Source organism: Pristiophorus japonicus, chromosome 8, assembly GCF_044704955.1.
Source record: "Pristiophorus japonicus isolate sPriJap1 chromosome 8, sPriJap1.hap1, whole genome shotgun sequence".
NCBI lineage: Eukaryota > Metazoa > Chordata > Chondrichthyes > Pristiophoridae > Pristiophorus > Pristiophorus japonicus.
This window is the reverse complement of record NC_091984.1, coordinates 148,150,995-148,223,083: the sequence shown is the minus strand read 5'-3', so window position 1 is coordinate 148,223,083 and position 72,089 is coordinate 148,150,995. Positions and strand designations below refer to the sequence as shown.

Below are 72,089 nucleotides of genomic sequence, written 5' to 3'. Positions count from 1 at the left end.
AGCCAATCACAACGATTATAGATTACATATAGGTTCTTTAACCCAATAGAATTCTCCTACTATCCAGGGAACCATATGTTCGGTTATTGTCAGCTTGGGCTGATCGATGGCTTTATAGGTTCTCTCCCTAGTTCTTTCATCTGGGAGAAATAATTGGTATATAGCCTTGTTTACAGCAAATGGTTTCCCTCTTATCTTTCTTCCTGAAATAATTGGTTTCATGGCCTTGTTCACAGGAGATGGTTTCCTTCTTATCTCTGTCTTCCCAGGCATTCCTACAGTGGGCCTCACAGGGTTATTGCTCGGTCAGTGAACGTTCAACAGTTCACAGTTTGACTACCTGATTTCCCATAATGCCTGGGCAGCCATTTTATGTGTGTGTCCATTTAAGCTTATGTGAGTTTTAAATATCCAGCAGGTGCCTAATGCCTAAGTCTATATATATTTCTACTCTCTACAACAAGTACCCACCACTGAATGCGTGCCGAGGCTTTGGCGTTTATTGCCTTGCACTTGGATAGCAGGACGTGAGGGGTTTGTGGTCAGTTTCTAACGCAAACTTGGCCCCGAAAAGGTATTAGTGCATTTTTTTGACACCGTACACGCACGCGAGCGCCTCCTTCTCAAGCATACCGTGCCCGCGCTCTGCCCGCGAAAGTGACCTGGAGGCATAAGCAATGGATTGTAATTTACCCACTTCATTGACATGCTGTAAAACGCACCTGACCCCGTACGCTGATGCATCACATGTAAGAACTAACTTTTTACCTGGGTCAAAAAAGGCTAAAACACTGCTGGAACACAGAAGGTTGCGTGCCTTATTGAAGGCGTGTTCCTAGGCGTCCCCCCAAAATCCATTCCACCCCTTCCTGAGTAGCACGTGGAGAGGCTCCAGCAGCGTGCTCAAGTTCTGCATAAAGTTCCCAAAGTAATTGAGTATCCCAAGAAAGGCGCGCAGTTCCAAAACATTCCGGGGCCTGGGTGCCAGATGAATTGCTTCGGTTTTGGATTCTGTTGGGCGGATTCCATCAGCGGCAATCCTTCTGCCCAAAAATTCAACCTCGGGTACGAGAAACAGACACTTGGATTTCTTAACTCTTAGGCCTACCCGATCCGATCGACTTAGTACTTCCTCCAAATTACGGACATGGGAGTCGGTGTCCCTGCCCGTGATAAGTATGTCGTCTTGAAACACAACCGTCCCCGGGATGGACTTGAGCAGACTCACCATGTTGCTCTGGAATATAGCAGCTGCCGACCTGATGCCGAATGGGCATCGATTGTACATAAAAAGGCCTTGATGTGTTTTGATGGTGGTGAGTAGCTTAGAATCTTCGATCAGTTCTTGCATCATATATGCAGCTGTGAGATCTAGTTTCGAGAAAAGCTTTCCTCCAGCCATTGTGGCAAGTAAATCCTCCACTCTGGGCAGCGGGTATTGGTCCTGTAGGGAAACTCTGTTTATGGTAGACTTGTAATCCCCACAAATTCGTACGAATCCATCAGGCTTCATGACGGGGACGATGGGACTTGCCCAGTCGCTAAATTCCACGGGTGAGATAATGCCTTCCCGCAGAAGCCGGTCTAGTTCGTGTACAATCTTTTCCCTCATCACATAAGGCACAGCTCTAGCCTTGTGATGGACTGGTCTGGCATTCTGTGTGATGTAGATTTTAACTTTAGCCCCTTTGAAGGTGCCCACACCTGGCTGAAAGAGATGTTCAAAATGACTGAGAACTGTTGAGCAGGAGGTCTGTTCCTCTGACGACATGGCGTGAACATCATCCCATTTCCAATTTAATTTTGGCAGCCAGCTTCTCCCCAACAGTGCTGGGAGATCTCCGGGAACAATCCACAGGAAAGTCGGTTCACCGTCCCTTTGTGTGTGACTGAGAGCATGGCGCTGCCAAGGACTGGGATGATTTCTTTGGTATAGGTCCTTAGTTTAGTGTCGATCCTTGTGAGTTTTGGTCTGTTGCTTTTGTGCGGCCACAGCTGTTCAAAGTGTTGGACGCTCATGAGAAATTGACTAGCTCCCGTGTCCAGTTCCATGTTGACGGGTATCCCGTTGAGTAGGACCCTCATCATTATTGGAGGCATCTTGTTGTAAGAACAGTGGACATTGATCGTGTTGACCCGCTGTACCCCAGCGACCCGGGCACTGTCCCCACCGTCTTTTGGTCCGCGTTCCGACCCTTCCGATTCATATACCAGACGAGCTGCTGTTTTTCTGCACATGCGAGCCAGATGCCCTGTATAGTTGCAGTTTCTGCAAACAGCATGCTGAAATCGACACCCCCTTGTTGAGTGCCTTCCCCCACATCTCCAGCACAGACCACTTCCATTGTTTCCGAAGGATGAGCTGCGTCTGGCTGATCTATTTTGAGCTTCTCTCAGTTTGTAGTTGATTGCTCGCCTTGTGGGTTGATAAGGTGTGCACGGCCGTTCATGTGGCCCTTGATGGCTTCTGGCGCCACTACCTACTGTTGAAGGCCTGTTCTTCTGCCTTTGTCTGTGTGTGGGGGTAGCGGCTTGTTTCACGCTGTGAACCCCTTGTTCCGATGTTTTGTTAGTTGTCGTACCCGCAGTATAGATCAACCTCATTTCTTCTTCTCCTACCAAGAATGTCTGTGCGACCAGTGCTGCTGCCTCTAGGGTCACGTTCTTGGTCTCTATAAGCTTTCGGAATATGCCTGCATGGCCTATTTCTTCAATAAAAAAGTCTCTCAGTACTTCTCTCCTTAGTTCATCGGAGAACTCACATAAACTAGCTAGCCTCCGAAGTTCCGCCACAAAGGCGGGTATGCTCTGGCCCACACAGCATTTGTAGTTGCAGAACCTGTGTCTGGCTATGTGTAGGCTGCTCGCTGGCTTCAGGTGGTCTCTTACCAGTGTGCTCAACTCCTCAAATGACTTGCTTGCTGGTTTCTCGGGTGCCAGCAGGTCCTTCATTAAGGCGCATGTTTTCGAGCCACAGCTAGTCAAGAGATGGGCTCTTCACTTGTCTGCCTTATCGTCGCCCAACCAGTCATTGGTTAAAAGCTTTGCTGGAGCCTTTCTATAAAGTCCTCCCAATTGTCTCCAGCATTGTATTTCTCATCTGAGCCGTTGGTAGCCATTCTGTGGATTCTGTGATCCCATAACTCGTCGCCACTGTAAAGTCTTGACCCTGCAGTACAGACTTACATGAGGCACATGCTGAAGTCAAGGTTACTCTGGACCTGCACCTTTATTTCACACTTGCCTGAGACCTCCTTTATATACCTGTGTGGAACAGGTATGCAGTGTCTCCTGAAAGTGTACCCCTGGTGGTCAAGTATGCTTGTGGTTACAGGTTATATCTAGTTACAGTCATGTACAGCATGGTAAGATACAGTTATATACAGTAGTGTGAGATACATGACATAAACCACCAGTCTCAGCTGGCCGTGCCGTTCCTGCAACAGCACTGTGCTCAGACTGTCCCCGCTGGCTGCCATCTCCAGGAAAAACTCTCTCCCCTGATCAATCGATCCTAGGGCCGGTGTGGTCTGCAGCCTTTCTTTGAGTTGTTTAAATGCTGCCTTGCAACCCTCGTCCCAATCCCACTCCACTCCCTTGTGTAGGAGCCGGAGCAGAGGGGCTGCTGTGGCAGCATAATCCTCAATGAAGTCTCTGCAGTACCCTGTTAGCCCCAGAAAAGATCTCACTCCCGTTACTGTGTTGGGGGCTGGTAATTCCTGTACTGCCTCCTTTCTAGCCTTGTCAATGGCTCTTTCCCCAGCACGCACCGTCAGTCCTAGGAATTTGACTTCCTTCTGGCCGATCTGCGCCTTCTTGGGGTTAACTTTAAAACCTGCCTCCCTAAGTAGCTCCAGCAGCTCAGCCAGCAGTGGGCCATACTCCTCACCCTCACCGGTGAATAGGAGCAGGTCGTCCACATACTAGACCAGCTGCCGGGGTCTGCTAAAACCCTTCAAGCAGTTAGCCATGCATTGATGAAAAATGCTGGGGCTGTTATGAAAACCCTGGGGCAGGCAGTTCCAAGTGTACTGTTGGCCTTTAAATGTAAAAGCGAACTTGTACTGGTCCTCCCTTCGCAAGGGAATGGACCAAACCCGTTGGAAACATCCAGCACCGTGAAGGTGGTTGCGGATGCTGGAATACTTACAATGAGGTCGGCAACAGCTGCGACCGTGGGTACACAGGTGGGGATATTACGGTTGAGTACCCGGTAATCCACCGTGGCTCTCAGGAATTGTCCGGTTTCTTAACCGGACACAGTGGAGAGTTCACATTGGTGGCTATCAGTCTCAATAGCCTCTGTTTAACCAAAGAACTCATGGCCATTTCCATGTCTGCCTCTGCTTCCCTGGGGAAATTGTACTGCTTTTGTGGTCGGGTCATGGGGTCCCCACTCACACTGACCTCGACTCTGTTTAATCTCCGACAATCATGTTTGTGAGTGGCAAACGTGACGAGGTGTACTCGCACAACAGCCTGGTACTCCACTGGTGTGTTACTGACCAGTAGTTCAAGGTTGTAACCCTCCTTTGACTTCATTGTACACAGGGTCCCCTTTCCCTGTTTCTCTGGGATGACTGCTACCTCACTTTCTTTACTGTTACAGGCTGCCCCCCACAGACAATGGTTTCTTAAATCCACGAGAACCCGGTGACCTATAATAAAGTAGGCACCAGGATTCCTTTTCCCTCCTGCTCCCACTTCATCAGGACACACGTCCACTTAGTGTGCAGTGTCACTAATTGAATGGACAGTGGGATGGAGAATGAGCCAGCCTGTTCATTGCCCATGAATCCCATTAGGCTGTACGGGGTCCCGTTTGATAGAGGTGAGGCTGTGGGGTCATCTGCATAGACTGTGGTGCATGATGCTCCAGTGTCCAGCAAATAAGTCCCCTTTACTCTCTCCACCTCCATCTCGACATACGATTGCATCGTACACTAGGGGACACAGGTAGACAGGCTGTGCTGGTTTTCGTCATAAATCTGGGTGAGATGGGGCAGATGGTATCACTGCACCGGTGGCTGTGGCTACCTTCCCCGGACCCATTAGTGCGGTTCGGAGTACAGCCATCACGGTCTCAAATGTTTGGGTAGAGACCGACGGCTCGGTCTTTTGGGCTGGGACTGTGGGATTCTTTCCTACCCTGTCCTTCCAGGGATTCCAACAGTCCTTCCTCCAATGCCCATTCTTCCCACACCCAAAGCAGTTACACTTGGTTTCGGAAGGGTTACCCCCTTCCTGGTGCCACTCTTTCTTTCCCTGACTGGGTTTTAACTCATGTACCTTTCCCTTGGGTGGGTGCTCTTCCCCCCTGCAGTTCCGATATGCCATGGTCAGTTGCCTGATCACTGTTTCCTCGGTGGCGTGGGGTCCCTCGGGTCAAACCAAAGCTCTGCTCTGGCTTTGATCCGGGCCAGGCTATTCGCCACTATGCTCCGGAGCCATTGTGCCCGTTCGCCCGGTGTAAGGTTTGCCCGGTCGAGAGCCATACTGCAGGCTCGCTGATACACAGGCCACAGCCTGTCAGCGAAAGCCTGAGGGGTATCTCCCACAAGCTGCACTGTCCTCTCCACTCTGGAGAAGGGACTTCCCTCATTTAGACCCATGGTCTCCAGAACTTCATCCCGGACATCATCATATGTACCCCTGCCCTTTCTGCACGCCGCCAAAAGGGACTGGTACAGCTTGCTGTCCAGGGAGAAAAGGAGCAGTTTTACCTGCTCTGAGTCATCACATCCGCTAATCTCGGCTGCCTGTTCCACTTCCATGAAGCGGACGGAGGGGCCTCCCTTATGTGTAAGCTTACTCAGGTGGCTTACCATAGCCCTCAACTGTTGGGTAGTGTGGGGAACCACGAATTGGCTCTCAAGAACCCCCGGTGCTCCACCCACAGGCGCGCTGAACTTTTGCTGCCGGACCGGACACATTGGTCCAGGCTTTCAGTTCTGGCTCACCCTTCTCTCCCTGCTGCCAAACTGAGTTAAACCCCGGCACCACAGGTGGTGGTGGTCCGTACTCCCTGCCTGCCTGAGCAATTGTCCCTTGTCCCTCCTTCCTGCTGCCCAACCGAGTTGTTCCCCGGCGCCACAGGGGGTGACTGAACAGTTTTCTCCTCCTCTTCCAGGTCTGCCCGGGTCGTACCCGGACTTATGAGGCACACCATGCCTCTTGCCCTGGACAGAGCGCGGTTTAAACTTTCAATTTGCTGCTGGCAGGGGCTGTGATCTCCCAACTCAAACCCCTTAGTGCTGGTTACTCTGTAGGCTGCCTGGATGTCTTTGACGCTCTCCTCCTGCTCTTTCATTTGTCTATTAAGGCGAGTGTTCTCTTCTTGCAGTATCAATTCATTTTTCTTAGCCTCGGTGACCTGACACTGCACATAATCCAAACTATTCCTGAACTTCTTCCCTGTGTAAAGCCTTTCCTCGTTGTGCTCATGTAACTCTCTCATTAACCTTTCCCCTATGATTGTTTGTGCACTAGACTGTTCCTCTGCCTCTTTCAGTTCAGCCATTAGTTTCTCTACTGTGGAATCTAAGAGTTGGACCTGTTTATGCAGACATACTAGCCAAATTGCCTTTTCCACTGCCTTTTTGTGAGTTTTTCCCTCTGTCCACTGGACTGCAGCGTCCCCTGGATGCTCAGCACGCAACAGATCGCGTACTCACTTCTTTGTTACATTCACTCTTTTGACCACATAGGAAGCAATCCTCTCTTCTATTTTACTTCTTTTCTCACAACCAAAGTCTGTCTCCTCACATCACTTTTGCCACATTCCCTTCGTGGTCGCCATTATGGCTGGTATTTTGGTCAGGTTTCTCTGACTCCTTGTTGTTTTCGAGGCACCCTACACCCTGGATTCTAGACTGTGGACTGATTTGGGGGTTGTGAGAAACTGAGACAGAGTTGGGTAAGATGCAAAACTGGTTTTATTGTGTTCAAACAGAGTAAAAGGCACGTTTTTAATAATCACAGTAATCAGGTACAAATAGGGAGAAATGGCAACTCAAATGATCTATATTTGGGAAGAACACATAACACATATAACAGATTAAAAGAACACAGTCCTCTCACCTCCCAAAATACTTATGCACTAACCCTGGAAGGGGAAAACACACACGAACATCAACAGGTAGGAACAGTAAGAAAAACCCAACCTCCCAGACCCACTATCTAGCTAGGTTAGAACTCTGGGGTTTCAGGGACCATGCTCACCAATTCCCTTTTGACAGTTCCCACTCCGGGGTTCGCCTCAGTTGTCCTGATCCTGTTCCAAACTCCAGGGTTTGCCTTAGTTGTCCTGATCCTGTTCCAAACTCCAGGGTTTGCCTTAGTTGTCCGGGTTCGGTAGTCTGTACCCCGGACCTCATTGGGGATTTCAACCTACGGTTTCCATGAGGTTGGCTCCCTTTTGCCTTTTTCCTTTTACAACTTAGATCTCCACTTGAAAAATCCAAAGCTCATTTTTAACAGTGCAAGAGGAGCTTTTCTTTACTTTTCAGGGAGAGGGACTCATGGGAATTTTTGGGAACCCTTCAATGATGAATCCGAAAAGGAGTTATGATTTAGAAGGATTAGTCGATAATATTCTGGCCCAGTATCAAGGTATGTACGGCAGAATATGGATGCGTTTGCAATTCACAAGCACGATTGCGGGAGAGTATCTAGGGTAGAGGTGAAGATAGATGGGGATTCGATGACACGACCCCAGAAACAGTATAATTTTCCCCGGGAAGTAGAAAGGGATTTGGAAACTGCTATAAATTCCCTGGTGGATCAAGGTGTGTTGAGGACCACAGCCACACATGTAAACTCACCCCTATGGCCAGTAAAGAAGCCCGATAACTCATGGAGGGCCACGGTAGATGACCGAATCCTGAATAAAAATATTCCAGCCTGTGCGCCCACGGTAGCAGTGGTAGCGGATTTGATCGGGAGTATCCCTGCGGCCACAACAACTTTCACAGTGCTGGACATTTCAAATGGGTTTTGGTCCATTCCCCTGAGACGGGAGGACCAGTATAAATCTACCTTTACCTTTAAAGGTCAGCAGTATACGTGGACATGTCTTCCACAAGGGTTTCACAACAGTCCCTCGATCTTCCACCAAAGTATGGCCGAGGCATTAAACAGTTTTAGTCAGCCAGATCGGTTGGTCCAATATGTGGACGACCTGTTGTTATTCTCCGAAAGTGCGGAGGACCACGGGCCATTATTGAGTGAATTACTGCATTTGTTGAAAGAAGCAGGTTTTAAAGTAAATCCCCAGAAAGCTCAAATAGGCAAAGAGGAGGTGCAGTTTCCAGGTTTGACCATTGGGGCAGGAGAAAGGGCCATAGATGGAGCTAAGAGAAAGACAGTCCAGGAACTACCTGTTCCTAAGGACGTGTCTGGAGTAAGGTCTTTCCTGGGAATAACGGGTTACTGCAGGGAATTCATAGAGGGATATATAACCATGGCAGCTCCTTTGTTGAGGCTTCTTAGGAAAGGAGTAGAGTGGGAATGGAGTGAGAGTTGTCAGGAAACTTTCATTTGGTTAAAAGCGGTGTTACAGACAGCACCAGCATCGGGAGCAGTAAATGGGGACCAGGACTTGGAGGTAGCAGCGACTGGGGACAGTTTGAGTGCAGTGTTACTCCAGGAGCGACACAGCAAGCTGAGACCGGTGGCCTACGTCTCCCGAGTTCTCACCGAAGTAGAAAAGAGTTTTTTCAAATTGCAAACGACATCTATTTGCAACTTTTTGAGCAGTAAAGTATTTTCGGTCGCTCACAGGGTTAGCTACAGTAACTTTACTGACCTGTCACACCACGACACAAGTGTTACTGGATGGTAGAATGAAAGATGGGACAGTGAGCAGTAACAGGATTGCCCGCTGGACATTGTTGCTGACTCAGTTAGACCTGAAGGTCGAGAGGCCAGGAGAACCAAAGCTAGCCCCGAACTTGGTTTATCCGGGGGCAGCTCATGTGTGTTCAGTGGAAGGAGTGTGAGATGTAGATGTGAGATTCTGAGCAGGAGAACACCCGACAGGTAGGGACATCTATGTAGATGGGTCTAGTTCAGTAATAAACAGAGAGAGAAAGACAAGCTGTGGGATTTACAATCCAGAGGCAGTGATAGAGAAAGCCATAAAATCCCCAACACTTTGAGTATGCAGCAGACCGAGCTAGCAGCGGTAGCATATGTAGTCACACACCCGAACGAATTCCCAACTCCCTATACGATATGTTCAGACTCCATGTTCATTTCTAACTGCTGTACAGAGTATTTAGCCATATTGGCGAGGCGAGGGTTTAAGTCCTCTGACGGAAATCCGTTGGTGTTGACTCCATTGTTAAAAGTCATTTTGGACGTCACGGGTTGGGACCAGAAGGATTACTACATCCAAAAGGTCAAAGCACAATCTAAGACAGAGCCCAAGTGGGAAGGGAATGAGAAAGCAGACACACTGGCTAAAACAGGGGCAGGAGAAGGGACACCTTGGGACCCATATCACTGTGGACAGATCACGGCTGTAACAGGCAGAGAGAGGCCCAAAGAAGTCCCATTGTCGCCTGATTTAAAACAGGCTCAGCTACAGGATGCAGACCTTAGAGCAGCGATTAGGGACAAGATAGATGGGAAGCATGTTGCGGGACCTTTGGGAGCTGCAGACATAGAAGTAAAGCAAGGAATGTTGTTCAAGGGAGATAGTTGGATCGTGCCAGGACAGTGCAGGGAAGAATTCTTGCAGCTGGTGCATGTGGGTCCAGGAGCTGGACATCCAGGGCCAGAAACAATGTGGAATAAAGTAGAAGCTGTGGGATGGTGGCCCGGGCTTAGAAGTGATGTCAGGGATTATTGCCAGAATTGTCTGGTATGTGCCACAAACAATCCACACCCCCACCGAGGAAGGCTCCGTTGGGACACACGAGGAGTGTAGAGGGGTCATGGCAGTCTATACAGATAGATTTCATTGGGCCACTGTCCACCTCAGGCAGATGCAATAAATATTCCTTGGTGTTTGTTATTATTAATGCTTGGAGGTCACCAGACACCAGAGGGCGCCGCGGTCAGAGTTGTACACATGTGGCAGGTATGCTTGGTCACCTGTATATAAGCTGTGTGTCTTTGTCACGCAGGCACTCTTGGGCTGGAATAAAGACGGATCAGGTTGCACCTGAATGAGTTTACAGTAACCAGACTCTTGAGTCATTACAATTGGCGACGAGGTAATTTAAGAACCTTCGCATGCACAATGGGCACTGTTGGAATTTCGGAGAGATTTGTGGAGGGCGAGGAGTGGGCAGATTTTGGCGACCGCCTGGATCAGTATTTTGTGGCCAACCGCATGGAGGCAGAGGCCTCCACAGTTAAGCACAGGGCAGTTCTCCTCACCCTTTGTGGTCCGAAAATCTTCTCTCATGAAGAATCTTCTCTCGCCTGTACGTCAGGCGGAAAAAGGGTACGAGGAATTGTGTACGTTGGTGGGTGACCATCTGAAGCCAAAAGAGGGGATCATCATATCACGCTACCGTTTGTACACGCATGTTCGTGTTGAGGGCCAGGTCGTGTCGGGATTTGTCGCCAACCTGCGATGTCTTGCTGAGCCGTGTAAGTTTGGGAACTTGCTGGAAGACATGCTGCATGATGTCTTCATGATAGTTATCTGCCATGATGTGATCCTCAGGAAGCTGTTAGCTGCAGAGACGCTGGATTTGAAAAAGGCCATCGCGACTGCCCAGGCATGCATGACAACGGATGATAATCTGAGGCAGATATCATCGAAGAGTGGGAGTTCCACGGCAAGTACTGTAAACAAGATGGCGTCGCCTTTGGGCAGAGCTGCTTACGCAAAATGTGCTGCTGCTCAGAGACCGGCAACAGGTTCGAACCAGATTTTACCCTGTTGGCGTTGTGGGGGCAATCATTGGCCTCATCAGTGTCGGTTTAGACAATACTGATGCAATGGATGTTCGAAAGTGGGGCATTTTCACAGGATGTGTCCACAACGGTGCAAGCGTGGTGCGGCTCACTACGTGGTTGATGAGGACCAGTTCAGTGATGGCCCGGATACACAACCTGATGTGGAAGTGAATGGACTGTATTCTGTGCAAGAGATAGATGATAGTCATTAACGTGAAGCTGAATAGCATGCCTGTATCAATGGAGCTGGACACGGGTGTGAGCCAGTCGATAATGAGCCAATGGACATTCGACAAGCTGTAAGGGGTGGTTTGCAGGGGGTCAGCTATCCCTTCTGACCTTATATGAGCGGTTCCGAATCGCTCCCACACCCTTGGTTCTCGACACTGGAATTATGAAGGGACTGTGACAGACTTGGACAGACAATCGGTTTCAAGGTAGGAAGCAGGTATGACTTTATTGTGTTGAAAAAAGAAGTAAAAGGCACACCTTTAATAACACACACAGACCAATACACACTGAAGGGTACAACACATTGAATAAAATGTCAAATTACAGCCTGTGGGGAAAAGAATACAGCTTAAACTCTAAATGGGGTAAAGAGGAGAACGCAGATACATTTACACAAGTTATCCCAGCCTCCCCACTCCCAATTCCCCTAACTAACTAAGTTATAGCTCTGAGGGTTCAGGGGCCATGCTCACCAATCCCTTTAGACAGTTGCTGGTGAATCGCGGTTTCGAGGTTCGCTGCACTTGGCCTTCTAGGCGAGCCGTACCCCGGACGGAGGAGAGGACTTCGGACTGCGTAGTCTTCAGTTGGGGTGCATCCGTTGATGCGGTAAGTTGCGTTTTGGATGTATGGGGTAAGTACCCACTTTCTTTGGTTAGGAATAGTTTTAGTTAGTCCCTTTTGGTAATTTCTCCCCCGTTGGGTCGTTCAGAAGTAGATTGTAGAGCGGTTGTCAATTTGGTTGCTGACAACCTTCCGTTTCGTGGGCCTCGTGCTCGGTCAGTTCCTGATCAGTTCTGGTAGTTTCCTTCACTATTCCATTTCTTCACTGTAGAGCAAGCAGGCTGCTTGTTTGTGTTTGTGTTCCAGTCTGTGCGAGTTCCAGTCTGTGTTCTGCTTCTCTCCTGTGTTCTGCTAGTTTCTGTGTTCTGCTAGACTTTCTTTGTAAAACTGGGGGATAAATATATACCCCAAAAAAAGGCTCCGTTATCTCCCATCAAATCTCTTGGGCTCTGTTTAAACTGTTCTGTCCATTGATTTTCAAATGTCTCCTTTATCAGCAGTAACTCGATTAGGGTGTGAGAATGTGCTATCACTGGTTTTGCATTGTTTTAGGATTGTCCAGTTTCTTGACCATGATTTCCATTGTGCTTGATTGGGTAATTCGATTATCTCTTAGAGGGTGAACAGCCTGGGGTCCTTAATGCACGAATTTGGCCCCACCTCCTGTATTTGGTAACTCTTTCTCGCAGCCAAAATGTTGTAGAATATTAAAATTGATATGCTCCTTCCCATAGATGTTTAGGGGATCTCAAGCTTCTGTAATTTAGGTTCATTTTGAATTCCCTTTCCTATGAGTCCAAACACTGGGTGGGGTGGGGGGGTCTGCATGAATGCATTCCCTTTTATCCCCCGCAGGTTTCGTCTGCCCCTTTAAACTCATTTTAAAAGCCCAGAAAGAAATTCTTCTCCTCTGTAGGGGAAAGGTACCTGGAATCTTTGCGAGATTTTGGTAAATTCTACAAAGCTGTGGGACACTAAGGCTATGAAACCGAAGCTGAGTCTTGTAGCAGGTGCAAAATTCACAACAACCCCCCCCCCCCCGCCCCCGAGTGTTTGGGCTCATTCGAAAGGAAAGTTAATTTGGGACTATCTACCGAAAGTTTGGAACCCTAAAGTGCTTATTGAAGAAACTACGAACTTTAATAGAATTTTGGATTTTAAAAGACAAATTCAAGGCTGTAGGTGGACCTAAAGAACTAACAGGAGACAGTCTAACTAAGTGGAGCTACCTGGGTGTGAGGACTAAGTTAACCTGTCTGGAGGGATGAGTATTCAAAAATCCTTCCCCCACAAGAAACATTAATGTCACAAAATCACCCAGAAGTAGCTACCGATCAACATGGGTCTGGACAACCATTTCAGCATATACATCACAAAGAGACTCAATCCAGCCAGTATGCGAAAGACTAAGCACAAAAGGACATTGCAATTAACAAACTAATATTTCCATCAGGAAACAGTTTTCGAACATCAACTCACCCAAAACATATCAACTTTTAATGAGCCCACCAAAATATTACAAAGGTGAACCAAGCCCGCCAAAATTACACAAAGGATTTTAAACAGGTTTTGTGCCAAGATTAGAAACACTGAAATCATATAACTGGCCCCTGTTTTCAACAGAGGGTATGACACACTTTGCTATACAACCGAGACCAAGTTGTTGTCATCAAGACAAAGAGAGAAACCAAAGTGACAGTTGTAAACTGACTTCTCCAGCCTTGAAGTCCTGAAGTCCTGAAGGCAGGAAGAACATCACCATCGCGGCAGCAACCAACCACAGTCAACGTGGTATCAACGGAAAACCACCGCGATCGACCAAACTCGAACAAAACTCCAACGAGGAAAAACTGAAGAATTGAAAAAGTTTCCACTCTACAATCTAATCCTGACCTACCAACGGGTAAAACATTACCTAAAAGACTGTAGAAACCTATTTCTAATGAAGAAAACCAGGTACTTACCACATAGATCCAAAACACACCTTACCGCATCAGCGGACTCAACCCAACTGAAGATTGCACAGCTAGAAGTCTTCTCTGTCATTCGGGGTATGGCAAGCAGAACCTACCACATCCAGTGAACCCCAAAACTGTGATCTACCGTTAACTGTCCAAAAGGATTGGTCAGCATAGTCCCTGCCTGCCCTGGAGTCCAACCTAGCTAGGCTTAGGTATTGGGAGGTGGGAGGTATCATTTTACTGCAACCACCTTTGAATGTGTAGTGTATGGTACTTTATTAGATTGTTTATAAGTACCTTGTACTTTTCCTTGTATTGTCCTTTATTAGAGTGATTGTAAGTTTGGCCTTGTATTTTCTTACTAGAGTAATAAGCTTGTATAACCTTGACTGTAATAAAACCAAAGTTTCTTTTTGCATCAAACCAGTGTCCTTTGCACTTTTGACACCCTCCCCAAATAAATCCAGAGTACAGAACCCAAGGGGGTGGGAGCGATTCGAACTGCTCAAGTTGGTCAGAAGGGAGCCTGACCCCCTCATAGAGAACACCTTTACAGTCCAGTCAATGCCAGATTGCATACTTACACTAAGGAACTCATACCGGTGCTCGGCAATGCAGCAATCGAGATGTCATATGACATTGTGGTACACGAGCTACCATTATGGATCACCCCAGGTAATGGTCCAACTGTTCGGCAGGAATTGGCTCGAGAAAATCAAGCTGAACTGGAATGTTGTCAAGATGTTACCCTTGGTGGATGATACTTCATGTGCTCAAGTATTGAAAAAATGTCCTTCTTTGTTTGAACTGGGCATTGGTAATTTTATGGGAACCAAGGTGCAGATTCACCTGGACTCCAATGCAAGGCCTGTCTATCACAAAGCTTGGTCTGTTCCATACACGTTGAGGGAGAAGGTTGAAATTGAGCTTGACAGACTCCAGCATGAAGGGATCATATCACTGGTCAAGTTTAACGAGTGGGCTAGTCCCATTGTTCCTGTGTTGAAGTGTGATGGCACTGTCAGGATTTTTGGAGACGACAAGGTTGCAATTAACCGGTTTTTGAAACAGGATCAGTATCCATTACCGATGGCTGATGACCTGTTCGCCATGTTAGCTGGTGGAAAGTCGTTCACAAAACTGGAACTGACATCGGCCTATATGACCCAGGTGCTTGTCAATACTTTGAAGAAACTCACCTGCATGAACACCCATAAAGGACTGTTCATCTACCACAGGTGTCCTTTTGGGATTCGTTTGGCTGCAGCCATATTTCAGAGGAGTATGGAGAGTTTACTGAAGTCCATTCCTAGAGCTGTCATGTTTCAAGATGACATTCTGGTCACAAGTCACGACACTGCTGAACATCTGAACAATCTTGAAGAAGTCCTACAGCATCTCGACAAAGTGGGACTCAGGCTGAAACGATCGAAGTGTGTATTCATGGCACCTGAAGTCGAATTTCTCGGGAGGAAGATTACTGCTAGTAGCATTAGGCCCACTGATTTGAAAACCAAGGCCATCAAAAATGCACCCAGGCCTCAAAATGTGACGGAGCTGCATTCATTCCTTGGGCTACTCAACTACTTTGGCAATTTCTTACCCAGATTGATCACTTTACTCGGGCCACTGCATGTGTTACTAAGAAAAGGCGACAACTGGGCCTAGGGTGTGTCTCAAGATAGAGCCTTTGAGAAAGCCAAAAATCTGCTATGTTCAAACAAGTTGCTTGTTCATTATGATCTGTGTGAGCCTCTTGTATTGGTCTGTGATGCTTCATCACATGGGGTTGGCAGTGTACTCCAACAAACAAATGAATCGGGCAAACTACAACCTGTTGCATATGCTTTGAGAAGTCTGTCTAAAGCGATAGAAGGCTTACAGTATGGTAGAGAAAGAAGCTTTGGCCTGTGTGTATGATGTTAAAAAAATGCACCAGTACCTGTTTAGTCTTCGTTTTAAACTAGAAACGGATCACAAGCCACTCATTTCATTGTTTGCGGAAAACAAAGGTATTAATACCAATGCATCACCCGCATTCAAAGGTGGGCGCTGACATTGTCTGCCTATGATTTTGTCATCCATCATAGACCTGACACTGAGAATTGTGCCGCTGCACTGAGTCGTCTGCCTTTGCCCACACCTGAGGTGGAGATGCCTCAACCTGCAGATCTACTGTTAGTAATGGATGCTTTTGAGAGTGAAGGGACTCTGCTCAACAAGTCAGGATCTGGACCAGCCATCTGGACAGGGAGACTAATGAGGACCTCGACCCATATCCTAGCACCAGTCCTGACCGAAACGCAGGTTAAAGAGGTCACACGGGACAGGTTTGTCAGATCTGTATGGTACTCTGAAGGGGCTGCATTGGGAAGAAGCTCACAATATGGGCAGGCAGCACCAGCAGGATAAACTGCTGCTGGAACCCCGGGTTACACAGGAATGGAGGGTAGGGGATCAGGTAATGGTCAGGAATTATACCAGAATAGGGGCATTTGAACCACTGTACAAAGGACCATATAGCATTGTAGACAAGGCAAGCCCTATGGTGTACACGATCCAGTTGCCAAAACATATAAAATGGTTCCATATAAACCAGTGTAAGCTGTACAACCCCGGAGAGAAAAGTAAAAAGCGGGCGAAGGCCCCAGGAACAATAATGAGTTTGATCAGTGTAAGCCTCCCACCAATACTGTGGGATGATGAGGATGGAGAAGTAAGGGACGGAGCAGTAAGGTGGAGTGGTCAGGTACTGTGACCTAGCGTGCCCTGGACACCTCCTCCATCTCCACCCCCGAGCCTCTGTAAGCCCAAGCATTGGGATAAAAGGAGAGGGAAGCAGTGATTGTAAAAAGGAGTTATGTACATTTGTGAATAACTGAAGGAGGACCTGTGAGGGGGAGGCCCCCCAGAGCAAAGGTATTTCTTTCATTTTTGTCTTTATAGGAGCGAATCGAGCCAAGGGTACGAGAGGAGGTGGACATTGTGGATAGGCCTGTGGATGGCCATTATTATTAAAGGATTGGGAGATCGGGGAGACACCGAGACATTCCTTACACACGGGTGTATGGGAGGAACCAGCCCCACTGTAACTCAAGGGGGAGCCATACGGAGTAACAAGGGCACAAACACCTCTGCTCACACTGGGAGCTGGCCAGGGTGGTTAGGGTCAAATTCGACCAAGTACTCCAGACAAACCGAAGGTAAACTTGGGGAGGTGTCAGTGTCCTGCCCCAGGCTAAACATCACGACCAGGAATGTACGGGTGAGAGAGGGGAGACGAGTTTGTCTGGAATGTAAAGGGATTACCCCCATGGGAGGGTGGTGGTGGTTACAGAAAACAGGCAGGGGAAAAGTTAATGCATCGACAGAATGGGAGAAACTGGGTAATAACTCAAACAGGCGGAGCACAGGAACAAGAAAAGGGGAAAAATTGTGTTGGGAAAAGTGGTGGAAGGCGGAACAAGGGATTTATGTCTGTGTGGTTGGATCTAGCCACAAGTGCAGGGGAGGTGTGGCGATTGTTTTTAAATGACAATGGCAGGATTCTGGGTCAGGAATGAATTGGACGCAGGGTTTATTTTCTTGTGTGACCTTGAACCCGCCAAAAACAGTCAATGCAACCGAGCTGATCGCGAGCAGATTAAAACCTCTCCCTAAAATGCTGGAGATTCCAATCCAAGAAATTCCATGTCCTGTCCTAAAACCCGGGCCTAAGAACGGGCTGGTGTTAATCCCAACAGGGAAAATGTTGTATCATACTGTGTATTATGAAGTAGTGTCGGTTATTCTAAATTTTAACAGAGTTACAAATACCCCGGTGGTGTCCGCCAGAACCAGAAAAGTTACATAAGCGTTTGTTAAAAGAAATATTTAAGCAATTCTATCAGAAGAATTATGGGGACAAAAGTTAGGTGGAAGCAGACAAACCAATAAGCAACAGCCAGACGGGTTGGGGGAGGCAAAAAAGGGGACTGATGAATGATGTGGCTACGGCATTTAATACAGGTACATCGCGCAGTTGAAAGTCCAAGTAAACACCTTCAGGGACTAGTTAAAGAAGTTACTGGAGGAGGGTAGTGACATAGAGGGTAACGAATTACAGGAGGACCAGGCAATGACAATCCATTTGAAGGAGATGATAGCTGAGGTGGAGACACACACTCAGACCATCAATGCTTTAATCAAGGAGGGTAGAAACGCGTCAGATCAAGCTGCTCAGAATGACGGGTGTGTCATGTACTGAGCTTAGTTGCTAAATTAAGGATGCAGTAATTTAGAGGATTTAAAACAAGGCCACGTACCGTCGTGGGTCAGTGACAAGCATCGAAAGGCTTTGAGTGTCTATAACAACAGGTTGATACAATCAAGCAATGGAGCCCATGGATTAATTGGCCAGAGGGGAAAATCAGTCCCTCTGGAGATTCCAAGTCTGTGAAAACCCAGGACATCAAAGGATCCCACAAGGCGTGCATTCTTGGATAACGGGGCACAAAAGATAAGGAGTTATCTTTTGCCCTGTCGATTCTGTGTGTGAATTGTGGCCATCCGACTAGATCCAGACCCATCATCACAGCCATCGAGACTCAACCAGATGCATTAACTGAAAGGCAGCCCAGCAGGAGATGTGTAGAATTGAATGGATATTGAATGGATATATCTGTAAGAGCTGAGAACAAGAGCTCAGAGAGAGGAACAACAGGTCGAAGAAACACCTCAGACCAGCAGGTCAATGAACAACGGCCACGAAGCAGCAGCGGGGACCCAACACCTTCCCTCGCTCTAAGAGCCGACAATCGACAACAGCAACAACAGGCTGGATGGGTGATTGTATGTCTTCGGTCAATCTCTAAGAAGTCTTGTTCCGTACTTTTTAGGGTTTTTTTGTGTAATAAACAAACAGTTGGATTTTATTCTAAACTTTGCTTTATGTGTGGTACTTCCTGTAATTCCCGAGGTCTATGAATCAGAGTAGAGTGGGAAACCAACACCCTACACCACATGAGGTCATCACCGGGAGGGTTATGTGCACCCAACCCATGTGTTGGTGCCAGTCCTCACAGAAGCTCAGGTCAGGGAGGTAAACCGGGACAGGTTGGTCCAGAATCTGTTTGAGGTTTTAAAACAGATTCACTGGCAGGCAGCCAGTAACCTGGGGAGCCAGCACCGGGAAACATTGGTTGTTGCTCGAGTCCCGGAGAAGCCACGAGTGGAAGGTGGGAGACCAGGTAATGTTCAGGAACTGTGCCCGAGTGGGGGCATTCGAGCCACTGTACATGGGGCCTTATAACATCGTAGATAAGGCCAGCCCCATGGTATATGCAGTCAGACTCCCGAACCGCACAAAATGCTGTCACATCAACCAGTGTAAGTTGTTTAACCCCAAGGGGGTGACGACAAAGGCAAAGAGAAACCAGGGCACAATAATGAGCCTGGTGGACGCGGGTCTTCCTCCCATGGTGTAGGACGATGATGATGACCCAGATGGCGGGACAGTAAGGAGAAACAGTCGGATACCACGGCTTAGGGCGCTGTGGACACCTCCTTACTCACCGGCCGCGAGCCGCAAGATTTTAACTGGGGGCACTCGATAACGCAGAACGAACGGAATATATATGTAAATAACGAAAGCCCAACCTGTGGAGGGAAAAACCGCTCACAAAATGGTTGTGCTGTATCTGTCTTAATCAGGAAATCAGAAGAAACGGGAGCCCGGGTGTAATTGATCAGTTATGGACCCACAATGCACCTCCCGCAGCAGAAGATGACGGAATTCCAGATATTTCCGGTTTTGGTGACAAAATATCATCAGGGGGATTGTAGCACCAGCTTTCTGGCCATTTCTATCAACAATATTTTAAATCCTTAAATCCAAATCCCCAAGAAAGATCTGTACTGTTTGGCGAGCTTGTCGGGGTGACACTGAGGTGCATTCATATACAACCGGATATTTCACACTGACAGGCTGGGTGGCAGGGAACCCAGGCCCATTGATGTCATCACCATCTAAAGTGATTCCTGGGAACAATATCCCGAGAGGTAACTCAGAGACACTGTGCCTTTGCATTATTAAAGCACAGTCACCACTCAGTCCCAACCCAAACTGGTGCAAGGCAGGAAATGGCCGGCCCATTGTCTTCCAGGAGATAAGCCGGTTAAGCAAGATCGGTTTGTGATCGAAACCCATTACGGGCTAATGGGGGCCATCAACTCAGGAAACGACAGACATCCAGTAATCAGCACCCATTGTCTCTCCAGACGCAAGGCCTGGGAGCGGGAAAACAAAACATCATTTTTCACAAAGATTTCAAAGACTACGAGCCATTCCAGGCCACAGGGTGGGGAGTCCAGACAGATCACTGGAGTCAATCCATCGGTCAGTATTGGTGGGAGGAAAGGTGATGGGTTTTGGGGATATAAGGAGCCACTTTGCAACAAGCTCCAGCTCAGGAAGAAGAAAGCTCCGGAAAAAGCCCAGGAAAAAGCTCAGGAAAAATCGCAGGAAAAAGTCCAGGAGGGAGACGTTCAGGAAGAAGCTGCAAGCAAGACAACGGGCAATCAGGGTGAGCATATTGCCTGCGCCTACACATCCACAAGACCACTTAGCTGTGTGAGGGGGTGATTGTAAGTCCCAACCAAACCCAAGGGGTTTAGTGCTGGGGGGGATCCTGTGTTAGTTTATTTCACGGCAGTGTTCATTTATTAAGCCGTGGTAACTTAGCACGGCACGGCTTATTGGACAAGCCAGGGTTGTACTGTTTTGCACTGTTTATGAGTGGTGTTGTTAATATTATTAAACACTAATACGGTTCAGCCCAAAAAATGTGTGTCCGAGTCTGATCTGTCCATATAATCCTATCGTCCAGAACTTGTAGTAGGAGGTGCGTTTTTGGTACGCCCGAGAAAACCACCTATAGGCAACCTCTCAGTACTGCCCCTCCGACAGTGCAGCGCTCCCTCAGTACTGCCCCTCGGACAGTGCAGCACTCCCTCAGTACTGCCCGTCTGACAGTGTAGCATTCCCTCAATACTGCCCCTCTGACAATGCGGCACTCCCTCGGTACTGCCCTTCCAACAGTGCGGCAATCCCTCAGTACTGCCCCTCCGACAGTGTGGCACTCCCTCAGTATTGCCCCTCTAACATTGCAGCACTCCCTCAGTATTGCACCTGTGACAGTGCAGCACTCCCTCAGTATTGCCCCTCTGACAAAGTGGCACTCCCTCAGTACTGCACCTCTGACAGTGCAGCACCCCCTCAGTACTGCCCCTCTGACAGTGCAGCACTCCCTCAGGACTGCACAGTTGTGTATGTCTTTAGTTTGCATTCAGGTCCCTGGAGTGGGGCTTGAACCCACGATAAAATATTGCATCACTGGATGCCGCACAGTCTGAGCTGTGAGTCATATCCCGACCTCAGTTGGAACTGCTAACTCAGAACAAACAACAACAGCAACTTTTATACAGCACCTTTAACACAGTAAAACTCCCCGAGCGCTTTACAGGAGACTTATAGAATAAAGATTGACAGTGAGCCACGTCAGGAGACATTGAAAATTGCAGCTCAGTCAAATTGTGAGGGAAATTGGCAGTGCTGTCTTCATACCAAAAGGGGGCGATGTTGGTTCTGAAAAGACCAAATTTTTGGACAATTTCTGTGTCACTCAATTGATTGGTTTGTAAAACCCGTTTGTTCCAAACCTCCAGTCAGGTTTGCAGAATCATTTCCAGTTCCCCACGTGTCATTTGATGGTGGATCTCAGCGTGTATCTCCTCGTGCGCTCGTGAGGCGGTGTCTCAGACCGATTGGCCAGTCAGCAGCCACTCCGCACTGCAGCGAGCATTGGCAGGCCATTCCACTGTGGGAGGCCTCACTGCGGAGCTCGGTGCACGGGGTATATCCACACAGAGACGCTCTGCCACCAGGTACAGCAGCAACAACCTGCATTGCTATAGCAACTGGAACTTTAGAGCAACATCCCGAGGCAGCTGACAGAGGCGTAATCTGGTCAAAGTGGTGCTGAGCCAAAGGGGGAGGGGCTGGGAGGGTGATCAAAGCCCTCAGTCACAGATTGGGTTTGAAGGGAGGTCTTAAAAGAGGAGAGGGGTGGAGTGGCAGAGAGGTTTAGGGAGCAGGGAGTTCGGGCCAAGGCAGCTGAAGGCACGGCCCCCAATGGAGGGGGAAGGGAAGGGGGGATGGATAAGAAGCCTGAGCCAGATACAGCAGCCCCTGAACACAACAACAACTTGCATTTATATAGCGAGTGTTGTGACAATGACAGACAGTGAGAATATAACCCTGATAATGTAACACAGTATTTGCAGCACTTGACACTGTGGGGAAAACTTGTAATTTTAAATCCATGAACTGTACATAAGCGAGAGCAGGACCTGTTTGTGGCCGGTGCGGAGATCACCACTTACAGAAGGTAGTTACTGCAGGGAATCCAGGGCCACAGTGACCTCCTGGACTAGTTTCCATCGCCTCGGGCGGGGGGCGGGGGTCGGAGAGGAGTTTCCCAGATTTATTTCCCCCAATGGGTTTTTTAGCTGGTTTTTCGCCTCTCCCAGGAGATCAGGTAGCTTTGGGTGGGGTGGAGAGTCTATACTGTGATACACAAGGTATCACAATTGTGTGGGACGGGCTGGATGGACCACAGGGTCTTTACCTGTCCGTCACTGTCCGCGGGTTTGGGTTTCAAAGATGTGGAGCTCAATTGGAAAGAAAGACTTGCATTTATATAGCGCCTTTCACCATGTCAGGACATCCCAAAGCGCTTTACAGCCAATGAAGTACTTTTGCAGTGTTGTCACTGCGGTAATGGACGAAACACGACAGACAGTTTGTGAACAGTAAGCTCCCACATGTGACTATGACCAGATAATGGGCCCAAATTGCGTATCGCCCCGGTTATGGCGGTAGCTTTTCCCACACCGAAGTCCCGCCCTGGAAGCGAAATTGGGGTCACGGCCCCTGACAGGAAGTGGAGCGCAATGTGGTGCGCAGCACTTCCCCTGGGGGTGGGCTCGGGGGCGAATGTCAAGCTGCACCTTCATGGCACCGACCCCACCACATCGGCACAGAAAGGCCCGACCGGTAAGTCGGCAAAAACAAATGGCGTGGCGCGGCGGCGCACGGCTCCCGGTAAGTTTCACTCCGCGAGCGAAGTGCGGCCCGGTTTTTGACCCGTAGGCCTGGCGCGGACACAACTCACGGAGCGCTATCCATTTCGCTTCTCTGCTAAATCTCCGAGGGAGCCGGGAGCCACGCCCCCCACCTCCCCAGGGAAAACATTGTCACACCCCATTAGCGCCCCCCAGAGGCAGTAATGCAGGTGCACAGCGCAGGAATTTCGTCCTCAATCTGATTTTGATGTTGATTGAGGGATAGATATTGACCAGGACACTGGGGAGAACTGCCCTGCTCTTCTTCAAAACAGTGGAATGGGATCGTTAACGCCCACCTGAGAGAGCAGAGGGGCCTCGGTTTAACCTCTCGCCTGAAAGACGGCCCCTCCAACAGTGCGGCACTCCCTCAGTACTGCACTGGGACTGTCAGTCTAGATTTCTGAGCTTAGTCTCTGGAGTGGGACTTGAACCCACAACCTTCGGGCTCAGGTGAGTGTGCTGCCCATTGAGCCACAGCTGACTGAGTTGAAAACTTAAGGCCCATTAATGGCCCATCGACGGTGTTCGCCCTCAGTGGGGTGAACAAATCCAGAAATTATGGCCAGAATGATGTAGTCCAGGCCGTTATTTACTTTTTTATACTTTTAAATTTATTTCTGTTCAGTTAGTTCTCAGTCTATTAAATAGAGGCATGGCAGGGCAGTTCTGTCCCGTGGAAGCACATCCTGTGCCATGTGGGAAGTCCTGGACACTTCTCGTGGCCTGGACGATCACATGAGCAGGAAGTGTCACCAGCTACAGCAACTCGAGCTCCGCGTTTCGGAGATTGAGCGGCGGCTGGAGTCACTGCGGTGCATCCGCGAGGCTGAGAACTTCGTGGATAACACGTTTCTAGAGGTGGTCACCCTGCAGCTTAAGATTGTGCAGGCAGAGAGGGAATGGGTGACCACCAGACAGAAGAGGAGGTCCAGGCAGGTAGTGCAGGAGTCCCCTGAGTCCAACTCCATCGCCAACCAATATTCTGTTCTGAGTACTGGTGGGGGTGATGGTTCCTCTCGGAAGTGCAGCCAGAGCCAAGTCCACGGCACCACAGGTGGCTCAGCTGCACAGGGGGGAGGAAGAAGAATGGAAGAGCAATAGTGGTAGGGGATTCGATAGTTAGGGGAACAGACAGGCATTTCTGTGGCCACAGATGTGACTTCAGGATGGTATGTTGCCTGCCTGGTGCCAGGGTCAAGGATGTCACTGAGTGGCTGCAGTACATTCTGAGGGGGGAGGGTGAACAGCCAATGCTTGTGGTCCATATTGGTACCAATGACATAGGCAGCAAGAGGGATGAGATCCTACAGGCAGAGATTAGGGAGCAAGGAGACAGATAAAAAAGCAAGACCTCAAAGGTCGTAATCTCCGTATTACTGCCGGTGCCACGTGCTAGTTGTTATATATGTGGACTTGTATTTACTCTGTACAGCCTCCAGAGGGCTGATCCCCTGGAGTCCCAAGGGATCCCATAATCCCTTGGGAGCACAGGTATTTAAGGAGGCTTCACAGGTTGGGGAGGCACTCTGGAGACCTGCAATAAAAGACCAATGTCACACTTTATTTTGAGCTCACACCAGAGACTACAGAAATAGAAGCACAGAGCAGATGAATACGTGGCTGGAGAGATGGTGCAGGAGGGAGGGCTTTAGTTTGCTGAGGCATTGGGACCATTTCTGGGTGAGGTGGGACCTGTACAAGATGGATGGGTTGCACCTCAACAGAGCCGGGACCAATATCCTTGTGGGGGGTGTTGTTATTGCTTTTGGGGACGGTTGAAACTGGCTTGGCAGGATGATGGGAACCTGAGAATGGATTCAGTGGGGAGAGAAGCAAAGCTGGAATTCGAAAGCAGAACAACAGAAAGTGATTTTGGAAGACAGAGGAAACAAAGCCTAAAAATTAGACAACAAGGCAGTTTGGCAGTGCTAAATGGTATATACTTCAATGCATGGAGTATAGGGAATAAGGCAGATGAGCTGAGAGCACAGATAGACATTTGGGAGTACGATATTATAGCTATTACTGAGACATGGCTGAAAGAAGGACAGGTATAGCAGCTCAACATTCCTGGTTACAGGGTTTTCAGACGGGATAGAGAGGGTAAAAAAGGAGGGGGTCGCAATTCTGAAACAATTGAAAGAAACAATTACAGCTGTGAGGAGGGATGATATGTCGGAAGGATCATCAAATGAGGCCATATAGGTCGAATTGAAGAACGAAAAAGGGGTAATCACACTGCTGGGAGTGTACTATAGACCCCCAAACAGTCAGAGGGAGAGAGAAGAGCAAATATGTAGGCACATTTGTGAAAAGTGCAAAAACTATAGGGCAGTAATAGTAGGGGATTTCAACTACCCGAATATTAACTGGGATAAAATTAGTGTGAAAGGTATAGAGGGTGCGGAATTCCTAAAATGCATTCAGGAGAACTTTTTTAGCCAGTATGTAACAAGCCCAACAAGGGAGGGGACGGTTCTGGACTTGGTTTTGGGGAATGAAGAGGGGCAGGTGGAAGGGGTATCAGTGGGAGATTATTTTGGTGCCAGTGATCATAATTCAGTTAGATTTAGTGTAGTTATGGAAAAGCACAAAGATAGACCAGAAATAAAAGTTCTCAATTGGGGAAAAGCCAATTTTGCTGAGCTGAGATGAGATTTGGCCAAAGTGGACTGGAAACGGCTACTTGAAGGTAAATCAGTGTCAGAGCAGTGGGAGGCATTCAAGGAGGAAATCCTGTGGTTTCAGAGTAAGTCTGTTCCCTTAAAGAAAAAGGGTGGGGCTAATAAATCTAGCGGCCCTGAATGTCAAGTGAAATACAGTGTAGGATAAAGTAAAAAAGGGAGGCTTATGACAGATACCGAGGGCTCAATACTGCAGGAACTTTAGAGGGGTATAGAAAGTGCAGGGGTGCAATTAAAAAGGAAATTAGGAAAGCAAAGAGAGAGCATGAAAACATTTTGGCAAGTAAAATCAAGGGAAACCCGAAGATGTTTTATAAATACATAAAGAGCAGGAGGATAATTAAAGATAGAGTAGGGCCTATTAGAGACTATAAAGGTAATCTGTGTGTGGAGGCAGAAGATGTGGATATGGTTCTTAATGGATACTTTGCATCTGTTTTCACAAAAGAGAGGGGCAATGCAGACATTGTAATCAGGGAGGAGGTGTGTGAAATATTAGATGAAATAAACATAGTGAGAGAGGAAGTATTAACGGGCTTAGCAGCTTTGAAAGTGGATAAATCCCCAGGCCGGATTAAATGTATCTCAGGCTGTTAAGAGAAGCAAAAGAGAAAATAGCAGAGGGTCTGACCATCATTTTCCAATCCTCTCTGGCTACAGGTGTGGTGCCGGAGGACTGGAGGACTGCTAATGTTGTACCTTTGTTTAAAAAGGGAGAAAGGGATAGACCGAGTAATTACAGGTCAGTCAGCCTAACCTCAGTGGTGGGAAAATTATTGATGAAAATCCTGAGAGACTGGATAAATCTTCATTTAGATAGACGGATTAATCAAGAACAGTCAGCATGGATTTGTTAAGGGAAGATCGTGTCTGACTAACTTAATTGAATTAATCGAGGAAGTAATAAGGAGGGTCGATGAGGTTACTGCGTTTGATGCAGTGTATATGGATTTTAGCAAGACTTTCAATAAGGTGACACATTGCAGTCTGGTCACGAAAGTACAAGCCCATGGGATGCAGGGAAAAGTGGAAAGTTGGCTCAGAGGCAGGAAGCAAAGGGTAATGTTTGATGGGTGTTTTGTGACTGAAGGCTGTTTCCAGTGAGGTTCCGCAGGGCTCAGTACTAGGTCCCTTACTTTTTGTGGTATATATCGATGATTTAAACTTGAATGTAGGGGGTATGATTAAGAAGTTTGCAGAAGATACAAAAATTGGCTGTGCGATTGATAGTGAGGAAGAAAGCTGTAGACTGCAGCAAGATATCAGTGGACTGGTCAGGTGGGCAGAACAGTGGCAAATGGAATTCAATCCGGAGAACTGTGAGGTAATGCATTTGGAGAGGTCTAACAAGGCAAGAGAATACACATTAAATGGTAGGACACTGAGAGGTGTAGACAAACAAAGGGACCTTGGTATGCATGTCCACAGATCCCTGAAGGTAGCAGGCCAGGTAGATGGGTTTTTACGACAATCCGTCAGTTTCATGGTCACCATTACTGATACTAGCTTTTTATTCCAGATTTATTTGATTAACTGAGTTTAAATTCCCCAGCTGTCGTGGTGGGATTTGAACTCGTGTCTCTGGATCATTTATCCAGGCCATAGTAGTCCACAGCTCTTTCAAAGAGCCAGCACAGGTTTGATGGGCCGAATGGCCTCCCTCTGTGCTGTGAGATGCTGTGATTAAGGAGCACGGCTCCAGCTAGCGTATGTGGGTTCAAGGGTTGAAAGCAGGGATTTGGGTGGAGCCCATATAGATGTACCACAAGGGGGCGCTACAGCATCGATTGATCCAATTATTGGCAGCGGGGAAACCGGGGATGGAAATAGTTTCAATAAAATGTATGCTGCGACTTTTAAAGTGGTCACCACCACCAGCACGATCATAGAATCACAGAAAATTACAGCACTGAAGGAGGCCATTTCGGCCCATCATGTTCGCGCCGGCCAACAAAGAGCTATCCAGTCTCATCCCACTTTCCAGCTGTGGGTCCGTAGCCCTGTGGGTTACGGCACTTTAAGTGCACATCCAAGTACTTTTTAAATGTGGTGAGGGTTTCTGCCTCTACCACCCTTTCAGGCAGTAAGTTCCAGACCCCCACCACCCTCTGGGTGAAGAATTGTTTCCTCATCTCCCCTCTAAACCTTCCACCAATTACTTTACATCTATGCCCCCTGGTTGTTGACCCCTCTGCTAAGGGAAATGGGTCTAGTCTATCAACTCTATCTCGGCCCCTCATCATTTTATACACATCAATAGGGTCTCCCCTCAGCCTCCTCTGTTCCAAGGAAAACACCCCCAGCAGATCCAATCTTTCCTCATAACTAAAATTCTTCAGTCCCGGCAACATCCTCGTGAATCTCCTCTGTACCCTCTCTCGTGCAATTACATCTTTCCTGTCATGTGGTGACCAGAACTGCACGCAGTACTCTAAATGTGGTCTAACTAGTACTTTCTACAGTTCAAGCATAACCTCCCTGCTCTTGTACTCTATGCTTCGGATAATAAAGGCAAGTATTCTGAGTGCCTTTTTAAGCACCTTATCGACCTGGCCTGCTACCTTCAGGGATCTGTGGACATGCACTCCAAGGTCCCTCCATTCCTCCACCCCTCTCAGTACCCTCCCATTTATTGTGTATTCCCTTGCCTTTTTGCCCCTCCCCAAATGCATTAGAACAAGGCTGCAGTTAGAGCAGCCTTTCCACCCGCTGACAGCACTCACTGAGTCTGACTCATGGCATCGATCAGCTGGACATTGATCTGGAAACACCAGCCCCCTGGTGAGGGAATCAAGGCTCTGATGCGACTGATAAAAGTCAAGATGAGGTTGCGGAGAGGTACACAGCTGCTGCTGGACACAATGAACAGGAGGAGACCATTCAGCCCCTCGAGCCTGTTCCCCCATTCAATCAGATCATGGCTCATCTGTATCTGAACTCCATCTACCCGCCTTGGTTCCGCAAGTTCCAAGGCCTATACTCTCTAGAGTTTAAAAGAATGAGAGGTGATCTCATTGAAACATACAAAGTTCTGACAGGGCTTGACAGGGTAGATGCAGGGCAGATATTTCCTCTGGCTGGGGAGTCTAGAACCAGAGGTCACAGTCTCAGGATGAGGGGTCGGACATTTAGGACTGAGATGTGGAGAAACTTCTTCACTCAGAGGGTGGTGAATCTTTGGAATTTTCTGCCCCATAGGGCTGTGGAGGTTCAATCTTTGAGTATATTCAAGACGGAGATCGATAGATTTTTGAATATTAAGGGAATCGAGGGATATGGGGACAGTGCAGGAAAGTGGAGTTGAGTTAGAAGATCAGCCATGATCTCATTGAATGGCGGAGCAGGCTCGAGCGGCAAAATGGCCTACTCTGGCTCCAGAGGAGCGGAGGGAATGGGAGGGGTCAGGAGGTGTGTGTGAGGTAGGGGGGCAGAAAGGTGGGGAGCGAGTTTGGGGTGAGGGATTAGGGGGGTTGGGATGGGGGAGGAATGTGGTGTCAGGAGGGTGGGAGTGAGGGAGGGCTAGGGAGGGAGGTGGGGGAGCGACTTTTGTGGGTGGAGGGAGAATGGCTCGGTGTGGGGAGGGGAAGGTAGAGACTGACATCGGCTTCCGGTTAAGCAACACCTCTTTTTTAAAAATTCTCATCCTTGTTTTCAAATCCCTCCATGGCCCGTCCCTCCCTATCTCTGTAATCTCCTCCAGCCCCACAACCCCCCGAGATGTCTGTGCTCCTCCAATTCTGCCCTCCTGAGCATCCCTGATTGTAATCGCTCAACCATTGGTGGCCGTGCCTTCTGTTACCGAGACCCCAAGCTCTGGAACTCCCTCCCTAAACCTCTCTGCCTATCTAACTCTCTTTCCTCCTTCAAGACGCTCCTTAAAACATACCTCTTTGGTCACCGTCACTAATTTCTTCTTATGTGACTCGGTGTCAAATTTTGTATCTCATAATACTCCTGGGAAGTGCCTTGGGACGTTTCACTACGTTAAAGGCGCTATATAAATACAGGTTGCTGTTGTTGAATTGAGGCAAAATCTGGTATTCTGGATGTCGCCGCTCCTTTTAACGCTCTCTCCAAAGCACGCACAGCAAATGTAACGCCCTTATTGAAAAAAGGAGGCAGACAGAAAGCAGGAAACTATAGACCAGTTAGTCTAACATCTGTGGTTGGGAAAATGCTGGAGTCCATTATTAAGGAAGCAGTAGCTGGACATTTGGAAAAGCGTAGTTCAATCAAGCAGAGTCAGCATGACTTTATGAAAGGGAAATCATGTTTGACAAATTTGCTGGAATTCTTTGAGGATGTAACAAGCAAAGTGGATAAAGGGGAACCAGTGGATGCAGTGTATTTGGATTTCCAGAAGACATTCGATAAGGTGCCACATAAAAGGCACAAGATAAAAGTTCATGGGGTTGGGGGTAATATATTAGCATGGATAGAGGATTGACTAACTAACAGAAAACAGATTCAGTATAAATGGGTAATTTTCTCGTTGGCAAACAGTAACTAGTGAGGTGCCACAGGGATTGGTGCTGGGGCCTCAATTATTTACAATCTCTATTAATGACGAAGGGACTGAGTGTAAAGTAGCCAAGTTTGCTGGGAGGACAGACGCACCAACATTAGTGTCCTCGACCAGGTCAACATTCTCAGCATTGAAGCACTGACCACACTTGATCAGCTCCGCTGGGCAGGCCACATTGTCCACATGCCAGACACGAGACTCCCAAAGCAAGTGCTCTACTCGGAGGTCCTTCACCGCAATCGAGCCAAAGGTGGGCAGAGGAACGTTACAAGGACACCCGCAAATCCTTCCTGATAAAGTGCAACATCCCCACTGACATCTGGGAGTCCCTGGTCAAAGACCCTAAGTGGAGGAAGTGTATCCGGCAAGGTGCTGAGCACCTCGAGTCACATCGCCGAGAGCAAGCAGAAAACAAGCACAGGCAGCAGAAGGAACGTGCAGCAAACCTGTCCCATACCCTCAATGACTATCTGTCTCAGCTGTGGCAGGGACTGTGGTTCTCGTATTGGACTGTTCAACCAACGAAGGACTCATTCTGAGAGTGGAAGCAAGTCTTCCTCGATTCCAAGGGACTGCCTCTGATGATGGGTGGGAAAGTAAATTGTGAGGAGGACACAAAAAATCTGCAAATGGATATAGACAGGCTAAGTGAGTGGGCAAAATGTTGGCAGATGGAGTATAATGTGGGAAAATGTGAGGTTATCACGCCCCCTGATCCCCCCTCCACCTACCCTACTGACCCCCGAGCCCCCCCAGGAGCTGGAGCATCCTCAGGCTGCCATGACAGTCACATACACACACACACACACACACCTACAGACAGTGCTGGCTAACAGTCACACACACACACACACACACACACACACACACACACCTACAGACAGTGTTGGGTAACAGTCACACACACATACACACACACAACCTACAAACAGTGCTGGGTAACAGTCACACACACACACACACCTACAGACAGTGCTGGGTAACAGTCACACACACACACACACCTACAGACAGTGCTGGCTAACAGTCACACACACACACACCTACAGACAGTGCTGGGTAACAGTCACACACATACACACACACAACCTACAAACAGTGCTGGCTAACAGTCACACACACACACAACCTACAAACAGTGCTGGCTAACAGTCACACACACACACACCTACAGACAGTGTTGGGTAACAGTCACACACACATACACACACACAACCTACAAACAGTGCTGGGTAACAGTCACACACACACACACACCTACAGACAGTGCTGGGTAACAGTCACACACACACCTACAGACAGTGCTGGCTAACAGTCACACACACACACACCTGCAGACAGTGCTGGGTAACAGTCACACACACATACACACACACAACCTACAAACAGTGCTGGGTAACAGTCACACACACACACACACACACACACCTACAGACAGTGTTGGGTAACAGTCACACACACATACACACACACAACCTACAAACAGTGCTGGGTAACAATCACACACACATCTACAGACAGTGCTGGGTAACAGTCACAGACATACACACACACACACAACCTTCAGACAGTGCTGGCTAACAGTCACACACACACACAACCTACAAACAATGCTGGGTAACAGTCACACACACACACACCTACAGACAGTGCTGGCTAACAGTCACACACACACACACACCTACAGACAGTGTTGGGTAACAGTCACACACACACATACACACACAACCTACAAACAGTGCTGGGTAACAGTCACACACACACCTACAAACAGTGCTGGGTAACAGTCACACACACACCTACAGACAGTGCTGGGTAACAGTCACACACATATACACACACACACAACCTTCAGACAGTGCTGGGTAACAGGCAGACACACACAAACACCTACTTAAGATGAAATAGCAGCGCATTTGGAAATCAGTGACAAGATCAGTCCAAGTCAGCATGGATTTATGAAAGGGAAATCAAGCTTGACAAATTTTCTGGAATGTTTGAGGATGTAACGAGTAGAGTGGACAAAGGGGAACCTGTGGATGTGGTGTATTTGGACTTTCAAAAGACTTTTGACAAGGTCCTACACAAGAGATTGGTGTGCAAAATTAAAGCACGTGGTAATGTGGTGATATACTGACGTGGAGAGAGAACTTGTTGGCAGACAGGAAGCAGAGAGTCGGGATAAACGGGTCCTTTTCAGAATGGCAGGCAGGGGTGCCGCAGGGCTCAGTGCTGGGACCCCAGCTATTTACAATATATATTAATGATTTAGATGAAGGAATTGAGTGTAATATCTCCAAGTTTGCAGATGACACTAAACTGGGTGGCGGTGTGAGCTGTGAGGAGGATGCTAAGAGGTTGCAGGGTGACTTGGACAGGTTAGTTGAGTGGGCAAATGCATGGCAGAGGCAGTATAATGTGGATAAATGTGAGGTTATCCACTTTGGTGCCAAAAACAGGAAGGCAGTATATTATCTGAATGGCGGCAGATTAGGAAAAGTGGAGGTGCAACGAGACCTGGATGTCATGGTATTACAGTCATTGAAGGTTAGCAAGCAGGTACAGCAGGCGGTGAAGAAGGCAAATGGCATGTTGGCCTTCAGAGCTAGGGGATTTGAGTACAGGAGCAGGGAGGTCTTACTGCAGTTGTACAGAGCCTTGGTGAGACCTCAGCTGCAATATTGTGTTGAGTTTTGTTCTCCTAATCTGAGGAAAGATGTTCTTGCTATTGAGGGAGTGCAGCGAAGGCTCACAAGACTGATTCCCGGGATGGCAGGACTGACATATGAGGAGCGATTGGATCAACTGGGCCTGTATTCACTGGAGTTAATAAGAATGAGACGGGATCTCATAGAAACATATAAAATTCTGACAGGACTGGACAGGTTAGATGCAGGAAGAATGTTCCCGATGTTGGGGAAGTCCAGAACCAGGGGTCACAGTCTAAGGATAAGGGGTAAGCCATTTAGGACAGAGATGAGGAGAATCTTCTTCACTCAGAGAGTTGTGAGCAAATGGAATTCTCTTCCACAGAGAGTTGTTGAGGCTAGTTTGTTAGATATATTCAAGAGGGAGTTAGATATGACTCTTACGGCTAAAGGGATCAAGGGATATGGAGAGAAAGCAGGAAAGGGGTACTGAGGGAATGATCAGCCATGATCTTATTGAATGGTGGTGTAGACGCGAAGGGTCGAATGGCCTTCTCCTGCAGCTATTTTCTGCATTTCTATGTTTCTACAGGCGGTGCTGGGTAACAGTTACACACACACACACACATCTACAGGCGGTGCTGGGTAACACTCACACACACACACACACACCTACAGGCGGTGCTAGGTAAGCCACACTAACACTCAGGGACATGTACACGGTGATACACTGACTGCTCCTCTCCCTAAGCTGAGGCCTCACTCGGTACAGTTTTGTGCTGCTGCCACGAGCCACACGTTAAGGAGAGAGAATGCAACGTTGTGACTGTGGCCTCCTGTCCCCAGATTGCTCCCAGCAGTCAGCACACAGAGTGCACAGTGCGATCCCACCATCGGGAGCTGTCCCAACACCCCCAGTGTGCAGAGTGAGAGCCAATGCTCAGACTGGGAGGGTTTAATCCCAGCAGCTTTCAGTGTCTCTGTGTTTAATCTTGTGCACTCCAGGGGCTCGAGGTAAAATTGATCATTTTAAAATGATTGATAATTGGCTTTGAATCAAATCTCCTGCTGACGTGCCATTGATTGACAGCCCGCCCAGCCAATCAGGACAGACACTTACTGAAATGCAGCCAATCCAGCTGAGGGGGAGGTGGGACATTTCCAAAGCACTCGCCAGACACAGACTGAATATTCTTCACGTTTATTGCCTTTTACAGATTCACATTTACAGAAACAAGACTTGAATAAACAGCCCAGCGAGAGCGAGCTGGAGACATTCACAGGGAGAATGCAGCTTTATTAAAACAGTTGTGAGGATTTTCTCCACACCGTGAGAATCCTGTCCCTTTAAACGGGGACAAAACCTTGAATTGAAACAGCAGGGTGAGCAGGGAGGGGATCTGCTTACTGAAGCGGCACTTCACAGTTTAACATCAGTTTTACTCTGCTGACAGTCTTCAGCATCTTCGAGAGGTTTTATTTGGCAGCACGAGTCAACACTGTCCCATCAAACCCTCCCAGGGCAGGTACAGCACGGGTTAGATACAGAGTAAAGCTCCCTCTACACTGTCCCATCAAACACTCCCAGGGCAGGTACAGCACGGGTTGGATACAGAGTAAAGCTCCCTCGACACTGCCCCAATAACGTGCCTTATCCCCTGACCCTCAGATGCTTTCTCTGACCCGGTCCCGAGAAGGAAGAGAGTAGAAATGCAGTGCTGACAATGACCTTTGGCCTCCCGGCTCACCCCCTGTTCTATTTAAAGTTGTGTCTCCCCCGCGGACTGTCCCTGACACACTACGCACATTCTGCTCTCCTGACCCCCTTGCTGAGGGGAGAGGAGAGGCTCTCGTGGGTGAGGCTGCAGGAGAAGCTGGCGTTGGACTCCCAGTCGGAGCCAGAGAGGGTCAGCAGGCTGCTGACACTGTAGGTGTTGTCCGAAGCTCGCAGGTAGTCGCTGGTCTGGACCCCGGCCGAAATGGTCGCCCCGTCCTTCTTCCACTCCACCTCCACCGCATCGGGGTAGAAGTGATCGGCGAGGCACACCAGGGTGGCAGTGCCCTTGGTCGTGACCTCCTCCGGGGAGGGGGGCAGCAGGGTCAGCGTGGGTGTTGTCTTCCCTCGTTCTGAAAGGGAGGAGAATGATGTTTAATAGGTGTATATTAGTATGTGTATGCGTGTGTGTGTGTGTGTGTCACTGTGGGTGTTTCCGTGTGGGGATAATTCACATCTGATAACGGAGACCTGGGTTAATGAACTCCTGGCTGGTGATTAACCATTAGAGGTGAGCAACACTAATTCTTAATCTTCTTTGCCTCGCTTGATACGTTTAATCTAAATATAAATGCGTTTGATGTTAAGGTGATTAAAAAAAAAGATAGGCTTGCATTTATATAGCGCCCTTCACAACCACCGGACATCTCAAACGCTTTACAGCCAATGAAGTACTTTTCGAGTGTAGTCACTGTTGTAATGTGAGAAACACAGCAGCCAATCTGCGCACAACAAGCTCCCACAAACAGCGATGTGATAATGACCTGATAATCTTTTCTTTTGTCATATTTGTTGAGGGTTAAATATCAACCAGGACACCGGGGAGAACTCCCCTGCTCTTCTTCGAAATAGTGGCATGTGATCTTTTACATCCACCTCAGAGAGCAGACGGGGCCTCGGTTTAACGTCTCATCTGAAAGACAGGACCTCCGACAGTGCAGTGTCCCCTCAGCACTGCACTGGAATGTCAGCCTAGATTTTTGTGCTCAAGTCCCTGGAGTGGGATTTGAACCCACAACCATCTGACTCAGAGGCGAGAGTGCAACACACTGAGCCACGGCAGATACTCAAAATCATATTGGACTATTGTGTAAACATCTGCAGTGCAGGGTTGGCACACATTCAGCACTGAAATGGTTAACAGTAAGAGTCAGTAAAGACTGAGTGTCCCGTTAAGACGCTGTTCACTGGCAGGAAGCTCGAACTGTGGATGGGTGGATACAGGGGAAACAGGCTCAGCAGTGAGAAAGCTCAGATCACACACAGATCGGGAGAACTTTATCCGGGAACATTGCGGCACACTTGTATAAACACACTTCAGCAAGGCTTCATGTTGGGGGTCGGTGTAGAAGCTTCTAGATTGCATTTAAAAGCTTGCTGCCTAGCACTGCGGTGAGGTCAAGGGTGAGGCTACAATTAGCCTCAATGTTCCGGGGTCAGGCAGGGTCACTGCTCCCAATGATCCCATGACCTCCTGGAAGGTCAGAGTGCGCGGACAATGGGCGAGGGTCAGGATCAGGGCCCTCCCACTTCAATGAAAGAAAGCCTTTGAATTTATATAGCGCCTTTCGCAACCTCAGGATGTCCCAAGGTGCTTTATAACCAATTGCACACAGGAAGATTTACGAGGATGTTGCCTGGACTGGAAAATTTGAGCCATGAGGAAAGATTGGATAGGCTGGGTTTCTTTTCTTTGGAACAGAGGAGGCTGAGGGGAGACCTTATTGAGGTGTATAAACTTATGAGGGGCCTAGATAGAGCGGATATGAAGGATCTATTTCCATTAGCAGAGGGGTCAACAACCAAGGCATAGATTTAAAGTAATTGGTGGGAGGTTTAGAGGGGATTTGAGGGGACATGTCTTCACCCAGAGCGTGGTGGGGGTCTGGAACTCACTGCCTGAAAGGGTGGTAGAGGCAGAAACCCTCACCACATTTAAAAAGTACTTGGATATGCACGTAAAGTGCCGTAACCCACAGGGCTATGGACCAAGAGCTGGAAAGTGGGATTAGGCTGGATAGATCTTTGTCGGCCGGTGTGGACACGATGGGCCGAATGGCCTCCTTTCATGCTGTAAATTTATCTGATTCTATGAAGCTCCCAGACTGCAATAAGATCATGATCAGATCATCGGTTTTAACTATGTTGGTTGTGGGATAAATATTGCCCTTCCAATAGTGATTATGAGATCTTTCATGTCCACCTGAGAGGGCAGACGGGACTTCGGTTTAACGTCTCATCTGAAAGACGGCAACTCTGGAGGATATGTTAGAAGGATCATCAAATGAGGCCATATGGGTTAAACTGATAAACATAAAAGGGGCGATCACACTGCTGGGAGTGTACTATAGACCCCTCAACAGTCAGAGGGAGATAGAAGAGAAAATATGTCAGCAAATTGCTGAGAAGGTCAAAAACAATCGGGCAGCAATCGTCGGGGATTTCAACTCCCCTCACATTAACTGGGATGGAATAGAGGGCGCAGAATTCTTCAAATGCATTCAGGAGAACTTTTATAGCCAGTACTTAGCAAGCCCAACAAGGGAGGGGGCGGTTCTGGGCTTAGTTTTAGGGAATGAAGCTGGGCAGGTGGAAGGGGTATCAGTGGGAGAGCATTTTGATGCTCGTGATCATAATTCAGTTAGATTTAGGGTAGTTATGGAAAAGGACAAAGATCGAGCAGGAATAAAGGTTCTCAATTGTGGAAAGGCCCATTTTACTCAGCTGAGAGGTGATTTAGCAAAAGTGGGCTGGAAACAGCTACTTGAAGGTAAATCAGTGTCAGGGCAGTGGGAGGCATTCAAGGGGAAGATAGTGAGGGTTCAGAGCAAGTATGTTCCCACAAAGGAAAAGGGTGGCACTCCCAAATCTAGAGCCCCCTGGATGTCGAAGGGCATACAGGGTAGGATAAGGCAAAAAAGGGACGCTTATGTCAGATACCCAGAGCAAATACTGCAGAAAGCCCAGAGGTGTATAGAAAGTCCTGGGGTGAAATTGAAAAGGAAATTAGGAATGCAAAGAGAAGGCATGAAAAAATATTGGCAAGTAAAATCAAGGAAAACTCAAAGATGTTTTTTAAATACGTAAAGAGCAAGAGGATAACTAAGAAAAGAGTTGGGCCTATTGGAGAACAAAAAGGTAACCTGTGTGTGGAGGCGGAAAATGTGGGTATGGTTCTTCGTGAATACTTTGCATCTGTCTTCACAGAAGAGAGGGACGATGCAGACATTGTAATTGAGGAGAAGTGTGAATATTAGATGAGATAAACATAGTGAGAGAGGAAGTATTAAGGGGCTTAGCAGCTTTGAAAGTGGATAAATACCAGGCCTGGATGAAATGTATCCCAGGTTGTTGAGAGAAGCAAGGGAGGAAGTAGCGGAGGCTCTGACCATCATTTTCCAATCCTCTCTAGCTACAGGTGTGGTGTCATAAGACTGGAGGACTGTTAACGTAGTACCTTTGTTTCAAAACGGAGAAAGAGATAGACCGAGTAATTACAGGCCAGTCAGCTCAACCTCAGTGGTGGGAAAATTATTAGAAACAATTCTGAGGAAGAGGATAAATTATCAGATAGAAAGGGACGGATTAATCAAGGACAGTCAGCACGGATTTGTTCAGGGAAGGTCGTGCCTGACTAACTTGATTGAATTTTTTGCGGAGATAACAAGGAGGGTCGATGAGTGTTGCACCTTTGATGTAGTATACATGGATTTTTGCAAGGCTTTTGGCAAAGTCTCACGTGGCAGAAAAGTAAAAGCCTTTGGGATCCAAGGAAAAGTGGCAAGTTGGATCCAAAATTGGCTCAGTGGCAGGAAGCAAAGGGTAATGGTCAACGGGTGTTTTTTGACTGGAAGGTTGTTTCGAGTGGGGTTCCGCAGGGCTCAGTACTAAGTCCCTTGTTCTTTGTAATATACACCAATGATTTAGGCTTATATTCAATGGAATTTAGAAGAATGAGAGGGGATCTCATAGAAACATATAAAATTCAGACGGGATTGGACAGGTTAGATGCAGGAAGAATGTTCCCGATGTTGGGGAAGTCCAGAACCAAGGGTTACAGTCGAAGGATAACGGGTAAGCCATTTAAGACCGAGATGAGGAGAAACTTCTTCACTCAGAGAGTTCTGAGCATGTGGAATTCTCGACCACAGAAAATTGTTGAGGCCAATTCGTTAGATATATGCAAAAGGGAGTTCGATGTGGCCCTTACGGCTGAAGGGATCAAGGGGTATGGAGAGAAAGCCGGAATGGGGTACTGAAGTGCATGATCAGCCACGGTCATATTGAATGGTGTTGCAGTCTCGACGGGCCGAATGGCCTACTCCGGCACCTATTTTCAATGTTTATATGTTTCTACTTCAACGTCGGGGACATGATCCCCTACAAGGTTCCACACAAGAGATTGGTGTGCAAAATCAAAGCACATGGTATGTGGGGTAATATACTGATGTGGATAGAGAACTGGTTGGCAGACAGGAAGCAGAGAGTTGGGATAAACGGGTCCTTTTCAGAATGACAGGCAGTGACTAGTGGAGTGCCGCAGGGCTCATTGCTGGGACCCCAGCTCTTTACAATGTACATCAATGAGACAAGGGGTATGGAGAGAAAGCAGGAAAGAGATACTGAGGGAATGATCAGCCATGATCTTATTGAATGGTGTTGCAGGCTCGAAGGGCCGAATGGCCTACTCCTGCACCTATTTTCTATGTTTCTATTTTTCTATGATTAAGAAGTTTGCAGATGATACATAAACTGGCCGTGCGGTTGGTAGTGAGGAAGAAAGCTGTGGACAGCAGGAAGATATCAATGGACTGGTCAGGTGGGTAGAACAGTGGCAAATGGAATTCAATCCAGAGAACTGTGAGGTAATGCATTTGGGGAGGGCTAACAAGGCAAGGGAATAAACATTAAATGGTAGGACACTGAGAAGTGTAGAGGAATAATGGGACACTGGAATGCAGGTCCACAGATCCTTGAAGGTAGTAGGCCAGGTCGATAAGATGGTTAAGAAGACATACGGAATACTTGACTTTATTAGTCGCGGCATGGAATACAAGAGCAGGGAAGTTATGCTATAATTGTATAAAACACTATTTAGACCAGAGGAAGAGCACTGTGTGCAGTTCTGGTCACCACATTACAGGAAATGTGTGATTGCACCACAGAGGATACAGAGGAAATTTACAAGAATGTTCCCAGGACTGGAAATTTTTAGCTATGAGGAAAGATTGGATTGGCTGAGGTTATTTTCTTTGGAGCAGGGGAGGCTGAGGGGAGATTTAATTGAGGTGTATAATATTATGAGGGGCCTAGATAGAGTGGCTAGGATGGACCGATTTCCCTTAATAGAGAGGTCAACAACCAGGTGATATAGATTTAAGGTGTGGGTAGAGGGAAGTTGAGGAGAAATATTTTCCCCCAGAAGGTGGTGGGGGTCTGGAACTCACTGCCTGAAAGGGAGGTCGAGGCAGAAACCCTCACCACATTTAAGAAGTACTTGGATGTGCACTTCAAGTGCCGTAACCCACAGGGCTATGAACCAAGAGCTGGAAAGTGGGATTAGGTTGGATAGCTCTTTGTTGGCCGGCACAGAGGCTAGGCTGAATGGTGTCAGCAAGTGGCTCAGTTGGTAGCACCCTCGCTTCTGAGTTAAAAATTGTGAATTCAAATCCCACTCCGGTGTCCTGGCCAATATTTATTCCTTAATCAACAAAACAAAATCAGTTTATTTTGTCATTATCACATTGCTGTTTGTGGGAGCTTACTGTGCACAAATTAGCTGCTGCATTTCCTACATTACAACAGTGACTATACTCCAAAAAGTATTTCATTGGCTGTAAAGCATTTTGGGTAGTCTGGTGGTCATGAAAGGCACTATATAAATGCAAGTCTTTCTTTTCTCAGAGCCGAGCGTGCTAGTGACTGAGCCACGATTGACACCTCACGGTCGATTAGCCTGACACGCTCAGTCTCTGGGCTCACACTGGGACAGTGAGCCCACTTGGGGAGCTCAGTCTCTGGGCTCACACTGGGACAGTGAGCCCACTTGGGGAGCTCAGTCTCTGGGCTCACACTGGGACAATGAGGCCACTTGGGGAGCTCAGTCTCTGGGCTCACACTGGGACAGTGAGCCCACTTGGGGAGCTCAGTCTCTGTGCTCACACTGGAACAGTGAGCACACTTGGGGAGGGGAGCTGTGCCCCAGAGGTAGTGCCTTCAGGAGTGAGATGGGGAGCAGATCACAGGCAGCCTGTGGTGTAGAGGGGAGACATTTCACCGGCCGAGGGCAGGTGCTGAGCCCGTTTACCTGTAAGAATGAGGTAAGTGGATGGGGAAAATGGGCCGGGCACTGAGGTAACGTCCTGTGTTGCTGGTGGAACTCCTGCTGTCTGCTCCGTCACATGTGACAAACACGCAGACACATCAGGCGGACATCTGGGATGGGGGATTGTCCAATGGAGAGATTGAATAGACTAGGCCTATATTCTCTAGTGTTTATAAGAAAGAGAGGGGATCCCATTGAAACGTACAAAATTCTGACAGGGCTTGACGGGGTAGATGCAGGGAGAATGCTTCCTCTGGCTGGGGAGTCTAGAACCAGGGGTCACAGTCTCAGAATAAGGGGTCGGCCATTCAGGACTGAGATGAGGAGAAACTTCTTCACTCAGAGGGTGGTGAATCTCTGGAATTCTCTCCCCCAGAGGGCTGTGGAGGCTCAGTCCTTGAGAATATTCCGAAGATCGATAGATTTTTGGATATTAAGGGAATCGAGGGATATGGGGACAGTGCAGGAAAGTGGAGTTGAGGTAGAAGATCAGCCATGATCTCATTGAATGGCGGAGCAGGCTCGAGGGGCCGAATGGACTCCTCCTGCTCCTAATTCCCATGTTCTTATGGAACGTTAGTCCGTGATCTGGGGATTTTCTGCTGGGTCCAGGTTTAATCAGCAGGGGAATTGTGCGAGTCCCAGTTAATAAAAAGAAAAGAGAAATTAAAGAAAGACCTGCATTTATATAGCGCCTTTCACACCTCAAGATTTTTCAAAGTGCTTCACAGCCAATGAAGTACATTTTTGAAGTGCGGTCATTGTTGTAATGTGGGAAACACGGCAACCAATTTGTGCACAGCAAGCTCCCACACACAACAATGAGGTAATTGAGATTTTTAAGCGATGTAGGTTGCGGGATAAATATCATGCTGAACTCGAGCCACAGAAACAGCAACTGAGAGTCTCCCCACAACCCTGGAGCACTGCAGCCGCCGGATTGCGAGCCCTGCTGCCCCTGTTTGTGATCAGAAGTTGGACAGGAGGTGAGCGGGGGCTGGACAGATCAGAGTTGGAGCTGGGGGAGGCGGGACCTCGGGAGTGTCAGTGTGCTGAGGCTGAGCTCAGTTATATCAGAGACTGTGACAGGAGCACAGACTGCCCCCAGCGAGCTCACTCACTCACACCCACACTCTGCCCGTGTCTCACACACCGTGTCTGTCACACTGAGACAGGCAGGAGGCTCGGGACCGATTTCCGGGGATGGTGCAGGGATGGGACCGCAGTGTGCCAACGTCCAGATCTCCTCCACACGGTGGGTAACAGTTCGTTACTTATACTTTGCTGGGTGAAGGGGGAGTGTGGGTAAAGGAACACAGCCGGGCTCCCTGTCATACACAGCACTCTTCAATTAACCCTTTCATTCACCGCAGCTCTCCACCATATTATATAACCCATACACAGGCACTGGAGAGGGTGCAGTGAAGGTTTACAAGGATGGGACCAGAAATGCGAGGGTGTACATATCAGGAAAGGATGAACAGGCTGGGGCTCTTTTCTCTTGAGGCTGAGGGGTGACCTGATCGAGTTCTTTAACATGAGGAAAGGTTTTGATAGAGTGGATACAGAGAGAGTGTTTCCACTTGTGGGGAAGAGCAGAACTAGAGGCCATCAATATAAGATAGTCAGCAAGAAATCCAATCGGGAATTCAGGAGAAAATTCTTTACCCAGCGAGTGGTGGGAATGTGGAACTGGCTACCACAGGGAGTGATTGAAGTGAATAGTATCGATGTATTTAAGGGGAGGCTAGACAGGGATATGAGGGAGAAGGGAATATGCTGATAGATTTAGATGAGAAAAGACGGGAGGCTCGAGTGTAATCATATGTAAACTAACACCTTCGCATATTCAGCATTTGTGTCTTGGAAAGATTCAGTATTTAAAGTGTTAATAACGGAGCATTGGGGTTTACTTACTCAGTCTGAGCTTGGTTCCTTTACTGAACGTGAGGGGAGCTGTAATATTGCTGACAGTAATAGACTGCGACATCTTCTCTCTGCACGTTGCTGATGCTCAGGGTGTACGTGTTGGACTGGTAACTGCCGGTGAAGCGATTGGAGGTTCCAGTGAAACGAGATACTGCATTATAGATCAGCAGAGTGGGTTTCTGCCCGGCTTTCTGCTGGTACCAATGAACATCATTGCTGGCGGATGCACTGGCGGTATAGGTGATGGTTGCAGTCTGTCCCTCACTCACTGACAGCACCGGGGGAGACTGGGTCATGATGACGTCCCCACTGATACCTGAGGGGGAAATGGGGAAAGAAAGTGAAGTAAACACTGTCACAGAAAGACGCTGTAAAATGAGAGGTTGCTCGAGACACTGAGCTCTCCTCTAGTGTCAGCATTTGCCCTTCAATCACTGGTCAGTAGAGTTGGACAGAAATCGACAGCAGGGAGATATTAAACGTGGAAGGAGAGAGATTGGTACCTGCGACGCAGAATGCCAGAGGCCAGATCAGCTGGATGGGTGAAATCATGGTGTCTGCTCCTGTCCCTGTGCCTGCTTACTGATAAACTGCCCTTCACTGGGCTCTGCTTTATAAACCTGCAGCCTGAGAGAGTCTCACTGCCCATCTCTCAGTATGTAAATGTCTTCACCCAGAGAAAGCCACATCAGCACATTTCACTTCCTCTTCTTCTCCCCGTCTGTCTCCCTCCCTCTTCACCTCCCTCTCCCTTCCTCTCTCCATTCCCCCCCTCTCTCTCCATCCCCCCCTCTCTCTCCATCCCTCCCTCTCTCTCTCCATTACTTCCTCTTTCTCCCTCTCTCTTCCCCACAGACTCCCAGGTGCAATACACTGAAATGCAGAGTAAACCTCCCTGTGCCCTGCCCCACCAATGGATGTTAACCCTTGACCCCAGACCATACCTTCTCCTGGAGTAAGGCCCCATTCCCCACAGTGGCCATCCCTTGGCCTCTCTCAGTAAACTAGCTGTTTATTCCCCAGTTAAGGGCCGTTCTGTGCTGTGGCCCTATTCTCAGTGGGGACCGGATTGGACAGAAAGCTCATTTCATGAAGGCCCAGCAGAGGGAGGAGATCCTCACCCCATCATTGTGAGCTGGAGCGACAGGACAGGGTCTGACCCACTGCCCCATCCTGTCTGCTCAGAACATCTTCGATTCCCTTCCCCTTTCCTTCCCCTTCCATGGCCCCGCTCCGGTTCAGGGTGTTTTTACTGGGATCAGCTGCCGACGATTGCACGTTTACAACAGGAAGGGTCCGCACTCCATATCCCACTGGTCCTCCAATAGGGCCCAGGAAACATGGCTCCTTCCTATTGGTCCCCCAGTAGTGAACAGGAAACCTGGCTCCTTCCTATTCGTCCCCGAACAGGGACCAGGAAACATGGATCCTTCCTATTGGTTCTCCAATAGGGAATAGGAAATCGGGCTCCTTCCTATTGGACCTCCAATAGGGCACAGGAAACATGGCTCCTTCCCATTGGTTCTCGAATCGGGTCCAGGAAATATGGCTCCTTCCTATTGGTCCTCCAAAGACTGAACTTCGAACCCCACACCCTCTCTATTGCATCGGCCTCTTATTTCCATCTCCAACATTGCCCATCTCCACCCTACATCAGCCCCTTGATGGAAGAAACCCTTAGCTGAGCTTGTCTCATCGCCACATTCGATTATTCCGATGTCCCCTCCCAGCTTCCTTCATCCACTCTCCATAAAACCCAACTTTCCAAAATGCAGTGTCCATACCCTGCCTCACACCAAGTGCTGTTCCAATATGACCCCTGACCTCACTGACCTACTACCCCTGACCTCACTGACCTACTACCCCTGACCTCACTGACCTACTACCCCTGACCTTGTAGGTTGTTGGTTTCCCACTCTTCTCTGATTCATGAACCTCGGGAATTACGGGAAAGACTCCACGTAATGCAAAGTTTAGGCTTAACCCAACTGTTTGTTTATTACACAAAAACCAAATAAACATTACGCAGCAAGACTTCTTAGAGATTGACCGAAGACATACAATTGCCCTTCCAGCCAGTTGCTGCTGTTGTCGATTGTCGGCTCGTGGAGCGAGGGAAGGTGTTGGGTCCCCGCTGCTGCTTCATGGCTGTAGTTCATTGACCTGCTGGTCTGAGGTGTTTCTTCGACCTGTTGTTCCTCTCTCTGAGTTCTTGTTCTCAGCTCTTACAGATATATCCATTCGATTATACACATCTCCTGCTGGGCTGCCTTTCAGATAATGTATCTGGATGAGTCTCGATGGCTGTGATGATGGGTCTGGATATGTTCGGATGGCCACAATTCACACACAGAATCGACAGGGCAAAAGATAACTCCTTATCTTTTGTGCCCCGTTATCCAAAAATGCACACCTTGTGGGATCCTTTGTTAGCCTGGGTTTTCGCAGACATGGAGTCTCCAGAGGGAACTGGTTTTCCCCTCCGGCTAATTATTCCATGGGCTCCTCTGCTTGATTGTATCAAACCCTTTGTCTCGATGTTAATCGGGTCTCGTTCCTGACCCCAGGAATCGCACTAATCAGTTATCAGTCACCACCTGCCCCTGGCTGGCAATCTTTCTCCCGCCCAACAGTCCCAAAGGTTTCTTTTAAACCATTTCAGTCTGTGGCCTCTTGCTGAGCCTCGATCATGAAATGTGTAAACCTTACAACTTCACTGACCTACTACCCCTGACCTTTGACCTACTACCCCTGACCTCACTGACCTACGGCTACTGACCTCACTAACCTACTGCCACTGACCTACTACCCCAGACCGAATACCTCTCACCCTTGACCTACTGCCCCTGACCTCACTGACCTTCTCCCCATAACCTCACTGACCTACACTGCCTCCCTCAACCCCCAACACATCAAGTTTGAAAGCCTTGTCTCCGATTCCCTCCATGGCCTCTCTCCACCGTACCTCTGCGTCCTGCTGAGCTACACCCCACCCCCACCCCCGCCCCGGGCCCTTCGGTCTCCTCACTCCAGCCTCTTACCCATCGCTGCTTCGTGCATCCCACTGTTGATGGGCAGAGTCTTCAGACACCTCGTCCCCGATCTCTGAACTCCCGGTTTTAATCCCGCCTCCTCTCCAGCTCTCTCTCCTCCATCAAACGCCATCCTTTCACCCAGGCCTTCAATCACCCTTCCTAAAGCCTCCCCAACCCCCGCTCCCCCAGTTCTTACAGCAGCGATGTGAAGCGTCTTGAGAGCTTTGGCACATTAAAGGCACCCGATCAATGCAGCCTGTGTGTGGATTTCGGGTGAGGACAGTGCTGGACACAGTGGTGAGGCCTCCTGCAGTCGGATATCCTGCTGAGAGGGTCCAGGCTTACACACGTGGAATGGGGAAGTGGGTGAGGTTGGATCGTGCTGTCGGGGCCCATGGAACTGGATCCCAGCATGAAGCCTTCCTCAGGAGAGGAGAGGGAATGTTCAGAGCCCTGGGCTCCATTTCTCACACCAGGCATTTCCTGTCCCAGTGAAAGAATGAGATGCCAATGTTGTGCCCAGGTTAGGGGCAGTCTCGTGCTGTGGGCTCAGGTCTGCAAGAGGGAATTGGATATATACTTGAAAAGGAACAATTTGCTGGGTTACGGGGGCGAGGAACTTAACACAATCACAATCACTAAGGAGGTGGTACTCAGTAAGATAATGGGACTAAAGGCGGATAAATCCCCTGGACCTGATGGCTTGCATACCAAGGTGTTATGAAAAGTCGTGGCAGGGACAATGGATGCATTGGTTGTAATTTACCAAAATTCCCTGTATTCTTGGGAGGTCCCAGCAGATTGTAAAACTGCAAATGTAACGCCCCTATTTAAAAAAGGAGGTAGACAAAAAGCAGAAAACTTTCGATCAGTTCGCCTAACATCTGTGGTTGGGAAAATGTCGGAGTCCATTATTAAAGAAGCAGTAGCAGGACATTTGGATAAGCATAATTTAGTCAGGCACAGTAAGCATGGATTTATGAAGGGGAAGTCATGTTTGATAAAGTTGCAGAATTCTTTGAGGATGTAACGAGCAGGGTAGATAAAGGGGAACCAGTGGATGTGGTGTATTTGGACCTCCAGAAGGCATTTGACAAGATGCCACATAAGAGGTTACTGCATAAGATAAAAGGTCACGGGGTTGAGGGTAATATATTAGCATGTATAGACGATTGGCTAACTAACAGAAAACAGAGAGTCTGCAAAAATGGTTCATTCTCGGGTTGGGAATCAGTAACTAGTGGGGTGCCGCAGGGATCAGTGCTGGGACCCCAACTATTTACAATATATATTGACGACTTGGATGATGTAACCGAATATAATGTAGTCAAGTTTCCTGATGATACAACGATGGGAGGAAAAGCAATGTGTGACAAGGATACAGAAAACCTGCAAAAGGACGTAGGCAGGCTAAGTGAGTGGGCAAAGATTTGGCAGATGGAGTGTCATGTTGGAAAGTGTGAGATCATGCACTTTGGCAGAAAAATTCAAAGAGCAAGTTATTATTTAAATGGAGAAAGATTGCAAAGTGCTGTGGTGCAGCGGGTACTTGTGCATGAAACACAAAAAGTTAGTATGCAGATACAGTAAGTGATCAGAAAGGCCAATGGAATCTTGGCCTTTATTGCAAAGGGGACGGAGTATAAAAGCAGGGAAGTCTTGCTACAGCTATACAGGGTATTGATGTGGACACACTAATTTTGGATTCCATGTTTAAGAAAGGATATACTTGCTTTGGAGGCAGGTCAGAGAAGGTTCATTAGGTTGATTCAGGAGATGAGGATGTTGATTTCTGAGGAAAGGTTAAGTAGGTTGGGTCTCTACTCATTGGAATTCAGAGGAATGAGAGGTGATCTTATCGAAACATATAAGGTTATGAGGGGGCTTGACACGTTGGATGCAGAGAGGATGTTTCCACTGATGGGGGAGAATAGAACTAGAGGGCACAATCTAAGAATAAGGGGTGCCCCATTTAAAACAGATGAGGAGGAATTTCTTCTCTCAGTGGGTTGTAAATCTGTGGAATTCGCTGCCTCAGAGAGCTGTGGAAGCTGGGTCATTGAATAAATATAATGCAGAGATAGGCAGTTTCTTAACCGACAAGGGAATAAGGGGTTATGGGGAGCGGGGTGGGAAGTGGTCCTGAATCCATGATCGGATCAGCCATGGTCGTATTAAATGGCGGAGCAGGCTCAAAGGACCGTGTGGCCGACTCCTGGTCCTATTTCTTACGTTCTTTAACAGGGGAGGAGTGGGACTAATTGGGTAAATCTTTCAAAGAGCCAGCACAGGCACGAATGGCCGAATGGCCTCCTTCTGTGCTGTAAGATTCTAGGCTGTGAGTACGGTTCACAGTTTTCTCCCATGTCATTAACAAACGTACAGCTGTGACAACCTTCCTCTTTCATTTCCTCTATGGGTGAAGTTTTATTCTTCCGATCTGACAATCTCATCAGTTATTTTTTGCACGGGGGATTTCTGCTGTGGTCTGAGTCTTTAATAATAACCGTCCAATCAGGCAGAATAACAGCAGCTCGGACTGGCTAGGACAGCGAACCCAGGCTCAGTGCTGACCCTGCAACATCCTCCTCACCAACATCTGGGGACTTATGTCAAAAGTGGGAGAGCTGTCCCACAGACTAGTCAAGCACCAGCCTGACATAGTCCTACTCACAGAATCATACCTTTCAGCCAATGTCCCTCCCAGTGCAAACAGTCGGGAGGGAGTGGCCCTGGGAGTCCTCAACATTGACTTCGGACCCCATGAAGTCTCATGGCATCAGGTCAAACACGGGCAATGAAACCTCCTGCTGATTACCACCTCCCGCCCTCCCTCAGCTGATGAATCAGTACTCCTCCATGTTGAACACCACTTGGAAGAAGCACTCAGAGGAGCGAGGACACAGAATGTACTCTGGGTGGGGGACTTCACTGTCCATCACCAAGAGTGGCTCGGTAGCACCACTACTGACCGAACTGGCCGAGAGGGGCGATGCTGACATTGCAATCCCAGGTACCGGAGGACTGGAGGACTGCAAACGTGGTACCTTTGTTTAAAAAGGGAGCAAGGGATAGATCGAGTCACTACAGGTCAGTCAGCCTAACCTCGGGGGCGGGATAGGAGGAATCTTCATTTAACAAAACACGGATTAATCAAGGACAGTCAGCATGGATTTGTTAAGGGAAGGTCGTGTCTGAATAACTTGATTGAATTTTTTGAGGAGATAACAAGGAGAGTCGATGAGGGCAGTGCGTATGATGCAGTGGATATGGATTTTAACAAGGCTTTTGTTAAGGTCCCACATTACAGACTGGTCACAAAAGTAATAGCCCATGGGATCCAGGGCAAAGTGACAAGTTGGATCCAAAATTGGTTCAGAGGCAGTTAGCAAAGGGTAATGGTTGATGGGTGTTTTTCTTACTGGAAGCCTGTATCCAGTGTGGTTCCGCAGGGCTCAGTACTGGGTCCCTTGCTTTTTATTAAATGGCGGAGCAGGCTCGAGGGGCAAAATAGCCTACTCCTGCTCATATTTCTCATGTTCTTATAATAAATGCCGGCCTTGTCAGCAGCGCCCACATTCCATGAATGAATAAAAAACCCATGGGCTGACAGTTCAGGAGAATAGGACACACTTTCTTCTTTCACCCTCAACCATCATCACTGAAACAGATTATCAGCTCATTATCACATTGCTGTTTGTGGGATCTTGCTGTGCACAAATTGGCTGCCACGTTACAACAGTGACTACACTTCAAAAAGTACTTCATTGGCTGTAAAGCGCTTTGTCATCCTGAAGATGTGAAAGGCGCTATATAAATGCAAGTCTGTCTTTTTCTTTCTTTCACCCAACCATAATTCCCAAGGTCACGGGGGAGCGAGTGGAACTCTCCCTAGTTTCATTTTCCTTCAAAATATCAAATACCTGGAATGAGAAAAGGCCTTTTACCCATTAGCTCATTTAATCCCCTCCCACACACCATGTACACCCGACCCTATAATGGACCCTACCACCCATTTAATCCCCTCCCACACACCATGTACACCCGACCCTATCATGGACTCTCCCACCCATTTAATCCCCTCCCTCACACGGTGCAGAATCTCTATGATCACGGACTCTATGGGGAATAAATTCGATAGGCCCTGCAAATGGGCGCGAGGATCATGATGCGGGATTAACCCACGCCCGTAGCTCCCGATGCAGGCAGCAAGCTAACGTTGTGCTGCCTGCTAACCTACATGATTGGTGCGTGCACCCAGCACTAACTGTGCTGTTGAGTGGCTACAGGCCTCAGCGCCCGGGGCCCAAGGTTGTGTGAGGCTGGCACCAGTTAAAGCTGGCCTGCACCTCTTAATGGACAAGTGAAATGTGTCTGGAGCAGGTGCTGGAAGTGGCTGTGGAAGACATTCTGACCTAGACCAAGACGTACTGATGACACAACAGGGGAGAGAGCCGGCTCCAAGATCCTCCAGCGCTGCACTGGAGGCCTTGGAGGAGGAGGTGCCGAGGGGGAGAGATGTTCTCTACTCACAGGGGGCAAGGAGACTTCACCAGACAAACGTTTCGAAGGCAGTGACTCCAGGATCCGAGGACCGGGATGCAGTGCCGCCAAATGTTCAATGACCTCATGAGGATGGTCAATGTCGGTGAATTCATTTTCAAATGCCGTGTCCCACCAACTGCTCCACTAGTCTCACACATTGCTCAATGCACCACACCCCCATCACCCACTACCAACAATCTCTAGCAATCAGGACTCATGTACAAGAACATAAGGAATAGGAGCAGGAGTGGGCCATACGGCCCCTCGAGCTGGTCCACCATTCAATAAGATCATGGCTGATTTGATCTTGGCCTCACCTCCACTTTCCTGCCTGTTCCCCATAACGCAAGAATCTGTCTATCTCAGCCTTAAATATATTCAATGATCCAGCCTCCATAGATCTCTGGGGAAGAGAATTCCAAATATTCACGACCCGCCGAGAGAAGAAATTCCTCCTCATCTCCATCTTAAATGGGGACCCCTTATTCTAAGACTATGCCCCCTAGTTCCAGATTCCCCCATGAGGGGAAACATCCACACTCACAGCTTCACCTCACCCTCACACACTTAGATTCTGCTGCAAGCCTCATGCCCACATCTCACAGCTTGCACATACTGCCAGCTATTCAACCATGGCACATCACCCAAACACATGGCACCACACTCACCGATACACTTCCCTCTCTTGCAGAGCAAGGTGGCCCAGAACCCGAGGCAGCAGGAGCTCAGTGGCGGGGGGCAGGCGCGCCCAGATGTCCTTACCCCCGTGGAGGAGACGGTGCTCGCCATCATTGGCGTGCCCATCGCTGAGCTCGTGGCCAGTGGCGGGGCAGAAACATAGAAGATGATGGTATGGCCGTACCTAATCCTCCTTCTCACATCCCACGTCCCCCTCAGTCCACAATCCCTTCTGATTTACAAGCTGCAGATGGTGTAAAGCATGACCCTCTTACAGCGACCCCCCCACCACCCTCCCCGCACTGCAACCCTCCCCTTGTACCTTTCTCCTTTTACATACCCAGGAACTGCCACTTGGCCAGGCAGTGTTGGAAGAGCAAGAGGTGGAAAAGACAGAAGACATGATGGTGAAGACACACCGTCCCTCCATTTCACACTCGCAGCCACCAGCTCAGATACTGACACTGCGTATAATGTAGAGGGTAGTGTGGAGGCACGTGGTGAGACACCGGGCACGAGGGGCCTGCAGCCAGGGCAGGGGGCAAGGGTGGCGCAGGTTCCAGCTCGCCGGAGGGTGATGTCATGTATTCAACCAGCATTGTAACCCATGTATAATCTGGCCAAAGTTGTACACTGTGAGAACAATGACCACTAGGTGGGAGACACTCCTAATCTGGGCCTTCAGGTACAAAAGGGGAAGCTCCACCCACCTTCATCACTTGGAGTGCTAAGGAATAAAGGACAGGTCACAGACTGACCTTCTCTCAAGCATGGGCCTCGTGTGCATTTATACTGTATAGTAAGGACATATCAGGTGAGGTCACACACGGGTTCTGGTGTAGAGGACTCAGATGAGTACTGCGATGGGCGGGCTACAGAAGAAGGCTGATGGGTATGTACAATGAAATGCTTGGTGTATTGGGAAGTCTGCCAGAAAGCCTGCACTCAATGTCAAGGAGCACGGAGCAGTCGGGCACCAGCTTGGCACAGGGCTTTGTGCAGAGCTTGGAGCCCATCCTTTCCAGCACGGAATGGTGGCCCACTCCATTGGGGCCCTTGTGGACCCGGCCATGATGCAGCGTCTGATGGTCGATGTCTCGGCTTCCATTGCAGCACAAGCAGCAGCCACCCAACGCCATGAAATCTCAGACTGCTGCCATCATGGCTGCAAATTCCAGTGTTCAAAGGGCTTGCAGGGTGTCACAGCAGACCAGTAATCTGTCCCCCAGGAATGATGCGCCCCCTCCCCCCAGGGGAGTGGCAGTGGCTCCGTGGTGCACAAACCTACTGCCCTCTCTCAGAATGACAGCATTTCTAATCCCACCACTGCCACTCCGCCAGTGTCGATGCTGTTGTCTGTCAGCCAGCCAGCCCAGACTGCTGCCGCCAAGGCCGAGGTGGTACAGTCCGCAGCCGGGCCTTCCAGGCCCAGAGCTGCTCGAGGTCGCTCTCCAAGGCCATCACCAGTCTCCCCAACTGAAAGTCAGCAGCCTTCCAGCAGCCATGCTGCAGCCCCTGGGGTATCAGTGCATAGGAGCACTCGGACAGGCAAAGACACACACAAGGCAGACACCAAGGGAATGCACAGGGGGATTAGTGGGCTTTTTGATCTAATATTGGATGCAATGTCGCCCCCACCATCTGGCACCACTGCCCACAGAAGTTTCATGCCCTCAGACCACTGGTCAAGGTCAGGTCGAGCATCTTCAAAAGCCGTCTCCTACCAACTGCACCACTAACCTCGCACACTGCTTAATGTCCGACCCCCTGCCCCCCACAATCGCTCACGTACCAACAATCTGTACCAAACACCAGGCACACCTCCCAGTCCCAGCCTCACCTCACCCCCTTGGAGAAGACGCTGTAGGCCATTCTTGGCAGGGGCATGGCTGAGATATAAGATGCTGGTATCCTCGTACGTTATCTTCCTTCTCACGTCCCACTTCCCCCCTCAGAATTAGAATCGCTTCTAATTTACAAGGTGTGCAGGGTGTAAGCAGGCAGCTCTTGCTTTCCCGCCTCCCCTCACCACAACTCCACCCTTCCTCATTTCACACACCCAAATCCAGCCTGCCCAGCCCACGGGTGACCAAGCAGAGCGAGAGGAGAGTGAAGGCACACCATCACTCGATTTCTCACTCCCAGCCACCCGCTCCTCAAGGTCGACCAGCAAGGCCATCTGCAGTGTCCCCCACTGAAAGTCAGCAGCCTTCCAGCAGCCCTGCTGCAGCCCCTGGGGTAGCACTGCGTGACATCAGTACGATAGGCAAAGACACACACAAGACAGTGACTAATGGCGATCAGTTGATCTTTTGATGTATTATTGGATGCAGATATGGATAAAGTTGGATTGAAAAGTTTGCTTTGTGGGGGCTTTTATTTCAGCATTGTGGCCAAGAGGACGCTGTGATGGTCAGTAACAGAGGGACGGTAAGGTGTGGGACTAATGCTGAAAGGGGATTGGGGTTGTGGTCACTGGGACCACAGGCGATGATTCGATCCCAGATATCCCGGCCAGAAAGCGGCTGTCTGGGTTGCCTCCTTCCTTCCACTTCCTCCTCCTCCCTTTGCGAGCAGAAGCTGGAAATCTGAAATAAAGGCAGTAAATGCTGGAAATACTCAGCAGGTCAGGCAGCATCTTGAGCTGAAACATTAACTCTGTCTCTCTCCATGGATGCTGCCTGGCCTGCTGAGTATTTCCAGCATTCCTGATCTTTGCAGGGACCTTTCTTTACCACCCAAGGCCTTGAACATGTCCAGCAGCACCCCTTGCATTCCCTGCACACTGAAAAAGCATTGAACATTTATTGCACCAAGCCACTACTTCCATAAAGTATATTGTTTTAAACAGTCCAGAGCTTAAATGCCAACATACCTGAAAGATGTGTGGCCCGTTAAGAAGCACCAACAGCATCTGTGCAGGGCTGCTTCACGCCTGCTTTTCTGTGTGTGCTTAGGGCAGGGCCATATGGTGAGCGCAAACGCCCCAATTAACAGTCATGGCTCGAGCCAGGCATTGGTGTCACCATCTGACAATCCTCATTGTGAGGCGAGTGCTGCCAACGACTGCGGTAAGGCCCTAACCAAAATGGTGGATGACATGTCCCGGGCCGCAAGCAAGGCGGCTGCGATTATTTCAACAAAACCCTCTAAATGGCTGGCACCACACCGGGGAAATTCTCGGCTAAAGAATCATAAGTACATAAGAAATAGGAGCAGGACTAGGCCATTTGGCCCCTCGAGCCTGCTCTGCCAATTAATAAGATCATGGCTGATCTGATCCTGGGCTCAGCTCCACTTCCCTGCCCGCTCCCCATAATCCTTTACTGCCTTATCGTTCAAAAATCTGTCTATCTCCAACTTAAATATATTCAATGACACAGCCTCCACAACTCTCTCAGGCAGAGAATTGAACAGATTTACAACCCTCTGAGAGAAGAAATTCCTCCTCATCTCAATTCTAAATGGGTGACCTCTTATTCTTAAACTCTGCCCCCGAGTTCTAGATTCCCCTATGAGTGGAAACATCCTCTCTGCATCTACCTTGTCGAGCCACCTCAGAATCTTACATGTTTCAAGAAGTTCATCTCTCATTCTTCTAAACTCCAAAGAGTATAGGTGGAGCAGGCATGGAAGTGGAGCTGAGTACATGATCAGATCAGCCATGATCTTATTGAATGGCGGAGGGGCCTATTTCTTATGTTCTGGTAACTTGCTCAACCTTTCTTCATAAGTCAGCCCCTTCATCTCAGGAATCAACCTCGTGAACCTTATCTGAACTGCCTCCAGTGCAAATATATCCCTCCTTATAATAAGGGGACCAAAACTGTACACAGTACTCTCGGTGTGGTCTCACCAATACCCTGTACAGATGTAGCAGGACTTCCCTGCTTTTATACTCCATCCCCCTTGCAATTAAGGCCAACATTCCATTTGCCGTCCTGATTACTTGCTGTGCTTGCATACTAACTTTTTGTGTTTCATGCGCAAGGACCCCCAGGTCCCTCTGTATTGCAGCATTTTGTAATCTCTCTCCATTTAAATAATAATTTGCTATTCGATTTTTTACACTCGGTCCCTTCATACAAGTTATTACCATAGATTGTAAATAGTTGAGGCCCCAACACCGATCCCTGTGAAACCCCACTAGTTACCGTTTGCCTACCAGAAAATGACCCATTTATCCTGACTCCCTGTTTTCTGCGAGTTAACCAATCCTCTATCCATGCTAATATATTAGCACCAAACCCATGTTCTCTTATCGTGAGTGGTAATCTTTTATGTGGTATCTTATTGAATCCCTTCTAGAAATCCAAATACACCACATCCACTTGTTCCCCCATAGCCACCCTGCGTGTTACGTCCTCAAAGAACTCCAACAAATGTGTCAAGCATGATTTCACTTTCATAAAAACAGGCTGACTCTGCTTGATTGAATTCTGCTTTCCCAAATGTCCTGCTACTGCTTCCTTGATAATGAACTCCAGCATTTTCCCAACGACAGATGTTAGACTAACTGGTCTATATTCCTGCTTTCTGTCTCCCTTTTTTAAATAAGGGCGTTATATTTGCGGTTTTCCAATCTGCTGGGACCTCTCCAGAATTTGGTACATAAGAACATAAGAATATAAGAATTAGGAACAGGAGTAGGCCATCTCGCCCCTCGAGCCTGCTCCGCCATTCAACAAGATCATGGCTGACCTGGCCGTGGACTCAGCTCCACTTACCCGCCCGCTCCCCATAATCCTTAATTCCCTTATTGTTAAAAATCTATCTATCTGTGACTTGAATACATTCAATGAGCTAGCCTGAACTGCTTCCTTGGGCAGAGAATTCCACAGATTCACAACCCTCTGGGAGAAGAAATTCCTTCTCAACTCGGTTTTAAATTGGCTCCCCCGTATTTTGATGCTGTGCCCCCTAGTTCTAGTCTCCCCAACCAGTGGAAACAACCTCTCTGCCTCTATCTTGTCTATCCCTTTCATTATTTTAAATGTTTCTATAAGATCACCCCTCATCCTTCTGAACTCCAACGAGTAAAGACCCAGTCTACTCAATCTATCATCATAAGGTAACCCCCTCATCTGCGGAATCAGCCGAGTGAATCGTCTCTGTACCCCCTCCAAAGCTAGTATATACTTCCTTAAGTATGGTGACCAAAACTGCACGCAGTACTCCAGGTGCGGCCTCACCAATACCCTATACAGTTGCAGCAGGACCTCCTTGCTTTTGTACTCCATCCCTCTCGCAATGAAGGCCAACATTCCATTTGCCTTCCTGATTACCTGCTGCACCTGCAAACTAACATTTTGTGATTCATTCACAAGGACCCCCAGGTCCCTCTGCAACGCAGCATGTTGTAATTTCTCCTCATTCAAATAATATTCACTTTTACTGTTTTTTTTTCCAAGGTGGATGACCTCACATTTTCCGACATTGTATTCCATCTGCCAAACCTTAGCCCATTCGCTTAACCTATCTAAATCTCTTTGCAGCCTCTCTGTGTCCTCTACACAACCCGCTTTCCCACTAATCTTTGTGTCATCTGCAAATTTTGTTACACTACACTCTGTCCCCTCTTCCAGGTCATCTATGTATATTGTAAACAGTTGTGGCCCCAGCACCAATCCCTGTGGCACACCACTAATCACCGATTGCCAACCTGAAAAGGACCCATTTATCCCAACTCTCTGCTTTCTGTTAGTTAGCCAATTCTCTATCCATGCTAATACATTTCCTCTGACTCCGCGTACCTTTATTTTCTGCAGTAACCTTTTATGTGGCACCTTGTCGAATGCCTTTTGGAAATCCAAATACTCTACATCCATCGGTACACCTCTATCCACCTTGCTCATTATATCCTCAAAGAATTCCGGTAAATTAGTTAAACATGATTTCCCCTTCATGAATCCATGTTGCGTCTGCTTGATTGCACTATTCCTATCTAGATGTCCGGCCATTTCTTCCTTAATGATCGCTTCAAGCATTTTCCCCACTACAGATGTTAAACTATCCGGCCTTTAGTTAACTGCCTTTTTTCTGCCCCCTTTTTTAAACAGAGTTCAGAGAATTTTGGTAGATTATAACGAATGCATCTGCTATAACATCCGCCATCTATTTTAATACCCTGGGATGCATTTCATGAGGACCAGGGGACTTGTCTACCTTGAGTCCCATTAGCCTGTCCAGCACTACCCACCTAGTGATAGTGATTGTCTCAAAGTCCTCACTTCCCACATTCCCATGACCAGCAATTTTTGGCATGGTTTTTGTGTCTTCCACTTTGAAGACCGAAGCAAAATAATTGTTTAAGGTCTCAGCCATTTCCACATTTCCCATTATTAAATCCCCCATCTCATCTTCTAAGGGACCAACATTTACATTAGTCACTCTTTTCCGTTTTATATATCGGTAAAAGCTTTTACTATCTGTTTTTATGTTTTGCGCAAGTTTACTTTGATAATCGATCTTTCCTTTCCTTATTGCTTTCTTAGTCATTCTTTGCTGTCGTTTAAAATTTTCCCAATCTTCTTGTTTCCCACTAACCTTGGCCACCTTATATGCATTGTTTTTAATTTGATACTCTCCTTTATTTCCTTGGTTATCCATGGCTGGTTATCCTTTCTCTTACCGACCATCTTTTTCACTGGAATATATTTTTGTTGAGCACTATGAAAGAGCTCCTTAAAAGTCCTCCACTGTTCCTCAAGTGTGCCACCGTTTAGTCTGTGTTGCCAGTCTACTTTAGCCAACTCTGCCCTCATCCCACTGTAGTCCCCTTTGTTTAAGCATAGTATGCTCGTTTGAGACACGACTCCCTCACCCTCAATCTGTATTATAAATTCAACCATACTGTGATCACTCATTCCGAGAGGATCTTTTACAAGGAGATCGTTTATTATTCCTGTCTCATTACACAGGACCAGATCTAAGATAGCTTGCTCCCTTGTAGGTTCTGTAACATACTGTTCTAAGAAACAATCCCGTATGCATTCTATGAATTCCTCTTCAAGGCTACCCTGTGCGATTTGATTTGACCAATCGGTATGTAGGTTAAAATCCCCCATGATTACTGCCGTTCCTTTTTCACATGCCTCCATTATTCCCTTGATTATTGTCCGCCCCACTGTGAAGTTATTATTTGGGGGCCTATAAATTACGCCCACCAGTGACTTTTTCCCCTGACTATCTCTAATCTCCATCCACAATGATTCAACATTTTGTTTATTAGATCCAATATCATCTCTCACAACTGCTCTGATATCATCCTTTATTAACAGAGCTAGCCCACCTCCTTTCCCTTCTTGTCTATCTTTTGAAGGGCGGTAAGAGAAGGGATAACCAGGCGTGGATAACCAAGGAAATAAAGGAGAGTATCAAATTAAAAACCAATGAGTATAAGGTGGCCAAGGTTAGTGGGAAACTAGAAAATTGGGAAAATTTTAAACGACAGCAAAGAATGACTAAGAAGCAATAAAGAAAGGAAAGATAGATTTCAACCAATGCATCCACAATTTATGCATCCACTTCATTAAAGACCCTAGGATGCTGGCCATCAGGTCCAGGGGACTTGTCCACCTTTAGTTCCATTATTTTACTGAGTACTTTTTCACGAATGGTAGCGATTGTTTTCTCAGCACAGAATCTCTCCCAGCCAGGATCTCAGAACACACTGTTCTTCAAAAGGGTTCCTGTTTAAGGATTCATGGGATTTTGGGGGCGGAGAGAGGGGGCAGTAGGACATTGGCTGAAAGGTCTGATTCTGTGAGTAGGACTATGTCAGACTGGTGCTTGACTAGTCTGTGGGGCAGCTCTCCCACTTTTGGCACAAGTCCTCAGATGTTGGTGAGGAGGACGTTGCAGGGTCAGCACTGAGCCTGGGTCCACTGTCCTAGCCGGTCCGAGCTGCTGTTATTCTGCCTGATTGGACAGTTATTATTAGATGCTCAGACCACAGCAGAAATCCTCCATGGAAAAAATAACTGAAGAGACTGTCAGATCGGAAGAATGAAACTTCACCCACAGAGGAAGTGAAAGAGGGAGGTTGTCACAGCTGTACGTTTGTTAACGACACGGGAGAAAACTGTGAACCACGCTCACAGCCTAGAATCTTACAGCACAGAAGAAGGCCATTCAGCCCATCGTGCCTGTGCCGGCTCTTTGAAAGAATTACCCAATTATTCCCACTCCTCCCCAGTTAAAGAACATAAGAAATAGGAGCAGGAGTAGGCCACAGGGCCCCTCGAGCCTGCTCCACTATTTAATACGATCATGGCCGATCCGATCATGGACTCAGGTTAATTCCCAGCCCGCTCCCCATAACCCCTTATTCCATTGAGTGTTAAGAAACTATCTATCTCTGTCTTAAATATCTTCTCTGACCCAGCTTCCACAGCTCTCTCAGGCAGCGAATTCCACAGATTTGCAATCATCTGAGAGAAGAAATTCCTCCTCATCTCAGTGTCCTCTACTCTAAAGACTGATACAAAATATTTGTTCGGAGTTTCTGCCATCTCCATGTTTTCCATTATTAATTCCCTCGTTTTGTCCTCTCAGGGATCATCATTTACTTTAGCCACTCTTTTCCTTTTTATATACCTATAGAAACTCTTGCTATCTGTTTTTATATTTTGTGCTAGTTTACTTTCATAGTCTATCTTCCCTTTCTTAATCACTTTTTTAGTCATTCTTTGCTGGCTTTTAAAAGCTTCCCAATCTTCAGTCCTCCCACTGGTTTGGGACCCTTTGTATGCCCTTGTTTTTAATTGGATACCGTCCTTTATTTCTTTAGTTAGCCACAGATGGCTATCTTTTCTTTTACACCATTTCCTCCTCACTGGAATATATTTTTCTTGAGAGTTGTGAAATATCTCCTTATATGTACGCCACTGTTCATCAGCCGTCCTATACTTTAATCTATTTTCCCAGTCCACTTTAGCCAACTCTGCCCTCATACCTTTGTAGTCTCCTTTATTTAAGCTTAGTACGCTGGTTAGAGATCCAACTTTCTCACCCCCCCACCCCATCTGAATTTGAAATTGAACCATGTTATCATCACTCAGTCCAAGGGTATCCTTTACTAGGAGATTGTTTATTAATACTGTCTCATTACATAGGACCAGATCTAAGATAGCCTGCCCCCTGGTTGGTTCCGTTACATACTGCTCAGGGAATCCATCTCTTATGCACTCTATGAACTCTTCCTCAAGACTACCCTGCCTGATTTGATTTATCCAATCAATGTGGAGGTTAAAATCACCCATGATTATTGCTGTTCACTTTTTACAAGCCACCACTATTTCTTGCTTTATACTCCGACCAACAGAGTTGCTTCTGCTAGGGGGCCTATAGACTACGCCCATCAGTGACTTTTTCCCTTTATTATTCCTTATCTCCATCCAAACTGTTTCAACATCCTGATCATTTGAGCCAATATCATTTCTCACTATTGCAGTGATTCCATCCTTTATCAATGGAGCAACCCCACCTCCTTTACATTTCTGTCTGTCCTTCCGGATTGTCAAGGACTCCTGAGTATTTAGTTCCCAGTCCTGGTCACCTTGCAACCACGTCTCTGTAATGGCTATCAGATCATATTCATTTGTATCTATTTGTGCCGTCAACTCATCTATTTTCTAATTTAGACAAAGAGTCTTTGAATTTGTTTTTTACCCTTTTTATCTGCTTGTTTCCTCTCTCCTTCAAACTCACTTTATTTATTTTTGCTTTCTAATTCCAGCTTTAGTCCCCTCCCTACTGAATCTATTCTCAGGTTCCCATCCCCCTTCCAAGCTAGTTTAAACCCTCCCCAACATGACTAACAAATGCTCCCCTCGAGGATATTGTCCCGGCTCTGTTGAGGAGCAACCCGGCCGGTTTGTAGAGGTCCCACCTCCCCAGAAACGGTCTCAATGCCTCAGGAAACTAAAGCGTCCCACCTGCACCATCTCTCCAGCCACGCATTCATCTGCTCTATCCTCCTGTTTCTGTATTCACTAGCTCGTGGCACCGGGAGTAATCCGGAGATTAGAGAATAATTAGAGATTAAAGATTCTGAGAGAAGAAATTCTTCCTCATCTCACTCTCACCTCAGTTCCCTAGTTCTAGTCTCCCCTATCAGTGGAAACATCCTCTCTGCATCCACCTTGTCAAGCCCCCTCATAATCTTACATGTTTCGATAAGATCACCTCTCATTCTTCTGAATTCCAATGAGTAGATGCCCAACCTACTCAACCTTTCCTCAAAAGACAATCCCCCTCAGCTCTGGAATCAATCTAGTGAACCTTCTCTGAACTGCCTCCAAAGCAAGTATATCCTTTCTTAAATATGGAAACCAAAATTGCACGCAGTATTCCTCACCAATACCCTATATAACTGAAGCAAGACTTCCCTGCTTTTATATTTCATTCCCACTGCAATAATGGCCAAGAAACCATTGGCCTTCCTGATCACTTGCTGTACCCGCATACTATCCTTTTGTGTTTCATGCACAATTACCCCCAGGTCCCGCTGTACTACAGCACTTTGCAATTTTTCTCTATTCGAATAAAACTTGCTCTTTGATTTTTTTCTGCCAATGTGCATAACCTCACACTTTCCAACATGATACTGAATCTGCCAAATTTTTGCCAGCTCACTTTGCCTGTCTATGCCTTTTTGCAGGTTTTTTGTGTCTTCCTCACACATTGCTTTTACTCCCATCTTTGTATCATCAGCAAACATGGCTACGTTACACTCGGTCCCTTCATCCAAATCATTAATATAGATTGCAAATAGTTGGGGTCCCAACACTGATCCCTGCAGCACCCCACTTGTTATGGATTGCCAACCCGAGAATGAACCATTTATCGTGACTCTCTGTTTTCTGTTCATTGGCCAATCCTCTATCCATTCTAATATACTACCCCAAACCCCGTGAACTTTTATCTTGTGCAGTAACCTTTTATGTGGCACCTTGTCAAATGCCTGCTGGAAGTCTTTATCCACCCTATTCGTTACATCCTCAAAGAACTCCAGAAAATTTGTCAAACATGACTTCCCCTTCGTAAATCCATGCTGACTCTGCCTGACCGAATTTTGCTTATCCAAATGTCCTGCTACTGCTTCTTTAATAATGGATTCCAACATTTTCCCAACCACAGTTATGTTAGGCTAACTGGTCTATAATTTCCTGCTTTTTGTCTGCCTCCTTTTTTAAATAGGGGCGTTACATTTGCAGATTTCCAAACTGCTGGAACCTCCCAAGAATCCAGGGAATTCTCAGTGTCCTGTCATGTAATGTGTATTCATTTGCGTTGTTAGACTTCCCCAAATGCATTACCTCACAGTTCTCGGGATTGAATTCCTTTTGCCACAGTTCTGCCCACCTGACCAGTCCATTGATATCTTCCTGCTGTCTACAGCTTTCTTCCTCACTATCAATCGCACAGCCAATTTTTGTATCATCAGAAAATTCTTAATCATGTCCCCTACATTGAATTCTAAATCATTGGTGTATATTACAATGCGCAAGGGACTTAGTACTGAGCCCTGCGGAACAATACTCGAAACAGCCTTCCAGTCACAAAAACACTTGTTGACCATTACCCTTTGCTTCCTGCCACTGAGCCATTTTTGGATTCAACTTGCCACTTGCCCTTGGATCCCATGGGCTTTTTACTTTTCTGCCATGTGAGACCTTGCCAAAAGCCTTGCAAAGATCCATGTAGACTATATCAAAAATGCAACACTCATCGACCCTCCTTGTTATCTCCGCAAAAAATTCAATCACGTTAGTCAGGCACAACATTCCCTTAACAAATCCATGCTTACTGTCCTTGATTAATCCGTCCCTTTCTATATGACAATTTATCCTCTCCCTCGGAATTGTTTCCAATAATTTTCCCACCACCGAGGTTAAGCTGACTGGCCTGTTATTACTCGGCCTATCTCTTTCCCCCTTTTTAAACAAAGGTACCATGTTAGCAGTCCTCCAGTCCTCCGACACCTCACCTGGAAACAGGGTAGATTGAAAAATTATGGTCAGAGCCTCTGCTATTTCCTCCCTTGCTTCACTTAACAACATTGAATAGATTATATGCTAAACCCCTTAATACTTCTTCACTCACTATGTTTATCTCATCAAATATTTCACACTTGTCTTCCTTAATTACAATGTCTGCATCGTCCCTCTCTTCTGTGAAGGTAGATACAAAGTATTCATTTATAACTATTCCCACATTTCTGCCTCCACACGCAGGTTACCTTTTTGGTCTCCAATAGGCCACACTCTTTCTTTAGTTATCCTCTTGCTTTTCATGTATTTATTAAACATCTTTGAGTTTTTCCTGACTATACTTGCCAATATTTTTTCATACCCTCTCTTTGCATTCCTAATTTCCTTTTTAATTTCACCCCTGCACTTTCTATACACCTCTGGGCTTTCTGCAGTATTTAGCTCTGGGTATCTGACATAAGCTTCCCTTTTTTGCCTTAACCTACCCTGTATGCCCTTCGACATCCAGGGGCTCTAGATTTGGGAGTGCCACCCTTTTCCTTTGTGGGAACATACTTGCTCTGAACCCTCACTATCTCCCCCTTGAATGCCTCCCACTGCTCTGACACTGATTTACCTTCAACATAAGAACATAAGAAATAGGAACAGGAGTAGGCCATATGGCCCCTCGAGCCTGCTCCGCCATTCAATAAAATTATGGCTGATCTGATCATGGACTCAGCTCCACTTCCCCGCTCCCAATAACTCCTTATCCTCTTATCATTTAAGAAACTGTCAATCTCTGTCGTAAATTTATTCAATGTCCCAGCTTCCACAGCTCTCTGAGGCAGCAAATTCCATAGGTGTACAATCCTCTGAGAGAAGAAATTTCTCCTCATCTCAGTTGTAAATGGGAGGCCCCTTCTTCTAAGATCATGCTCTCTTGTTCTAGTCTCCCCCATTAGTGGAAACATCCTCTCTGCATCCACCTTGTCAAGCCCCCTCATAATCTTATATGTTTCCATAAGTTCACCTGTCATTCTTCTGCATTCCATTGAGTAGAGGCCCAACCTACTCAACCTTTCCTCTAAAGTCAACCACCTCATTTCCAGAATCAACCGAGTGAATCTCCTGTGAATTGCTTCCAAAGCAAGTATATCCTTTCGTAAATATGGAAACGAAAACTGCACGCAATATTCCAGGTGTGGCCTCATCAATACCCTGTATAGCTGTAGCAAGACTTCCCTGCTTTTATACTCCATCCCCTTTGCAATAAAGGCGAAGATTCCATTGGCCTTCCTGATCACTTGCTGTACCTGCATACTATCCTATTGTGTTTCATGCACAAGTACCCCCAGGTCCCACTGTACTGCAACCGATCCAATCTTTCCTCATAACTAGATTTGGGAGTGCCACCCTTTTCCTTTGTGGGAACATACTTGCTCTGAACCCTTACTATCTCCCCCTTGAATGCCTCCCACAGCTCTGACACTGATTTACCTTCAAGTAGCTGTTTCCAGCCCACTTTTGCTAAATCACCTCTCAGCTTAGTAAAATGGGCCTTACCACAATTGAGAACCTTTATTCCTGCTCCATCTTTGTCCTTTTCCATAACTACGCTAAATCTAACTGAATTATGATCACTAGCACCAAAATATCTTTCCCACCTGCCCAGCTTCATTCCCTAAAACTGAGCCCAGAACCGCCCTCTCCCTTGTTGGGCTTGCTACGTACTGGCTATAAAAGTTCTCCTGAATGCATTTGAAGAATTCTGGGACCTCTATACCTTTGACACTGATTCCATCCCAGTTAATGTGAGGGGAGTTGAAATCCCCGACTATTGTTGGCCGATTGTTTTTGACCTTCTCAGCAATTTGCCGACATATTTACTCTTCGATCTCCCTCTGACTGTTTAGGGATCTATATTACACACCCAGCAATGTGATTGCCCCTTTTATGTTAATCAGTTTAACCCACATGGCCTCATTTGATGATCCTTCTAACATATCATCCCTCTGTCAGAGGTCCTGTCTTTCAGATGAGACGTTAAACCGAAGTCCCGTCTGCTCTCTCAGGTGGACATGATAGATCTCATAATCACTACTGGAAGGGCAAGGGGATTCTTCCCAGTGTCCTGGTCAAAATTTATCCCGCAACCAACATAGTTAAAACCGATGATCTGGTCAGGATCTCATTGCAGTCTGGGAACTTCATAGAATCAGAGAAATTTACAACATGTAAGGAGGCCATTCGGCCCATCGTGTCCGCACCGGCCGACAAAGATCTATCCAGCCTAATCCCACTTTCCAGCTCTTGGTCCGTAGCCCTATAGGTTACAGCACTTCAAGTGCACATCTAAGTACTTTTCAAATGTGGTGATGGTTTCTGCCTCTACCACATTTTCAGGCAGTGAGTTCCAGACCCCCACCACCCTCTGGTTGAAGACATTTCCCCTCAAATCCCCTCTAAACCTCCTACCAATTACTTTAAATCTATGTCCTGGTTGTTGACCTGTCTGCTCAGGAAAACTAGGTCCCTCCTATCCATGCTATCTCGGCCCCTCATAATTTTATACACCTCAATAAGGTCTCCCCTCAGCCTCCTTTATTCCAAAGAAGACAACCCCAGCCTATCCAATCTTTCCTTATGGCTAAAATTTTCCAGTCCAGGCAACATCCTCGTAAATCTTCCTGTGTGCAATTGGTTGTAAAGCACTTTGGGATGTCCTGAGTTTGTGAAAGGTGCTATATAAATTCAAGGCTTTCTTTCATTGAAGTGGGAGGGCCCTGATCCTGACCCTCGCCCATTGTCCATGCACTCTGACCTTCCAGGAGGTCTCGGGATCATTTGGGAGTAGTGACCCTGCCTGGCCCCGGTACACTGAGGCTAATTTGTAGAATTTACCAATATCTCGCAAAGATTCCAGATACCTTTCCCCTACAGAGGAGAAGAATCCCGTTCTGGGCTTTTAAAATGAGTTTAAAGGGGCAGACGAAGCCTGCGGGGGATAAAAGGGGATTCATTCATGGAGACCCCCCCCCGCAGTGTTTGGACTCATAGGAAAGGGAATTCAAAATGCACCAAAATTACAGAAGCTTGAGATCCCCTAAACATCTATGGGAAGGAGCATATCGATTTTAAGATTCTACAACATTTTGGCTGCGAAAAAGAGTTACCAAATACAGGAGGTGGAGCCAACGTCTGAAGCAAATTCGTGTAATAAGGATCCCAGACTGTCTGGGGGAACTATTCACCCCCTAAGAGATAATCGAATTACCCAATCAAGTAAAATGGAAATCATGGTCAGAAAAACTGGACAATCCTAAAACAATGCAAAACCAATGAGAGCACATTCTCACACCCTAATCAAGTTACTGCTGACAAAGGAGACATTTGAAAATCAATGGACAGAACAGCTTAAACAGAGCCCAAGAGATTTGATGGGAGATAATGGAGCCTTTTTTTGGGATATATCTATACCCCAGTTTTACAAGGAAAGCTAGCAGAATACAGGACTAGCAGAACACAGACTCGAACAGGACATAGACTCGAAAGGAACACAGACACGAACAGAACACAGACAGACACAAGCAGCCGGAGTGAAGAAATGGAGTCGTGAAGCAACCTACAAGAAATCATCAAGGACCGACCGAGCACGAGGCCCATGAAATGGAAGGTTGTCAGCAACCAAATTGACAAACCCGGGCTACCACAACCAGCGAAACGACCAACCAAAACCAACTCAGCAAAAACCGAAGAATCAACATTTATCTCCACTCTACAATCTACTTCTGAACAGCCAACGGGTGAGAAATTACCAAAAGGGACTAACTAAAACCAAAGAAAGTGGGTACTTATCCCATACATCCGAAACGCAAATTACCGCATCAACGGACGCACCCCAACTGAAGACTACGCAGTCCGAAGTCCTCTCCTCCGTCCGGGGTATGGCTCGCCTAGAAGGCCAAGTGCAGCAAACCCCGAAACCGTGATTCACCGACAACTGTCTAAAGGGATTGGTGAGCATAGCCCCTGAACCCTCAGAGCTATAACTTAGTTAGTTAGGGGAATTGGGAGGGGGGAGGCTGGGATAACTTGTGTAAATGTATCTGCATTCTCCTCTTTACCACATTTAGAGTTTAAGCTGTATTCTTTTCCCCACAGGCTGTAATTTGACATTTTATTCAATGTGTTGTACCCTTCAGTGTGTATTGATCTGTGTGTGTGTTATTAAAGGTGTGCCTTTTACTTCTTTTTAAACACAATAAAGCCATACCTGCTTCCTACCTTGAAACCGATTGTCTGTCCAAGTCTGTCACAGTCCCTTCATAATTCCAGTGTCTAGAACCAAGGGTGTAGGAGCGATTCAGAACCACTCATATAAGGTCAGAAGGGAAAGCTGACCCTCTGCAAACCACCCCTTACACATGGCAACCCAGATAGGACACTGGTACAAGGGACGTGATAAGAGAGAGACTGGTTTCAGGAAACAAAGCAAAATGGAAGAGGAGATTTCCTCATATGTGTTTAAGAGGGTAAATGTGGCTAAGGAGTGGGTAATCGATCTATTGTATGCTGAGCATCCAGAAGATGCTGCAGCTCAATGGACCGATAACAAGGACCATAAAAGGACGATAGAGAAGGCCATTTGGCTAATTTGCCTTCAGCAACAGACCCGGCTTCGAGATGAGGAGAATGAGAAATTAAAGGGAGTATTGAGACAGGCAGAAGAGAGGTCCAGCGCAAGGGCCACAGTCGGGGAAAGGTTGTGGACAGAGGTGGGACAGTTAAAGGAAAGTAGAGAGCTCACTAAAGAAAGGCACAAAACCCAACTGGACCTTTTACGGTGTCAGATTATTGAAGCCAAGAATAGCAAACGGGCGTTGCGGGAAGAGAATTCCTGCCTCGCCAAGCAAGTTAAAGAGTATGGGGAGAGGGTGAGACACATTCAGGTAGCCTATAAGGTAGCCAGTACCAGGGAATTTGAGCCAGGAGACCACGGCCGCTGCCAGCAGCAGATCCAAAGCTTGAACCTTGCTCTATCCTGGGCTAAAGGCATGGTGTGCCTGATAAACCCGGGTTTAGCCCAGGAACACCTGGTTGGGCAAGGAGAAACCCCTCAGTCACCACCTGTAGCTCCCAGGAATGGCCCCGGGCAGCAGGGGTGTCAGCCAGAGTGCGGGGCAGGCAAGGATTACGAACTACTAACACCGGCAGCCCCGAGTTTTAATTCGGCTTGGCAGCAGGGGGAAGAGGGCAAGCCAATACAAGAAGGGCCGAAACCAGGGCCAATGGACCCGGTCCGGCAGCAGAAGTTTGGCCCGCCTGATGCCAATGGGGCAGCAGGACCCCTAGAATGCAACTTCGTAGTCCCCCACGACACCCAAAAACTGAGGGCTATGATAGGCCACCTAAGTAAGCTCACCCAACAGGGGGATCCCTCGGTACACTTCCTGGAAGTGGAACACACAGGGGATATTAACGGGTGCGATGATTCGGAGCAGGCTAAGCTGTTGCTCTTCTCACTAGACACCAAGCTGTGCCATTCCCTCTCTGCAGACAGCAGAAAGGGGCGAAACACGTACGCTACAGTTAAGGAGGAGGTTCCAGAGGCCATGGGTATGAACGACGGGAGTCCTTTCTCCCGAGTGGAGAAAACAGTGCAGCTCTATGGGGAGACTCCACAGGCTTTCGCCGACAGGTTGTGGCCGGTCTACGAAAGGGCCTGTAGTGGGGTTCTTGACCGGGCCCACCTGAACCCTAACGAGCTGGCTCACTGGCTCCGCAGCCTGGTGGCAAACAGCTTACCTGGAGTAAAGGCAAAAGTCGAGGTCTGGTTCGATCCAAGAGATCCCAGAACCACCGAGGAGACAGTGGTCAGACAGTTGACCCTGGCTTACCGGAACGGTAGAGGGACAGAGGAGCCCTCCTCTAAAGGGAGGGTCCATGAGATTAAACCCAGCTAAGGCAAGAGAGAGTGGCATCAGGAAAGTGGGAACCCTCCCCATAAAGGAGGCGAGTGTGTTGGGTGTGGGAAAAGTGGGCACTGGAGGAAGAACTGTAGGAACCCATGGAAAGGGACTAAGGGAAAGGCCACTTCAGCCCCAGCCCGTAAGGCCGGGGCAGGAACACCCGACTCATATGAGACACTCGTAGCCGCCCTACAGACACTCATAAACGGACAGGGAGCAGTAGCTATCGCAACTGGTGCAGTAGCCGGTACGGTAAAACCCTCTGCTCCAACCCACCCAGATGCATGACTAGAGCCAGCTCAGCCTGTGTACCTGTGTTCCCGAGAGTATGATTCCTGGAAGAGACCTTGCGTTACGATGGAGGTGGAGAAAGTGAAAGGGACCTACCTGCTAGATACTGGTGCTTCCAGCACCCTTGTATATGCAGATAACCCAGCTACCTCACCTCTATCGAACGGGGTCCCGTACAGTCTAGTGGGGTTCACAGGCAATGAGCAAACTGGTTCGTTTTCCATCCTGCTCACCATTCAGTTAGGGACACTCAAAACCAAATGGAAGTGTGTCCTGATGGAATGGGAGCAGAAGGGAAAAGGGATCCTGGGGGCTGATTTTATCATTGCCCACCAGATCCTAGTGGATCTCAGGAACCACTGTCTATGGGGAGCCATAGTGACTGACAGGGAAGGTGAGGTGGCGGTGATCCCAGAAAAAGGGGCCAAGGGAACATTGTGTACCGTGAAGCCAAAGGACGGTTATGACTTGGAATTACTGGTCAGTAACACCCCAGTGGAGTACCAGGCATATGTACGGGCACACCTTGCAGCATTCGCCACCCACAAACATGACTGTGGTAGGGTAACAGGGGCTGGAAGTTAGTATAGTAGGGGACCCCATGACCCGACCACAAAAGCAATATAACTTCCCCAGGGAGGCAGAGGCAGACCTGACAACGGCGCTGGGATCACTGGTAGAGCAAGGGGTGTTAAGACCGATAGCCACCCGTGTGAACTCTCCACTGTGGCCGGTTAAGAAACCGAACAACTCATGGAGGGCCACCGTGGACTATTGAATACTAAATAAGAATATCACTGCCTGTGCACCCACTGTAGCAGCCGTAGCGGATCTCATAGGGAGTATTCCAGCATCCGCGACCACTTTCACGGTGCTGGACATTTCAAATGGGTTCTGGTCCATTCCTTTAAAACCTTTAAGGGCCAACAATACACGTGGAACTGTCTTCCCCAAGGCTTCCACAACAGCCCCAGCATTTTTCACCAATGCATGGCGAACTGTTTAAAGGGCTTCAGCAGACCCCAGCAGTTGGTGCAGTATGTGGATGACCTGCTCCTGTTCACCGATCAGGGGGAGGAGCATGGCCCACTGCTGGCTGAGCTGCTGGAGCTGCTAAAAGAAGAAGGGTTTAAAGTAAACCCCAAGAAGGCACAGGTCGGCCAGAAGGAAGTCAAATTCCTGGGGCTGACTGTGCGTGCTGGGGAAAGGGCCATAGACAAGGCTAGAAGGGAGGCAGTACAGGAGTTACCAGCCCCCAACACAGTGACAGGGGTAAGATCCTTTCTAGGACTCACCGGGTACTACAGAGACTTCATTGAGGATTATGCAGCCACTGCAGCCCCTCTGCTCAGGCTCCTACACAAGGGTGTAGAGTGGGACTGGGATGAGGGTTGCGAGGCAGCATTTAATCAGCTCAAGAAGGACTTGCAGGTACGATAGATGTAGGAAAGGAGTTTTTCCTGGAGGTGGCAGCCAGCGGGGACAATTTGAGCTCAGTGCTGCTTCAAGAGCAGCACGGCCTTACTGGCCTTAGTGGTTTACTCCTCCAGTATCCCAACAGATGTGGAGAAGTGGTACTCCAACTGTGAGAGACATCTCCGAGCCACACATTGGGCAGTGAAAAGATCTTTCATCTTCACGGAAGGGTCTCCTCTAACACTCCTAACCCACCACACACCGACTCAGATGCTCCTAGATGGGAGGATTAAGGACAGGACGGTGAGCAGTGCCCGCATTGCTCGCTGGACCCTGCTCCTCTCCCAGATGGACCTCAGAGTAGAAGGCCCCCGTGATCAAGGCTCGCAGCCAACCTAATCTATCCTGGGAAAGCCCACAGGTGCTCCATAGAAGGGGTATGGGAGGTGAGCATTGGCCTTCAGGCTGGGTTACACCCTACAGGCCGGGACATCTACGTGGACGGGTCCAGCACGGTATCTGTTGGCGAATGACTCACTGGGTGCGGAGTCTATGACCCAAGGGCAGATATTGCCCTGGCAATCAAGCTGCCCAGCACCATGAGGGCCCAGCACGCTGAACTGTCCGCCGTAATGTACGTGGTGATCCACCCCGAGGAATTCCCTACTCCGTACACGATTTGCTCGGACAGTATGTTCACCTGCAATTCATGTACGGAGTACCTGGCTCTCTGGTCCCGTCGCGGATACATGTCCGCTGATGGGAGACCCCTGGCAATCAAGCCCCTGCTGGAGAAAATCTTGGGGGAAGAAAGAAAGGTCTACATACATAAGGTGAAGGCCCATTCAAAAACTGAACCCCTAGCAGAGGGAAACCAACAGGCTGACAAACTGGCCAAAGAAGGTGCCCGCACGGGAAAGTTCTGGGACCCCTATGACACCGGCCGCATAGCAGCGGTCAAGAATAAGAACAGGGCAGCGGTGAGTACAGGTATAGCTTTGGCCCCGGACTTAAAAACAGTTCAGGCACAGGACCCAGTCCTGAAAGCTGTCCTGAATGTGCTAGCTAGAGGAGAGAGAGTAGAAGGTCCGTACGGCACAGCAGCCATTACCGTTAAGGAAGGCATGCTGTTTAAAGAGGGACAATGGGTCGTGCCACAGCAGCACCAGAGGGAATTCCTAAAACTGGCCCATGAGGGTCCAGGAGCGGGACACCCCGGGCCTGAGACCACCTGGCAACGGGTGGAACAGGCAGGATGGTGGCCGGGACTCAAGGAGGATGTCCGCGAGTTCTGTGCGAACTGCCTGGTGTGTGCTACGAACAACCCTGACCCCCAGAAAAGGAAGGTGTCCCTAGGACACGTCAGGAGGGTAGAGGGACCATGGCAGTCAATCCAAATTGACTACATCGGGCCCCTACTCACCGCCCAGGGAGGCTACTAATACTTCCGAGTCCTG

General features: G+C 48.0%; 1 pseudogene; it reads right to left on the bottom strand.

Annotated features, from left to right (window-relative positions):
- Positions 1–19,193: 19,193 nt before the first annotated feature.
- LOC139269181 (immunoglobulin kappa light chain-like) lies at positions 19,194–43,288 on the bottom strand (annotated as a pseudogene).
- Positions 43,289–72,089: the final 28,801 nt, after the last annotated feature.